The 65865-nt window shown below is 51.8% G+C and overlaps 2 long non-coding RNA genes across 2 annotated transcripts; one reads left to right on the top strand and one right to left on the bottom strand.

Moving 5' to 3' along the window:
- Positions 1-27185: 27185 nt before the first annotated feature.
- Positions 27186-35948, bottom strand: LOC102999544 (uncharacterized). Its single transcript, XR_003623176.2, has 5 exons — positions 35740-35948; positions 33086-33180; positions 29741-29817; positions 28334-28580; positions 27186-27342 (listed from the first exon to the last, which is right to left on the bottom strand). It is a non-coding gene; the product is annotated as an uncharacterized LOC102999544 (long non-coding RNA).
- Positions 35949-44046: 8098 nt separating this feature from the next.
- Positions 44047-46564, top strand: LOC130709175 (uncharacterized). The gene is made up of 3 exons (XR_009009655.1): positions 44047-44132; positions 45088-45272; positions 45857-46564. It is a non-coding gene; the product is annotated as an uncharacterized LOC130709175 (long non-coding RNA).
- The last annotated feature ends 19301 nt before the right edge of the window (positions 46565-65865 follow it).

Genomic DNA, 65865 nt, shown 5'->3' with positions numbered 1-65865 from the left:
AGAAAATGATGCTTTTCAGAGTCCAATAAAAGTGAAGGAATTGCCTCCTCCAGCATCTAAGAGGGAGGGATAACAATGACAGAGTCTTGCAGATAAGCAGGGCCCTGGACCAGCAGCCACTCTCTTCTGTTAGCTCTCTAGGTTCTCATCATTTGCCTCACACTGGAACCCCCTGGGGAGCTTTAAGAAATACTGATGCCTGGGTCCCACCTCCTGATATTCTAATTTAGTTGGTTTGGAGTAGTACCCAGGCTTCTGGACTTTTAAGCACTCCTCAGGTGATGCTAATTTGCAGCCAGGGGTTGAGGTATGGGCCCTAGGATACAAGAGGTGCTAGGAGGCCTGGCACGTTGCCCTTTTCCTGTGTGTTAACAGGGAGCAGAGCGGGAAGGATACTCAGCCGTAGAGCTTCTTCTCAATGTGGGGCCCCATCGGCAGCCACACTGCTTCAGGGGGTGGAGGGCTGTCACTTAGGATTGGCTCCTCCTGAGATCGCAGAATTTCAGACTCCCATCCTTTTCGTTTCCTACAACTATTGGGATTTATAAAGGGGCCACCCCAAGAGGAAACAGGGGAATGGACAAATTGACCTCTTCAAGGTCCCTCCCTCATCAGAAAAGTATATGATCCCCAGACCACCAGTGACAGAGGCAGAGGCAGCTAGTGGGGAAAATCTGTAGTTACACAGTAAATGGAGTTTCTCCTGGGTTGCTACAATAATAGGCTAAGCAATTAGGATACAAGTTTCCAGGATCTTTTCCCATATTTCCAAAAAGATAAATCAGCCCCAGGAACAGAATCTGCATATTATAATTAACTGATAAATATTTCATGCTTGGTTCAAACTTTCTCCTCTTCTATTTAATGGCCACAAACTTGAGCACAGAGGAAACTGGGGAAGAGGACTGGGAAGGGCCCCACATTGGCTTTGGGGGAGGGAGAAACTGTCTCAGCCGCTTCTTTATTTACTTTATTTATTTTCCTCCTGTTCCTTTAAGGAAACATTGCTCACCTGAGAAAATCTGGTCCCAGGTGGTAGAAGGTGTGACTTGGGCTTCTTGGCCTCAGCCCTGACCTCCCCCAGGAGAGGCCAGTCTCTTGTGACCCTGGGACACTGGGAGCCGCATGCTTTGGAGTCCAAGGGCCCAGTGTTTGAATATAAGCTTGGTTCTGCCATTTATTAACTGGTTGGCTTTAAGCAATTTACTTAATTTATCTGAAACTCAGTTTCTTCTTCTGTAAAACAGGCATAACAATCTTTTCCTCGTAGGGTTGCCTGTGCCCAGTAGTATTATACATGATAACTATTGTTATCAACAGTAACAATTTATAATGATTAATCATCCCATTGCATTGCCTTGCATTGTACCCTTTCCTTTGGCCAACCCCACCCCAATGTTTAGGGCACTTAAACAATGAATGCTTACTGTGAATGGGGTGAATACCTTACCTCATTTAATCAACACAACAACCCTGTGAAGGGAGTGTAGTATTATCCCTATTTATTATGTGTGTTATGCAAATAAGGGAACTGGGGCCTGTAGCAGTTAAGCATCTAGCCCAGGGTCACCCAGGGAAGTGCTTAAGAGCACCGGCTCTATGGTCTGACTGCAGTTTCAAAGTTGGGCTCTACCATTTAATAATAGCCATAGGATGCGGAGTAAACTACTTAACCTAAGTCTCAGTTTCTTCATCTGTAAATTGGGACTATTAATGGTACCTACCTGGAATGTAATTGTGAGACTTAATTGTGAAATGCACGGGCAGTGCCTAGCTCAGTACTGGCACACGTAGGTGCCCAACAAGTATTAGTTATTGTCATCATGATCTCGGCAACTCGGCCCTGGTGTCTCCTGCTCTTTGGTGCTGCTTGGAGGTGAAGTGTGTGAGGTTCTCCACAAGCCACAGAGCTGCTCTCTCATTAACTCCCCCTCTCTCCCCACACACACTTCAGTACCCAGGACTTGGGGAAAAGGACACTAAACAGATTATGACTCCATTTCAGGAATTAAATCAAAACTCAAGACTAACTCAATTTGGCTTCCAACGAGAGGGAAAGGTTAAAAGGGAGTGAGGAGGCGTCTGGGTGTGCTCTCAGAATTGTAATGGGTTCTGGGTCCTTGCTCCCAGCCCTCTGATGGGCCCTTGCCCAAGGGGGATCCCCTGGGGTGGAGGAGCAGAGGAGCCTTATAACTCTAGGTCACCTGGAAGTGGTGAGGGGGTGGGAAATCATCCAGGAACATTTCCCCAAGGGAGACCCTCTCCTCACAGCCCTCAGTCAGCCCAGCCCTGGATTGAAGGGGATCCCAAGACTGGATGGGACTGGGGCTTAGATGGGTAGGTGGGCCTTGAGGCCGTCACCTCCTGAAGTGATATCTGTGCTGACCTGCTTCTCCCTGAAGACACCTAAGCATACTGATATTGTTAGACAGCCCCAAACACTATGACATGTGTACTTGTACAGACATATAGTATGCATGTGAATATCCGCCCAGCTCTCATTCAGCTTCGTATATTAGCCCAGATTGCTCTGAACACCGTGAAGGAAAAAGTAAAAATCGATTTCTACTTCAGAGAGAGTGGTAACTTTCCTCAGTATTTTCTCCTTTGCTGTTGACACTCTCCATCCAGGCTTAGAAAGACCACATTTCCCCTTATACAGAAGGGGAAAGTGAGGCTCAAGGAGATGGGTAGCTTGAATCAAACAGAAGCGGTGTAGGATCCAAGGATGAATCCCAAACAGAAACCAGTGCTTTGGGGGAGACAGGGCAGGGAAAGCCCCTACCTCGGCTTTCCCCTGGAGGCCGCAGGCCTCCCCAGAGCCCAGTGGGATGGGGACAGCGCCTGGGAGGCAGTCGCTCCGGAGGGAGGGACTCCGGGGCTCGCCGAACAGCGGGGCCTCGGGCGAGAGCGTCGCCAGCGCGTCCTCATTCTGCGATTACTGTCAGGGGACCATCCATCAGCGCCGCCCAGGACGCTCGGCCAGACTGCCCGCCGCCCGCCCGGGTCTCTCCAGATCGCATTAGCGTGGGGAGAGGGCGCGCGGCGGCACCGGCTGCTGGGAGAGGGGCGGACCGGCCACGCTGGGGGTGGGGGAACCTGGGCACCGCGGGGGGGCTGCTGCGGGGCAGGGCAGAGGCCGCTTTAGGGCCCCTCTCCTTCCAATCTCCCGGCTCTGGCGTCTAAGGTCGAGGAAGGGGGCGCTAGAACCGGGGAGCAGTGGGGGAGGGGAACCCAGAACACAAAGGGCTCCAGGGAGGGGGCCAGGTAGTGGGGGAGGAATCACCAGAAGCAGAAAGCGAGAGAAACACCTGCAAAGGGGAAAACAGGAGGAAGTTGGTTGGGGAGGGGAGGAGATTGAGAAGGGGAGGGCAGAGAATGTGGGTTAAGTGGGAGACGGGGACTTAAAGGGGGAGAGAAGTGAGGATGTAGAGGGAATCGGAAAGGAACAGATGAGCGAACAGGGGAACAGGGGTGAAAAAACCTTAACCTAGCGCACCCCCCTCCTTCTACACGTGGAGAAAGTGAGGCCCAGAGAGGGGAACCCTTATCCAAAGACCCACTCCAGCTGCTGGTCTCATTTATTCCTTCAACCCATGTGTTTTGAGTATTTGCTGTGCGCTGGGCACGGGCTGCTGAAATGATGCAGGATCAGTTCTTTCTCTCCAGAAGCTGCAGTCTTTTCTGGGTGGGGTGGTAGAGGGGCTGAGTATCCAGAAGAGCTCTTCCACCCCCAGCCAGGTGGGGTTCACCTGAACTCAACTCCCCTTGCCCTCTGCTGTTCTGCTTATCTCCTTGCGGAGTGTGGCAGGTGCATAGAAGAACCTCCTCCTCTCTCCACGGGACTCCCCAGAAGCTGAGACAGGTGCTTGAGAGTTTGGCCAACTCTCCCACAGCCTTCCCTGCTCAGTTTGTCCTCTGGGGATGGGCAAACTCCACAGTGAGATCAAAGCAAGCAGGATTGAGGTTGAACACAAAGAAGTACTTCCGGGTCCCACTGTCGGGAATCATTTTTTTGCTGAGGCTGTAAAGCAGCTGTCCTTCCCCAGGGGTGGAGTTGGCACCATCTGCCAGGGGAAGACTTGTCCCCTGATGTCAGATTCTACGGTCTGCCTTGTATGAGGCTTGGTGCTGGGCATGTTGGGGGTTCCAGACAGCCTGGTCCCTGTCCATGGGGTTTGTGCTCTAGACATGGATGAACTGACATCTCACTGGCCTCGTCCCCAGTCCCTGCCAGCTCTGCAATATCATGGAATCCCTGTATCCTTGGCAACCCCCAAATCATCTCACCCTTCTTCCTGCCTCTGGGAGAACTGAGTCTGGGTCGTTCCATCTAACCCTCCCCAACTTCTCTCCTTACACCTGTTTCCTGACAATCAGGAAGTGCCTCCTTATGTCTAAACTTGACCCTGCCATCTCCATGGTCCATCATCATCATCATCACTTTGATGGGATTTTGTCATGACCAGGGCTGAAGCAGCACATTCTTTCTACAAACACCCCTCCTTCCCAGTGATACCCAATCCTCAGTGGCCAGGAAGGGAGTGGGGACGGCCTCCTTTCGAGAGCCCTGGTAACTTCTCTTCCCTCTATCTGAAACCAGCTCCTATATGCTCTGAGGTAGTTGTTGTCGTTTTTAAGAAGGGGTCATCTTCCTCCAAAGCCCAGGTTACATTTAGCAAATGTGAGGGAGTTTCTAATCCCAGCCTTTGCCTCTGTGCCCGTCCCCAAAGAGGCGAGGGGCTCAGGAGAGGAGAGAAATGAACAGAGGATTCCCTGTCCCCCCTCCCAGCCTCAACTCCCAGGGTCAGGGTCCCCACAGGACAGGAGAGGTAGATACTCTTGAAGCTCCAGACTAAAAGCCCATAGATGAACTTCAGCATTATTCCTTCTTGTGGGCAAAGTGATGCCCTCAGGACTTAGCCAAGTGGAAAAAACTGGGAAAGAGGCTGTTTCTGCAGCTGCTGACACTTTATCCAGAGGAGGATGTCAGCCTCACCCCAGGAGCAGTGCTGGAAGCTGAGAGCTTGGGAGTAGACAGTGAAACAATTCTTCCAAGGGCATGCTAGTTGAGGGGGTTGGAACGCCCAGGCCAGAAAATCATCCAAGGAAGGAGGCCTTGGCAATAACTCTCTGTGTCTCTGCACTAACTCCACATACATTGTCTCATGTGATCCTCAGTGCCGGGTTCAGCGCCTGGCACAGAATACATGCTTGTTGTACAAATGGATGAAAGAAGAGCCGTGGGAGGGAGGTCACGATCCTCAATTATAGATTAAGAAACAGAGGCACACAAAGGTTAAACGACTTGCTCAAGGTCACGTGTCTCACTGGGGCAGGGCCAAATTTCAGGGGAGAGCTACTTTGGTGGTCGAGGGTGCTGGAGAGGAGGGAGGCAGGAAGGGAGGGAATAAACGATCAGACACCAGACCAGGGGACAGAGGAGAGCTCTGTAAACAGATGACTCCCTGGGGAAGATGACATTTCAGACCATGCAGCTTAAAAAATATCTCACTGAAGGTTGACTGGTAGCATATACACAGCCCTGCAAATAACATGGAGAGGGCAAGGGGGAGACTGGGCCGTTGAAGACCAGGAGAGGAGGTTGACACTGAGAGTCTGGACACATGACCCTGGGATCTTTGCTTGCCCCTAAATGCTGTGTGACATCAGACCAGCCACATCCCTCTCTGAGCCTCTAGAGAATGGAGATACCAGATGAAGAGGAGGGTGCATGTGGGCAAGAAGGGTCATCATCCTCAGGCAGCAATTGCAGGCATCAAGTTCCCACTTCCCTGGATCTCTTTTTTTTGGGCTGTGTTGGATCTTTGTTGCTGCACGCGGGCTTCCTCTAGTTGCCTTGAGCGGGGGCTACTCTTTGTTGCAGTGTGCGGGCTTCTCATTGCGGTGGCTTCTCCTGTTGCGGAGCACAGGCTCTAGGCACGCGGGCTTCAGTAGTTGTGGCACGTGGGCTCAGTAGTTGTGTCTCACGGGCTCTAAAGCACAGGCTCAGTAGTTGTGGTGCATGGGCTTAGTTGTGCCGCGGCATGTGGGATCTTCCTGGACCAGGGATAGAACCCGTGTCCCCTGCATTGGCAGGCGGATTCTTAACCTCTGCACCACAAGGGAAGTCCCTGGATCTGTTCTTTGTTGTTATTATTGTTGTCGTCGCTTCTGTCTGATTTTAATTATCTTATTTTTTTCGAATACAAAATACATGTACATAGTTGAAAACTCAAAAGGCATCAAAAGTTATACAGTGACAAGTAAGTCTCCGTCCCATGCTCAGGACCACCAGGCCACCCAAGTCCTCTCTCCGTTCTAACCGCAGTAACCACTGTCTTGTAGAACCCTCCAAAGATACTTTCTACATCTCCTGGCTTGTACCCTGGAGTCACCACAAAGCTGAGTTGAGCACTGAGGTTTGGGGGAGAGGAGTAAAGGGACACACCTGAATGGGTGGGGCCTTGGAGGACCAAGTACTTTCAGTTTCCCCTCCCACCCTGGTGAGATGGCTGCATGCCTTAGGAGCTCAGAAGCCTTGCAGGTCAGAGGGTGTGGTCAGGGGTCCAGGCAGAGACAGGAGTCTTCTCCAGGGCTCTAAGCCCCCACTCTGCCCTCCCAGGACCCTCAGTGTTCGCCTGGCTGAGGTGTCACCCAGTTGGGTCCTGCTTAGGTCCTCCAGAGAACAAGGCTCCACATCTTCCTTCTACCACCTGTTGCACTGTTGGGAAGTCTTCCTTGATGTCTAACTCCAATTCCTTCTACTTTCGTTGTAGCTCATGGTCTTAGCTTCTGCCCTCAGTGGAGATGGAACGTCCTCTTTGAGATGATGATTTTGTTCCCTCCCCCACGCTGACGTACACAATAACATACACCCTCCCCCGACCTTGAAGGCCTCTGAATTCCCATCCACCTATCATTTCCAACCACTTCGTTCTTGCCTGGCACATCCCTTTGGTACTATTATCCCAGAGGGCACTTTGGTCACTGAAATGATGAAATCCCAACATAAAGCCAAGTCTTCCACCATATTCAGGAGGTAAATCCAGGCTAGACCCCTTGCCAACGGAATTTCCCCATTTTTGGTGATGGCCTAGCCCAACTCTTGCACTTGTGCCCATCACCTTGACCACCCCCTCGCCCCTCCCCCCACAGTCCTCATTCATGGCCTGCAGTGGGATAAAGCATAGGTGGACCCCAAGCCTGGGATGGCCTCCCCTGCCCTCTGCTCCATACCCTGCCCTGGTTAAACCTCATCCTTTTCATTTACTCATTAAGCAATTATTACTGAGCACTAGTCTAGGTTCTTGGGATACATCGGTGACCAAAACAGAGAAAGACGCCTGCCCGTGTGGCGTTTATGTTTTAGCAGGGTGAGACAGCTAATAAACAATACATTTATTAAATAAGTAAATTCTATTGTGTATTAGGTGGAAGGTATTACAGAAAAAAATAAATCAGAGAAAGAGGGATCAGGATGAAGGGGAAGTCTGCAATTTTATTTTTTTATTTTTTTTATTTTTTTTATTTTTTAAAGATTTATTTTTTTTTTTATTGATTAATTGATTGATTGATTGATTGCTATGTTGGGTCTTCGTTTCTGTGCTAGGGCTTTCTCTAGTTGTGGCAAGTGGGGGCCACTCTTCATCACGGTGCGCGGGCCTCTCACCATCGCGGCCCCTCTTGTTGCGGAGCGCAGGCTCCAGACACGCAGGCTCAGTAATTGTGGCTCACGGGCCCAGCCGCTCTGCGGCATGTGGGATCTTCCCAGACCAGGGCTCGAACCCGTGTCCCCTGCATTAGCAGGCAGATTCTCAACCACTGCGCCACCAGGGAAGCCCAAGTCTGCAATTTTAAATATGGTGGTCAAAGAGGTCTCATTGAGAGTATAGTATTTGAACGAAGACCTAGAGGTGAGGGTGTAAATAAGCCCCACAGCTGTCTTGGGGAAGAGAGTTTCGAGCTGAGGGAAAGCTGGTGCAAAGGCCCTGGGGCAGGTATGTGCCAGGCAAGTCTGTGTAACCTGGAGGCTCGTGTGGTGGAGTGGCGAGAGCAAGAAAGTGGGAAAGGATGATGTCAGAGAACTAATGAGGGGCCAGGTGACATAGGACCTCCTAGACTGTTTTAAGGAGTTTGATTTTTATTCTGAATGAAACGGAGAGGAAAGATATGATTGGACTGAAGTTTTAAATAGGCCTTCCGTCTTTTGTGTTGAGAATGGATTGCAGGAGGTGTGGAAAGATGCGGGGAGACCTGTTGAAAGGTTCTGGCACTAATCCAAGTGAGAGATGAGTGGCTCGGACCAAGGTGGCAGCAGTTGACATGGTGAGAAAGGCCCAGATTCTGGATTTGGTGAGTTTTCACTTCTTTGGCTTCCATCCTCCACTCTCTTCACACCCTCTCTTCTTTTCTCTTTCCTTGAAGACTGAGAACTCTCTGGGGGCGGGGTCAATTCCGGCCCCGAGATCTGCCCCAGCATCCAGGGCTGGGCCTTGCACAGCTCAACAGGCCCCAGTGCTGTCCAGGAAGAGGCTGACAAACAGGGCAGCCTGGCAGCCCTTCCCGGTCCCAGGCTCCCTGAGCCGAGGGGCAGAGGCCGCTGTCTCTAAGGAGGATGTGATGGACAGTTACTGAAGGCACTCAGCTGGGGTCTCCACTCCAGTCTTAATCTGAGCCGCCCTCAAGGAAATCATAACCAGCTCTTAAAAACATGTTAAGACCAAAGCTGGTGTGTGTGTTTGAGCAGTGCTTCAGACAGCTGCTTAATACTGGGGGCCTCCAGGCCTTTGATTCCTCCACCCTTCACCTGGCCCTCTCCCCCCATCTGGCTGGTGTTTATCGGCCAAGACGTTGTTTAAATCACACTCATTTCCTATAAACATTTCACTTGAAATGCCATCTGCTGCTCCAGAAATTCATCTATCACCAGCTCAGGGCTGTACTTGAGGAGCCTCGGGGTGATGGCTCCCCATCTCTCTTCTGTCCCCCATCATCCCTCCTCCCCGACCCATATTCTCAGGTTTCACGCCATAAGAACAACTTCCCCTCAGTGTAACAGCACACTTAGTGCCAGGATTATTTATAACAGTTGAGATGGCAACAGGCTACAGGGAACAGCCCTGCCCATGGACACTGTCTCTTGCAAACTCAGTAAATGGACCTGGATCGCTGTTTACCACCTGGCGTCTCGGCCTTCTCTGTGTTTCCTGCTGGCTTCAGGGGGACATGGGGGGATGGGGCAACAGGGGCCTGGACCAGGTCAAGGCTGTCCTCAGAGTTTATTATAAGCCAGGCCCCAAATAAAGTGACCCCCTCACTCTCCCTCTGTCCCCTGCCTCTCCGTTCTGGCCTCGGGCCAGCTCTCCTCTTGAAAATGAGCTGCTCCTAAGGGCTTGTTCTCTAGCAGGGGTCCCACCACCTCTCCAGGAGTCAAGCTGGGGAAGGCACCTAATCTGGATTGGAATGGGGGTGTGGGAGGTTCTGGGGTCTTCTTCCAAGGAAAGGTTTGAATTGGCTCAACTCGGGCTAGAGTGGAGGCAGGGGGATGGATGAATTCATTTCCTGAAGACGGGAAGCTTTCCGACCATCTTCCTCCTCCCCAGCCGTAACAATTCACTAGTTGTCCTAATTTGAAGGCTCTGCTCCTGTTTGGGGCTGGAGGATCCTGACCCATTGAATGGCTCCTCTCCCAATCTCATTTATTTGGCTGGAGTCACTTGAAGGAAAAGCATCATCAGATCTCCTAGTCCTTCCCGCAGGCCTGATCCAACCCCTCCGCAGACACTGGGGCACCTCCACCTCCTTCCCTCCACACCTGTGACCACTCACTGCACTGGGGAGGCTCCCAGCTGAGTTCCAGGGAGAGCCCAGGTGAGAAGCTTCTAGAAGGTAGGGAGGGATCAGGGTTAAACCCAAGGTGGGGCAGGCAAGGGAGCGGCCCCACTCTTTGGGGGTCAAGTAGTATCCCTTTACAAGCCAAATGAAGAAAAAAAGTTCTAAGGGGAACACATGACTCCATAAAATAAAGGGACATAATTGGGAGTGATACCTAATTTATCTATTGAATGCCTCCTACGTACTCTTTTATCACTTAGATGGACAGAATATAATTGGTGTGCTGAACGCCATCAATCTCAGGGCCTGGGCTTCCTGTGCTGGCTACACCTATTACTGTCAGATTATGACACTGTAATACCAAGATCAATGACATTTTAAATGTGCTCCAGTTATGGGCAATTGCTGACAATAAAAACAGTGACAAATTGATGAAACTTGGGCAGCGATGATCTGGTGTCAAAAATAAACCATAAATAATCTGCTTTCCAAACTGGAAGAGGTGCCTGGGACTCCAGCTTAGGGGGAAAAGGCCCAGGGAGAGCAGAACCTTCCCACTCACAGCATCTTGGCCAGTCAGGAAACCCCACCTGCTTTGGCAAACTCCCTGCAGGCTGGACTGCGAGGCCCCGACCGGAGATGCAGAGGCAGTCTTGGGTCAAAGCCTGGAGTACCTTTCGAGAGAGTCCCCATCACCGAGACTTTGGGAAGTGCCTGTGTGTGGCTGCCAAGATAGGGGCCACACAAGTTCTCCAAGACGTCAGCGAGTGGTCTTGCGGGATCCTGCCCACACTGAGGGATTGGTGGCCGAGTCACAGAGTCGGACTTAGTTAACATTAAAGCTGGGAGAGACTTTGGACTTCCCTGGTGGCACAGTGGTTAAGAATCCGCCTGCCAATGCAGGGGACACGGGTTCGAGCCCTGGTCCAGGAAGATCCCACATGCGGAGCAAACTAAGCCCGAGCGCCACAACTACTGAGCCTCTGCTCTAGAGCCCGCGAGCCACAACTACTGAGCCCGCATGCTGCAACTACTGAAGCCCACACGCCTAGAGCCTATGCTCCACAACAAGAGAGCCACGACAATGAGAAGCCCGCGCACCGCAACGAAGAGTAGCCCCCACTCGCCGCAACTAGAGAAAGCCTGCGCTCAGCAACAAAGACCCAACCCAGCCAAAAAATAAAAAAATAAAAAAGCTGGGAGAGACTTTGAGTCTCTTCCGGTGGAAGGTCTGACTTTGTCCTCCAAGCTGGCTGGCAGAGGGGCCTGCATCCTCCCTACTCCTCCTCGACCTGCCCCAGGCATTCTTCCCCCAGGCCACCACCCACCCTGCTCATCTCTTTCCAGAGAGGTTTGGTGTCTTTCCTCAGGGAAGGCCTTCATGCAGATGTGTTCTGGGTGCCCAGCATCAGTGCAGTGGGAATGAGTTAGCGTGTTCCTTTTGGGATCATGAAGAAGAGATGGAAAAAGAACATGGAAAAAAACAAAACCAAAAACATCCCCAAACCATAATGTGTGTCTCCTTCTCTGGTTTTGACTTACATTAAAGGTTTCTTAAGGAAAGGGAGCTCCAGGCCTGCAACCAGCAGAACTTTTGGGGGGGTGCATTAAGACAGACCCTTCTCCAGTTCCTTATTTTTAAGGGATTGCCTTACTCTGTAGTTTCGCTCTCACACATTTCCCTCATTTTAATAATCACAATTTCTCAGTATGGATACTACCGCCAATACTATTACAAGGTTTACTATTGGAAAGCATTTATTGAGCAACTACTGCATGCCGAACTCTGTCCCAGGTGTTTTACACCTATGGTTTTTAATTCCCATAGCAGTCCTATGAGGTGGATGTCATTTTCCACATTTCGAGGCTTAGAGATTTGGTGACTTCCCTGAGATGACATAGTGGGTAAGCAGTAGAACAAGAAAGGAATCTAAGATGTAGACTCTAAGGCTCATCTTTTTTCCGATGTCCTCCTCACAAACTATTTTCATCCCATTTTACAGATGAGGCCCCAGAGGCTAAGGGGCTCCCTCAAGAACCTAGCTAGTCACGGACAGAGCTGGACCTAAACCTAGCTTTTCTGACTCCCTCTATACCATATCCACGCTCTTCCTAGTTGTCCCACAGCTGTCTCCTTCTTCAGGAGGCTACTACTCACTTGGCCAGGTGCTCCAGCCTTGGCCCCTGGAGGCGGCAGGCGGCCACAGTCTGCTTGACTCCAAGCAAGCGGAGTCTGAATCCTCACTCTGCCACTCGACAGCCATGTGACCTTAGAGAAGCCGCTTCACCTCTCTGAGCTTCAGGTGGTTGTGAGAATTTAAGTGACATAATCCATAGAAAGCATTTGGCACCAGAGCCTAGCGCATAATAAGTGCTCACTAAATGTAATCATTAGAGATATAACCTGGGACAATGGCAGGGAAGTTTGATAAATGAAAAAGGCAAATAGAGAAGGGACTTACTGCGGGAGAGGGGCACACACGGAAGCATTCCTCACCTGGGGTACAGAAGCCGCATAGTGGGAGTATCACAGGATGCATAAGAAGCCTCTCTGAGGACCACAGAGGTTCGTTGATGGCAAACATCATTTTTATATGAAGACATAAAAAATATACTATGTAATAGAATGCAAAATTTGCATAATTTTAAAGCTAAAACTTAAGGCCTCAAAAGAATTTGGTCCTCAGTGAGGGCCCTTCAAGCTGAGCTCCCAGACCACTGGGGTCCAATTCACTCTTCTCTCTCTAATATCAAAGGGACTTTGGCAGAAAAGTTAGAGAATCTTTATGTCAGGGACAGAGCCTGGACAAGAGCCAGGATTTCCGACTTGGTCACGCTTTAAAAGAGCAAAACAAACAACACCACCACTATTTCCACTGTTTAACCTTCAAGTTTATCATTAAGAACATGAAGTATCCAATTTAAATTTATGATAACTTATTTCTGATTCCTTCCTGTTTAATAATTACTAACTGAACCACTAACCATCAACCCAGTGAATGGTCACACTTTATAGAAGGTAGCAAAGCAGAATACTTAAAATTGGTTGGATTCTTAAGGAAAAACCCAGAGGCTGCCTGTCACTTAGATGGACAAAAGCCTTTAAGTTTTATGACTGTGGGAGGGATTTGCCCATCCAGGTCTCGTGGACTCTTTCCTCTCTTGACCCCCACCGTAGTCCTCTGCAGGTGCCCTCTGTTGGCCCAGCCTTGGGGCTGCCCAGGGTTCAAGGCTTTCATGTTCCCAAAGGGCCTTGGAGTGGCCCTTGACTCATTAGAACATCCCCAGGACACACCTACCTAGGGCTCTGTAACCAACCCAGCAGTAACCACCACCATGGCTAACTTCTGGTCTTTATAAAATTTTGTTTTCTTCTTAATTGTGTAAGTAATACATGTTGATTGTAGAGAAATGTAAGAGTCCAGATAGGTGAAAAAGAGGAAGAAAGAAAGTCCCCTGAGTTTCCCCACTAAGGAAGATCCTCAATTTGCCGGGCAAGTTACAGGACTTTGGGAGCCGTGCTGAGTCTCCCCCTGTTTAAGGTGGAAGTCTACATAATGTGACCCTCTGTTCAGGGTGGGGATTCAGGGAGGTGGTATTCTGCAGGGTGTATTGCTCTGATAAAAATCAGAAGCCTGCCCAAGTTCATGGTGGAAGGGGACTGGTCACAGCCCAGTTTGAGGATCGTTAGATTGGTCCTTGGGTGACTCTAGGGGTTGGATACAGGGGACGGGGGGCCTTTCCAATGGATCCCACCACCCCTTCAAATGGCAGGCTCATGGAGAATTGGACAGACCAGACCCTGGCCAGCCCTTCCAAGATTTTTCCCTACACTTATTCCACTACTTCATGGCATTAAAAATTCCTTGAATAAAGAACAAGTCTAAATTGCAAGTACTCTCAGGAAAGGAATTCGAGTGACTTAGATCCATGACAGCTCCATTTCTGAGAGAAGGAAATGCTTTACTCCACCAGATCAGACAAAACTAAAATGACTCTTTGGTCCCAACCCCCAAGAGAGGGGCAATGGGGTTGGTAAAATCATTCCTGCCCCCAAACCCAGGAATGATGGGGGGAAATGCCACGTAGCCATACCCAGGTCCCAAAGAACTCTGAGGCCAGGTGAGGGGCTGAAAAGAGGAACAGAGACAGATAAGGATGGAGCCATGAGCTGCCAGACTCAGTTCAGGAAATTGGTGCTAGGGGCAGGGAAAGGGCGGGGCAGGGAAGGCTTCCAGGGGAGGGGAATGTGTCAGAGGAGGAGAAAAATGAGACTGAAGCAGGGGACTGGGCAAAGGTGAATTGGCAGCAGAGGGTGGGTGATGGCTGGGACTGGGGCAGGAGTGCGGGGTGAGGAAGGGGAGGGGTGGCAGTGGCTTTGGGAGGGTAGCCTTCCGAGGTGATGGCTAGAACTCCGGGTCTTAAGAGCAGGAAAGCAGGTTATAATTCACATCCTTCTCCAAATATCGAGATTAGATTTGGTCGAGAATAAGTCCCTAGGAAGCAACTGTGAGTGCCCCGCCCACCCATCTTGTTGATGAGCATGGAGTGGGAGCAAAGTTAAGAGTGTGGGCATCTGACAGGTCTTTATGATTCTAGAAGCACTTATTACACCTTCTTCCTCCTCCTCTGCCTTGGCTAATGGGCTGTGGGTACCCACTGCGCACAGGGCAGTGAGACTCTTGTGGGTAATGCAGAAGCTGGATCCTGCCCTCCTGGCCTTCTGAGGAAACTGCTTTTTAAAAATTTGGTTTGTTTTTTCAGCCCTAGCAGGACTGAACCCTTCCTCCCTCCAATCTCTGGGTCCCTCCAAGTCCTTCATAGCCTTCAATCCTGACAACCGGAAGTCTGGCCTGCTCCCTAACATCAGCTCTCCTGTGCACCGCAACCTCATTGCCTCTGGCCCAGAAAGACGACTTCTTGATACATCTTTCCCTGCAATCCAGCTTCTCCTCCTGGGACCCTCGTCTTGGAGGCTGGCACCATCATTGGGTCAGTCATGTTGGGCCAGGAATCTGGGAGTCGCCTTGGGTTCCTCTGCCCCTAAAACCTCTCTGACTCAATATTTATTGAGCATCTTCATTGAGGCAGGCCCTGTTCATGGTGCTGAAGACCAGTGTGTACAAAACAAATCCCTGCCCTCGCTGGCTTGCAGATCAGTGACCTGATGTGTGGGTTCTACCTTCGGAACATCTGTTACCCTCTTTCCCACTGTTATCACCCTCGGTCCTCCGCGTCACTTGGAATCCTCTGCTTGGTCGCCAGAGTGACCTTACTAACCCAGATCTACCCTTGTAGTGCTTTGCCAAAAACCTCAAATGAAGACTTAATTTTTAAAAATTCAGAGTGAAAAACTCAAGTTGTAAATTATATCATAAGAGTTGGACAGTTTTTCAAAAAGCACTGAAGCAATGTGATATGCTATTCTTGGATCTATGTATGTGGTAAAAAATACAAAAACAAATTCATGATGGTGGGGCCTTTGATAGGAAGGAGAATGGTACTGGGAGTGGGGGAAGGGAGCTTCAATTTTATCTGTCATGACCTGTTTATTTTATTTTTAAAAACTCCAGAGCAAAGTTGAAGAAATGTTGATAGTAGCTTAATAAAACCTTAAGTCTGGATGGCGGGTACAAGAGTATGACATTATTCTATTTTTTGTATTATAAAAAAAACTTGTCCAAATTTAAACCATAAAATCCTCAGGGGCCCCTCACTGTCCCCACCTGCTTAGCCTAACATCTTGGGCCTTCATGAGCTTGTGCCAACCTCCTCTCTACAGTGAAGGCAGTTCCCCAGAGATGCCACAGGTGCCCTGGCCCCTGGGCCTTCACCCAGGCCTCTCTCTTCTCCCAAATGGCCTTTCCTGATTTGCTGATTTGCTACTTCACTTCTGCCCCATAGCAAGCTGGATAGGACTGGGGAGGTAGAAACATTATGAGGAGGATAATTCTTTCTTGTCCTGGTTTGTATTTAGCTTCAGCTAGAGAGACAGATCACCTGTTTCTTTTTATTTAAAATCTGGTTTATTTCAAAACTGTTATCAGTGAGGGGGAGGTGGAAAGAGTAAGACCCTCCACAGAGCCTTCCCGCCCTCCAGGCTTCCCAAATAACCCAGCCCGGAGGCAGAAGCTTCCCAGCAGAATAGAGAAAAACTGATAACCTCATTCCCTGGTCTGGCTCTGTTAGGATTAGCATCTGGCGTTCCCTGCTGCTGTTGGAAGAGCTTCTTTAGAGCAAGCCAGTGCCATCCCCTGCCTAGAGGGAAGAAACTCAGTCTGAGCCTGATTTGACCACAGCTCCTGGTGGGATGCTGAACAGGCACACAGACTGGCCCAGAACACCCTCCCGTACCGTCCTGCCCCTGATTGCCATGCATCCTTTGGGATACATTTGGTGTTGCCTCTCCCACATCCTCCTTGCTTCTGCCTCTCACAGACCAGGGTAAGTGTCCCTCATATGCCTCCCCTGGATCCCTCCCATGGCAACTGTCCTTTCCCCTTCATAGCACACATCATCCTGAATTCTAACTGCCTGTTATGTACCTGCCTCCTGCATCAAGTCTTGCTCGCCGAGAAAGCAAGGATCAAGTCTGTCTTGTTTGCAGTTGCATCTCTAGCACCTACAACTCTGCCTGGCTCATAGTAGGTGCTCAAGAATTTTTTTGAATGAGTGAATGGTCTCCCTCACTAGACTGTGAGCATCTTGTTGGCAAGGACTATGCCCTGATCATCTCTGGATCCTCAGCGCCTTATATATTGAGTGGCACATAGTAGATGCTCAATAAAGACTTCCCCATTTGAGTGACTGGACCTTGGTTTCTCCCCTTACAAGCTGGGTAGAGGGAGAGAATCTTTTCTTCTCTCTCTCCCCTCCCCCGACTGTGTCAGGCCTGGTGGTTAAAGCTGTGGGGCCCTCCCTGCCTTCAATGACCATATATTCAAACATTCTAATGGTACAACAGAAAGTGGTGGCCGAGTCCCTGGATCCAGGCATCTCTCTCACAGCCCATCCCAAATAGGGGTGGACTCCTTGGAGAAGGGATGCTTCAGGGCCCCTCCCCACTCACTTCAATCTCCTATATCATCGAAGAGCCCACTGTCTACCCGGAATTCTTCCTGCTACCACACACATCTTGCTTCATCTATTCCTGGGGAAGATGTGCTGTAGCCAGGTGTATCTGCTCCTCAAGGAGAAATAAAATATATTGGGCTGGCCAAAAAGTTCCTTCAGTTTTTAAGTAAAAATAAAAGACACAATTTTTCATTTTCACCAAGAACTTTATTGAACAATGTAGTCACTGTTTTGTGCCACTACCTTCTGCCGTTTTTCAGGCAACTTCATAATTCCATCTTCCCAAAACTTTTTATCTTTTTGTGCAAAGAACTGTTCCAGGTGCCTTTTACAGTCTTCCAGGGAATTGAAGTTTTTTCCATTGAGAGAATTTTGTAAAGACCGAAATAAATGGAAATCCAAAGGTGCAATGTCTGGTGAATACAGTGGATGAATCAGAACTTCCCAGCCAAGCTGTAACAGTTTTTGCCTGGTCATCAAAGAAACATGCATTCTTGGCATTATCCTGATGGAAGATTACGTGTTTTCTGTTGACTGATTCCGGATGCTTTTCGTCGAATGCTGCTTTCAGTTGGTCTAATTGGGAGCAGTACTTGTTGGAATTAATCATTTGGTTTTCCGGAAGGAGCTCATAATAGAGGACTCCCTTCCAATCCCACCATATACACACCATCACCTTCTTCGGATGAAGACCAGCCTTTGGTGTGGTTGGTGGTGGTTCATTTCGCTTGCCACGCGATCTCTCCCATTCCACAGTATTGTACAGTATCCACTTTTCATTGCCCATCACAATTTGTTTTAAAAATGGAACATTTTCATTATGTTTCAGTAGAAAATTGCATGCAGAAATACCGTCAAGAAGGTTTTTTTCGCTTAATTTATGTGGAACCCAAACATCAAAGTGATTAACATAACCAAGCTGGTGCAAATTATTTTCAACGCCTGATTTGGATATTTTGAGTATGTCAGCTATCTCCCGCATGATATAACGTTGATTGTTCTCTAGTAATGTCTTGATTTAACGTTGTCAACTTCAACTGGTCTAGCTGACTGTGGAGCATCTTCCAGCAAGAAATCTCCAGCACGAAACTTTGCAAACCACTTTTGACACATTCGATCAGTCACAGCACCTTTTCCATACACTGCACAATCTTTTTTTTGCTTTTCAGTTGCGTTTTTACCTTCCTTGAAATAATAAAGCATAATATGCTGAAAATGTTGCTTTTTTTCTTCCGTCTTCAATATTAAAATGGCTACACAAAAATTCACCAATTTTGATTTTTTTTAAAATGCACGCTGAGATACGACAGTTGTCACAATACAATCTAACAAAATTGTTTCGAATGAAGCTAAAGACAACTAAGCACTATTAGAGCCATCTTACGGAAACAACCAAATATTTTGGCTAACCCAATACAATCTGTCTTAACTTAGGACCAGTGTTCCCTCATCTGGAACTTTCTTTTCACATTTGCATCTCCATTCTACTTCCAAATCCAGTCTCTTCCAGGAAGTCTTCCCTGATTAAGCTAAACATGTTTTAATTTTCACCCCCTTCTTTCTATATCCCAATAGCACTTGCAGTTTGTACTTGTTCCCTATACTGTTTGTGTGAGTTTTGTCTCCCTAACCATACTGCATAATCACACACCATTTTAAGCAGGTTTAATAGATGATCATCGCAAATTGACAAGAAGAAAACAATACATACGAAAAAGAAAGCAGAAGAGGATTTTTTTTTTCTTTTTTTGTTTTAACCTAGAATTTGTCATCTGGTGCTTGCGAGCTCCTTAGTACAATGAGAACAGCACTTGATTTCTGCAAAACATTTGAGGATGCATAAAGTACCTGTAAATACACTGGAATAAAGACCATGTCTTTTATTTGCATTATTTTTCTAATTCCTCCACTTTGAAGAGTTTGCCAAAGTCCTCGGTTTAAACCCTGAGTGTTAATTGGTTGATTTAGCTTTGGATTGTAGTCCACTGAGATCCCTGGATCCTTTTAAGCCAAAGAGTTATTATGCCCTGCGATGGAGATATAGGTAGGAGAAGGGCCTTTAAATGTGACCCGTGAGAGGAGGTGGTTCTCCTAGGCCTCAGGCTCCAGGCTCTGTGTGTAAGGTGGGAGGGGGTTGAGGAGAGACAAAACATATATACTGAGCTGGCAGTTATGGGCAGGGTTGGGAGGAGTGGGGAAAGGGGAAGAGGGGAGTCTGGGCCAAGGCCAGAGGTGGCTCCCAGGGGAGTCCTCGGAGCAGGCAGCTGCACGTCGCTCCGTCCTAACCGCCTGACGGATGGGTCTGCTGCTGAGGCACAAGCTGTCAGGCCAGGCCGCTGCCAAGGCAGAACAGTGGCGCTTCTGTGCGCGCTACTCGGCGCCTGGAGAATGGGGCCCTCCCGGGAAACCGGGGAGTAATGGAGAAAGCAGACGTCCCGGGACAGGAGCCGTGAGGGGCGGGGGCCCGGAGCTGCTGGGTCACAGGAAGCGTATCTGCCTCCCTGAAACAAGGGCCACAGGATGCCAGCAGAGGTGGGGTGGTGGACAACCTTGGGGGGGAGGTGGGCGGGGTTGGGGTGGGATGGGGATACTGGAATCAGCGCTTGGGATTGCTGTAGTTGGGAGTTGCTGCTGGCCGGAAGAAGAGAGGCAGAAGGAAGGACGCTGAAGGATGGCTGGGGTGAAGAACTCAGTCGTTTGGCCAAAAGCGCCCTCCCCTTTAATAACAAGAGCCGTTTGCCTTCAGTTGCACTATGTTAGTTTCCTGGTCAGACGCTCAGAAACCTTCCCACCTCTTCCCCCACCCCTCCGCCTCCGCCGTCTCTGCTGGCATCTTCGGCAGCCTCGCCGGGCCCTCCACGCGCGCGGCATCCCTGCGGCTCACGCTCGGGACCTGGGGATCCACGAGGCTCCGTGATCCGTCCGTGGCCCGGCCCCGACCCCGCCCGGCAGCCGCCTCCCCCTCAGCGTTAATTAAAACTTGCTAGATGGAGAGGCTGGTGCGGGCGGCTTCGTTTTATTTGCAGCATCTTTCATGCTGCTGACGATCGTAAAGGGCTTTAATATTGAAATATGGGCCATTTTCCCAGCTCCAGCCCTCGCCGCGCGCTCCCCACACCCCCACGCCCAGCCACCCTGCGCTTGATGAAAGAGCCCCTACAAATCCATTAAGAAGAGATAATTGAAAATTCCGGGGTAATATTTAAGGCCGCGCGCCGACGCGGGGCGGAGGGCCCGGCTGCGCCCGCGGTGCCCGTCATTGCCGCTGCACGCCTGTCCCGCGCTCCAGGCCGCCAATGCCCCGCGGCCTTCGCCTCCGTGAGGCCTCCTCACTGTGCTCGCCTCCCTCCCAGCTCTCAAAGGGTCCTTGGCTCTGAGGAAAACTTGCCTTGAGAGACTCCTAGTTCCACCAAGAGTGACAAGTCACACTTGCGAAAGATGGCTCAGGGGCACGTGTGCTGCGACAGAGCATCTTGCCCCACTGCTCCAGCCCCGATTTGATGCATAGGCCTGAGGCACTGCTTGGGGGCTCTGGGCATTGCATTCCCTTCTGTCTGTAATGTCCCTCTTGCATTTGCTGTTTCTCCATCAAAACCAGCCCAGCTCCATCCAAAGTAACGGTGCCCCACAGAGTGGAGTGGGCCGGAGAATAGTCACACCAAGACTGAACTGGAAGTGATCATCGCTGCAGCTGGTGATGAGGATACACGGGTTTATTATACTGTTCCATTTTTGTGTACGTTCTCAATCTTCCACAACAAAAATTTTTAGAAAGCAGCTCAAGTGTTTTCCTTTTACCCCTCCCTTTCCCTCAAGGATGGGCTGGCTACCTGTTGTCCTGTACTTTACTGTCCCTTAGCACATTGTGTTCTCATTACTGTTGAAAGTATGTCCCCCTACTATGCTATGGCATCTTGAGGACAGGCATCAGGTCTAATTTCCTTCCTTAGTCCTTGCTCCTGGCTCAGGGCCAAATACCTAACATGTGCTCAGTAAACGGTATTGAATTGGCTGCTGTCTGGGTCCCTAGAAGTCTCCAGGGTTTCCAGATCAGGATGGGGGAGGAGTACAGAGCATGGAAGAGGGGCAGGATCTGTGACGCTGGGTTGGGGTTAACGTCTGTGTCCACAGTGATGGGCTCCAGGATGTACCCAGAGTGGGATGAAGGGATGGGAGAAGGGCTGAGGACCCTGCTGTGCACTGTGGCATAGGAATCCTTATGTTTCTACCCACGTCCTTTGGGCGGTGGGTGTTCTCTACACCATTTGGTCAGACTCTGTGCGAGTCTGGTTCTGCCCTGAGGTAGGCTCTGCTGTGATTATGAGTGCCTGTGTGTGCCCGTACGCCTGCGCACTCGTGCGTGTCTTGGGTGGGAGGAGAAGAGAGGAGGGGAGGAGGTTATTTTGCGCAACAGGCACGAGTGGTTCAGGCATTTCCATCAGCCCCCACCTGGCTGCCTGCCCTCTGCAGGGCCCTTTAGGGCCTTTCACCCCTCTTGCCCCAGGGCTCCCAACCACGGGGTGGTCGGCCAGGAATTGTGCTCACGGGAAGGCACCACTGAGGCAGGGGCTGTTCCTGCTCAGCTCCCACCCCCACCTTGGTCCCTAGGTCTGCAGTGGCAGGGATACCCTCCGTATGGCTAGGATGAGGCGCCTCCTTTCCATCGCTCCATTTTCCAGCTCAAGGACTCCTTGTTAGAACCACGAAACATCAAAGCTGGAAGGTGCAAAAAGACATCGGGTCTAGTCCTCTCTTAATACCTCTGGGGCAGCTGAGGCCCAGAAAGGTTATGCGTGGGAAGCCACTGGGGACAGAACCAATGCTAGATGGAACCCCAGGAAGTTAGTGGCAGAGTTCGAATCCCAATCTCTTGACCTACTTAAATGAACACAATTAGTATTTGAAGTGCCTTTTGCAAATATTATCTCACTGAATTTTCACAAACCTATGGGACTGTATTATAATTCTCACCTACAAACGGGGAAAATGAGGCTCAGGGAGATTAGCGATTTGTCTTAAGTCACACACTGGTAAACAACAGAGCCAGGATTTGAACCCCAGCTTGACTGGCTCCAATTCTGGTGCTCACTTCTCCAATGACAACTCCACCACCCGCCACAAACACACACACACACACACACACACACACACACACACACACACAGGGCCACACCGTGCTGGTTTCCCAGACACTCACTCTTTGTCCCTGGGACACCTAGAGTCAGAGGTCATTTCTCTCTGCAGCCCACCTCCCCTGCCCAGGGCAGTGCTCTTTGCAGATGGCGGTGTCCCCACCATGGTCCTGGGCACAGGACTCCATGAACTGAATCCATGCAGAGCCTCGTCTCCTGCACACAGCCCTGCTCCTGTCTGTGGCCACTGAGGCCTCCGCCATAAATCCCCAGGTCTCAGCTCATAACCATTAGCAAGCGATTGGGCTCATCAGGATGCGTTTATGAGACTCAGGTCAGATAAATGGATTGCCGGAGGTCAGGAACAAGGGATCTCCTCACCCTGCCTTGCTCCAGAGGTGTCCGCACCATCCAAAGCCTGGCAGATTCCACTTACAGCTGCAGGAAGAAGAGGGGGCATTGCCACAGTGGAGTAAAGACGTATCCCCAGGTAATCCACATTCATGGGAGGAAAATGGCCTGGAGATGTAAAGCCTCAGATGGCTCACAGCCATTAAGGCTGGAGTTACACACACACACACACACACACACACACACAGGCACATCCACAAACATGTACACTCTCACACTCCATCTCTGATTCAAATCCAAACTCTTCAGCAACCGCCCCCAACCCTGCCCACCCCAGTGCTGGCCTCACACTGTCCCACCTTTGAGGTGTTCTCTGGATCAGCGCTTCTCAAACACCCCTGTGCCTACAAATGACTAGGGGTCTTGTTCAAATGCAGATTCTGATTCCGTAGATCTAGACTGGAACCTGAGATTGTTTTTCTAACCAGCTGCCAAGTGAGGCCGCTTCTCCAAGGATTTTAAACAATGGTCCTCCCATATTGAAGGGGTAGGAGTGGAGGAGATGGGGGTGTATAGTTTGGAAAAGCTACCCACCCACCGCCCCCCCGGACATTCTACTGTGCACACCCGGGCGCTGAGCCACTTCTGGAATGCTGTTCTCCTGCTCTTCACATGTCTCCTTCTTCCCCTTTAAATCTCAGCCCAAATTCTCTGCTTCCCCTGAGAAACCTTCTCTGACCCCCCCCAATGGAATGGGGCCCCACTTACCTTAGCCCTCTTCATAGCTGTTACCTCAACTTGCATTTATGTATTTACTTACTTATTTTGGGGGGTTCAGTCTCACCCCCTGCAATGTAGGGTCCCAGAGTTCAGGGGTCATGTCTGCCCTGTTCATCCATGAATTCTCAGCACCCAGTGCCTAGCATGTAGTAGATACTCAGTATATCTTTTTTTCTTTTAATTTTATTTTTGGCTGCTTTGGGTCTTTGTTGCTGCGCGCGGGCTTTCTCTAGTTGCGGTGAGCGGGGGCTACACTTCGTTGCGGTGTGCGGGCTTCTCATTGCAGTGGCTTCTCTTTGTTGCGGAGCACAGGCTCTAGGTGCACGGGCTTCAGTAGTTGTGGCACGCGGGCTCAGTAGTTGTGGCTCACGGGCTATAGAGCACAGGCTCAGTAGTTGTGGCTCGCAGGCTTAGTTGCTCCGCGGTATGTAGGATCTTCCCAGACCAGGGCTCGAACCCGCGTCCCCTGCGTTGGCCGGAGGATTCTTAACCACTGCGCCACCTGGGAAGTCCCCTCAATATATCTTAACAAATGAATGAATGAATGGATGGATGGATGGATGAAGCACTTCCATGATGACAATGGTGTGGGAAAGAATATCTGAGGGGCTAAGGTCATAGGCAATTAGAGAAAGCTTCTGGAAGGAAGGAACATGGGAGGAAAAGAGCATGGTGTGAAAGACTTGGTAGATATGACCCATGGAAATGGGGGAGGCAAGTGCATCCGGGTAACACGTTGGCCCCATTGGTTCCAGCTGACAGAAGTGGGGGAGGGTCCTGGAGGGAGAAGTCCTGGGGGTGGAGGCAGGTGGTGCAGGGTCTTGAAAACCATGACAGGCAACAGGAAGGCTATGGTCCTCTCCAGACCTCATGGGCAGGGACCTTCATTTATTTATTCTTTCCTGTGCTTGACAAATTCTTCCTGCGCCTCTGTCACATGCCAGGCACTGTGCTGGGTGCCGCACATCCAGGGATGAACACAACGGCTCTGATTCCAGCCCTCATGGGGTTGACGGTCTATGAGGAAAGACTGAGGTTAAACAAACTAAACTGTTAGAGTTGGGCTAAGTCCACAGAGAAGTGCATGATGAGGGACGTGATGATTGGTGGAGAAGCTTCCCTAGGGAATGACAGTCACCCAGAGTCCTGAGGGGTGGGACTGGTCCTCGCCAGCCAGCCCCCTGTCTGCCTCAGCACTTGTCCTGGGCTTCCCTGCATTCCACTGAACTGCTCCTTTAAGAGGCGCGCCTCTTTCCTGAGCAAAGGAGGTTCCGGGCACACAGCCGAGCCTGCCAAGGTTATGGGTTATAAATCAACACTGGCACTCCCTTGGCAGTGGGCTCTCCTCTGAGCTGCCCAGATGGCGGGCAGGCCTGGGGCTCCAGGGGCAGCCAGACACACGGGAGGGGGAAGGAGGGCAAGGTGGGGACGCAGCTGGGTCCCGGGCCCCAGTGGCAGCTGCCCACCTCTGTCTAAGGGCCTTGGGCCAGAGAAAATGCCAAGGTCCTTCTCTGCCGATCACAGGGACCTTCTGACTCCTGAGTCACAGGCTGGCACGGGCTTCGGGGTCATTGCCCTCACCCCTGCCAGTGACCCAGGCCTCGCGGACACCCGCTGAGACCAAGAGCCATGGGTTTTCCCTTTTGGATGACCTCTTGGGGTCACAGTCTGCTCCAGTACCCAACCTGAAAGTTCTACTTGTGGTTTGACTCTCTTCCCTCTTGCTGTAGCCAAGATGTGCTCTTTTACATTCTCCAAAAGACAGCGGCTTCCCATTTGGCGGGGGTGGCGTGGCACTGGGGCTGTGATGATGTACCTCCTCAGCCTTCACTTTAAACCTCCCCGAAAAGCCGGATAAGAAGATTTCTCAAGATCAGCTGGAGAGGGTGCAACTCCGCCCTCTTGGGGGTTGCCATCCCTCAGCCACCCTCACAGGTGCTGTGACAGAGGGGACATATGTCGCTTCCACCCCAGAGGACAGTGACAACATCTCAGCGGCCACAGCCCCACAGAGCTGGGCTCAGCGGGCCTTGACAGAACTGGAAAGGCAGCCTCTCTCCTGGGCCCGGGCCTGGGTCTGGGTTGCATGCGGAGGGGTGGAAGCAGAGCCCGGAGACCCCTCCCACAGAGGGATAGACAGGCTTGACTGCTCTCCCCCTCCCCACCCCACCCCCAATATCCAACAGTGTTTCTAGAACAGTGGGAAATTCCTGGGTTATAGAACAATAGAGATTTCCTGGGGTGTTCTTGTCCTCCAATTCTCCTGTGAAAAATTGGAGCTCACAAGGGCTTAGAGACCCTCTTACACACTCTTTGTACAGATGAGAAAACTAGACCCAGAGAAATAAACACAGGCCTTTTAGCATTTAGGTTATTTCTGCTACCCCACATTTGCCTCCTGAATAGAAGCCCCCTGAACCACCACTAAGCAGGATACATTAGACTCCAACTGTAATAGAGCAGATGGAGGTTAGATAACAAGCAGAACTTTCCAGAATAGTCGATTACAGAGAAGGATGAGAAACGAAATATAAGAATGGAGTTCTCCAAAACAGTAGGGTGGGAGCGGGGAGGGATGGAATCAGGAGTTGGGTTGGAATTTTGCAAAAAGGAGATACAGAGAATGGAGGAGAAGGCGGCTGGCATGGAGCCCAGAGCAGGGCAGCTGGGGTGTGGGGCTTCCAGGGTTCCTCACTGAGGACCTCCAGCCTCCACCTGTGCCAGGCCTCTGGGTATCTACAGAGTTTAAATTCAGGCCTTACCTCAGCTGACTCTCTGGGCTTATTCCTTGCTCTCCCAGGATGGCTTTTCTGGCTGCCAGAGTCATTTGCCTTCTCTAATTTGTGTTTAAATTAAAGTTCCCACAAAACAGGGGCTTAATGTGCTGTTACCAAGAGCTCCCGGGCCCCCTGCCTCTCCAGAAGCTGAGGGGGGCTGGAGGGAAGAGGCCATGGTGCACGCATAGAAGCCGATCCCACTGGGTGCAGGGACCTGGCGTGGATGACCCAAGTGAGTCTGGTCCTTGTTGCTCTCTCCAAAGTGGTGACATCTGGGGGCAGGGCAGAGCAAATCATGCTCACAGAGGGTGTGGGAATCAACAGACCTGTCCAAGGGCTCCTGGTAGGTGTTCACCCTTTTTCAGGACCTTGGGAAGAAGGCAGGGAAGGCAGGCAATAAGAAGAGGGCAGGGGGTAGAACATAAGGAGAAAGCTTAAGGCTCCTTTTTTTTTTTTTAGCTTATACATCTGGTTTATTTCATTTAGCATGTTTCTGAGGATCACTCATGTCATAGCAGTTATAGTATTTCAATCCTTTAAGGCTCCATTTTTTAATCACTTACACATAGTGTTGCACTGTGTGCCTGCACTTCCTAAGGACCTCATAACCATAAGTTCACTTCACGGTCTCCACAACCCTCTCAGAGAGTGTTGTTTTTATGAGCCCCATTTTTATAGCGGGGGAAACCGAGGCACAGGGAGGTCAAGTAACATGCCCAAGATCACACAGCTAGTAAGAGGCGGATCCGAGATTCAAATTCTTAACAGTCTGGCTCCAGATTCCAGTGCTACGCTGACACTTAAGCAGAGATTTGTCTGTTACCCTGCCAAGCCCTTGATCACAAAGTGAGGCTTCTCTTTGATTGACAGAGCAACCGAGGTGGAGCGAAGCTCCTTTCTGCTCCCTCTTTCCCTCTCTGAGCCACAAGCTTCTCACTTGTAAAATGAGGACAGGCACTTGGAGGGATTAAGGGGCTGGGAAGTGTTGTCAGAGGCCACCACAGGGTCGGTCCTCAGTCATAATTTCCTTCCCTTTGGCCCAACCAAAAGCCCTACTGCACCACTTTTTTTTTTTTTTTAACATCTTTATTGGAGTATAATTGCTTTACAATGGTGTGTTAGTTTCTGCTTTATAACAAAGTGAATCAGCTATACATCTACATATATCCCCATATCGCCTCCCTCTTGCGTCTCCCTCCCTCCCACCCTCCCTATCCCACCCCTCTAGGTGGTCACAAAGCACCGAGCTGATCTCCCTGACCTGCACCACCTCTTGATTCTGCTTTCCAGGGAGCTACAGGCGGTGATTCCTCATCCCTCAGTGAAAACCATCCATAGAGAGTTGTCCCCCATTCCTTGGTCCAAAGCCTCTCTCTTCCAATGGGGAGCCCCTGCAGAAGAGGAGGAATAAAGCTCACCTGGGGCCCCTGTTCCCCCTCTCCCACCTACACCCAGGTGAGCCAGTCAGGGTCCCAACAGCAAACACGTGACACATTCAAAAGGGCTCCACTGAAGAGAGTTTAATGACATGACCATTTTCAAGGCATAGTTGGAATTAAGGGAACCGTTAAGGGCTGATGAGGTACCAAAAGGGTTGAAATGGTGCCAACAAAACTGGGGTCGGGGAGAGCAGCCACCCAGCAAAGCCGGGGCCACTGGGGAACCACAACCCCTGCCGGGACTTCAGGCAGGCCGGTGGCGGAGAGGCAGGCAGGGGACAGGGAGACAAGTACCTTGGCTCCTCTCTCCCCTCCCTGCCAGGACCCCTGCTGGCCAAGCCAGACCACAGATGGAAAGTCAGGCGCCCAGGTGATGCCGTCTGCACAGGGCAGCCTCCAGGGCCAGGGTGGCCCAGAGAACAGAGGCGGCAAACAAAATCACCCAGCCCGCTCCACCTGGGATTCCCTTAGGACACTGAGGCCTTAACTCTGCTGCTTTATTGCCACCTTTGTCACTGCCTGCAGCCCAACAGCAACCCAGCTCAGAAGGAAGATGGGATCCAGGCAGAAAGAAGCTGGAGGGAAGGGGGCTACGCTGAGCATAGGGAGAGGCCAGGAGGAGGGAGGCTTTAGGGGGTAGTGATGTCAAGTGGTGACACGAGACTACTCAGTACTTGGTACAGATCACTGTAATCTTGCTCCGGCCTCCCCTCTCTAGACTGTAGCCCCCGTGGGGTGGGGATTTTGTCTTGTCCATCCTATACACCTAGCATGGTGCCTCTTAAGTACATAATCAGAACTTACTGAATAAATAAGGGGCTAACCGGTAAATGAACAAGCCTATTCACAGCTCAGGTGTACACCCTGGGCCCCCGTCGGGGAGCACTGTTGAGTGAAGCACACATAACCCTCCTACAGGAGCTTTATTTCAACCATCCACCACCTCAGATTTTCCATGCCGCCGCCGTTCAGTCACCGGCTGCCCAAGCCCACGTCTGCCTCTGAACTGGTCAGAGGCCGCGCTTTGATGGCCCCCGTTCAAACGTGCAGTGACTTCATTTGGCGCCTCTTGATGAGGAAATCGGGGAAACAGCAAGGGACTTCATTTCTCACAGCAGCCTTCCTGTGAGCTTTCTCCAGAGGAGTCTTGATCCATGGCAAACCGTCTGTGGTATTCCCGGTTGGAGCCCCTGGCAAGAGACGGGAGGCGAGAGTGACAGTGCCAAGGAGGCAGCTGAACAATAGTCACCCTGGGATCCACAGCTCTGCCTTGCTTTTTCCAATGGGCCATAAAGACTGAGGGGAAGGGGAGGGAGGCGGCCAGGGAAACACACTCGACTTCCCAAGTATAGTCACTGCGCCAAGCCCACCTGGCGGAGCGATGACGCACAGACTCCAGGCCTGGGCGGCTGGCTTCGTAATCCCTGCCCGGCCATTTGCCGTCTGTGTGACCTTGGGTAAGATGCTTCACGACTATGCCTCAGTTTCCTCATCTTAAAAAATGTACGTGGAGAAGATTAATACCTAGTTCGTATGGTGGTGGAAAAGAGATGAGTTAATAGTCATGAAATAGCACACAGAGGACATGGTCCGTAGTCAGCCCTGCATAAATTTCATTACATGAAATTGAGCAGGACACTTGGGTTCTAGTCTCAGAAACTGTTTTTTCTGTAATAAGCCCAGCCTTGGATGCATCTTATGTTTGCTCTGAGAAGTGAACAAATGCATGTGAAAATTAGAACATGTTACAGTTTGTTATTTGTCGTCAAGCTCGTGTACGTGCCTGATTGAGCAGGGGTCGGTGGGGGTGTGGACGCTAAAGGGCTGTCAATCGTCAGTTTCTGATTATCTGCCTTGCTGAGGTCCCCTTCTTGTCAACATCATCGGCTCTTTGGCTGGTTCAAGCCTTTGCTTGACAACATCCAGGCCTCTTGTGGTCCCTCCCACACAGCACGGGCTGGAAGGATAAGGGTTTTGAAAGCAAAACTGGTCCTTCCCTTCCTACCCACGAGGCAGGTATAGCCAGTGGACACACGCTTCCAGAGAGGAGCTGGCAACTCCACCTCAGCCCACTTTGCCTTTGGGCAAAGGGAGGAGAGGGGCCGAGCCAGGGCAGGACAGGGGAGGGTGGCCAGCTCCTCTGTGCTGGGGCCTCAGAAAGAAATGTATCTGTCCTTGTCGTGGAGACCTGGGAATAAAAAACAAATCCATCCCAGAGTCCAGTACGAATGTGCTGCCACTTACTGCTACCAACATGATTTCAAATAGTTACTTAATCTCTTTGAGTCGGTTTTTCTCATCCTCAAAATGGGGATAATCATACTTAATTCAAAGAGGGAAAGGGAATTACCTGGCAGTCCAGTGCTTAGGACTTGGTGCTTTCACTGCCGTGGCCCGGGTTCAATCCCTGGTTGGGGAACTAAGATTCTGCGAGCCGAGCGACGAGGCAAAAACAAACAAACAAACAAAAAAATGAGTGAAAATCAGTGAGATATATTACTCCCTTGGTACATGCCTAGTCCAATACTTGGTAGATATTATTAGCTGATATTTTGCATTGTCTGCACACCATCCCCTCTGAGGGATGGAGAAGTAGTGCTGTTTTCTAGACTGGAAAAGCTGGTGGCAGCAAAAGTGATTGACAACTCTGCTTTGTTTACATTTTCTTTATGGAGCACATAATAGGTACATCATTTGTTCATTCATTCATTCAGCAAATGTTTACAGAACTTGCCATTATTTTGCTCACTTGTATTTATCTTACTCTCACCACTAAAACTGCAAGGTTCATGAGGGAAGGGGCAGTGTCTCTTGGGTTCACTGGATGCTTTGTGCATACTTGCTAGGTGAGCGGAGGGTGGAGCTCAAAGCCTGTCTGCGACACTGAGATGGACCAGGCAAGGAGGCGGGGGCAGGAGGCCTGCATTCTAGGCGCCATCACACCTCCCACAGACCTTGGAGCCTCCACAGACCTTTCTTCAACTGTGAGATACTGGAGGATCGCTGGAGACCAGACTCAGGGAACCGCTTCCCCAGTGGGAAGATGTCCATTCATCTACTCTGTGTCTCTGAAACCCCTGGAGAAGTCTCTGAGTCCCCAGCTCTGAGGAGCACAGCAAATGACCCAAATAGCAACAAGAAAAGAATGAAGAGAGAATGGAAGGAGTAGCCCCCCCTCAGTAACTTACAGAGGGAGGAAAATTCCAGCTTATTATATGTAACTAACACAAAAGAAGACATGTTCCCAAGACCCTGCTTTCATGGATATTGGGTATTCCCACGTATAAGACACACCCATTCTTTTTTTTTTTTTTGCAGAACCAAAGGTTTTATTTTTTTAGTAATAATTTCAATTTTTATTGTTATCAATAATTAACAATAGAACTAATATCTTCTTTTATGCCTCCACATGGTTTTTTAAAAATTTTTATTGGAGTATAGTTGATTTACAATGTTGTGTTAGTTTCAGGTATACAGCAAGATGATTAGGTTATATATATACACATACAAATATATGTATATATACATATACATACTTTTTCAGATTCTTTTACATTATAGGTTATTACAAGATATTGAATATAGTTCCCTGTGCTATACAGTAGGACTTTGTTGTTTATTTATTTTATACATAGTAGTGTATATCTGCTAATCCCAAACCCCTAATTATCCCCTCCCCTTTTCCCTTTGGTAACCATAAATTTGTTTTCTGTCTGTGAGTCCGTTTGTTTTGTAAATAAGTTCATTTGTATTAGATTCCACATATAAGCGATATCATATGATATTTGTCTTTCTTTGACTTACTTCACTTAGTATGATAATCTCTAGGTCCATCCATGTTACTGTAAATGGCATTATTTCATTCTTTTCTGTGGCTGAGTAATATTCATATATACACACACACACACCACATCTTCTTTATCCATTCATCTAAGACACATCCATTCTTGCCCACAGACCTCATTCTATGTGATCCAGGCTGTCTAGAGACATAAGAGTTAAGGTAGAATCATAATATCCCAAAGGTAGAAACAACCCAAATATCCATCAATGGAAGAGTGGGTAAACAAAAGTACAATGGAATATTATTCAACCATAAAAAAGAATGAAGCACTGATACATGCTACAACACGGATGAACCTTGAAAACATTATGCTAAGTGAAAGCCAGCCACAAAAGACCACATAGTATATGATTCCCTTGATATGAAAGTCCAGAATAGAGAAATCTATAGGAATAGAGCGCAGATCAGTGTTTGCTTAGGGCCGGCAAGGGTATGGAAGAGTAAAAGGGGGTGATAACTAAAGGGTATGAGATTTCTTTCAGAGGTGATGAAAATGTTCCAAAATTGACTGTGGTGATAGTTGCACATATCTGTGACTATACTGAAACCACTGAATTATACACTTCAATGGTGAATTGTACAGTATGCGAATTATATCTCAAGAATCTTGTTTTTAACAAAGAGAGAGAGAGAGAGAAACGGAGACGGAATGGTTGAGATGGAGCAGGAAGACCAAAACAAAGCCCAGGCACTGTCTGTCCTGGCTGCCCCCCAAGCCAAAGCCTGCAAGTCACACAGGCAGTGTTATGGTAGCCCCCAAGCCATGACTCAGGAAGATAAATTGGCCCCAGAGGTATGGGGCTGGGTCCCTTCTCCCCTGACAGCTCCCTCTCTGTGTTTTTTCTGGCATGAGAAACATTCTGTCTTCTTGTATAAATAGGGGAAATTTATGACAGTTTTCCCCCTTCTCCTCCCTGGTGGGCTACTAGGAAGGGGCTGGATGGGGGGAGGAGGGAGATATAAATGTGGAAAGACTAGAGGGAGGCAGGGAGCTCGGCTCTGGCCCCAGCTCTGCTTTGCATGTTTGACCATCTGGGTGAGGAGGCGGCTGGAGCAAAGGTGCAGCCCGGTAGTTTCCAGGCCCAGGGAGGCGGGTCTCCAAGGCAGACATCCAACTGGAGGGACCCAGGGGAAATCAGGCAAACATGGCCTGGCTATTCCAGAGCTTTATTGGAGGAGACACAGGCCCCCTGCCTGGTTTGGGTTCTTTCTGTCCTTGAGATTTGTTGAGGCAGATGATATGATGGTTAGAGAACCCATCTGGGATTCAGAAAATGACAGAAAAACTAAGTGTGTGACCTTATGCAAGTCACTGCCTCTCTCTGGGCCTTGGCTGTAATTAAAAAAAACAGGGGAGGGGATTGAACTTTCAGGGGTTTTCAAACTGGTTTTAACCATAGGGTCCTTTCTTCAAATAAAACCTTATGTAGCAACCCAACATCTAACATGAGTGTCCTGCCGAGCTTCTTAGGTTGAAGTGAGGGTGGGGATGGGAGATACCCAGGCCCCTGTGGTGACATGAAGGGACTTGGCCAAGCATAGGATGATCTCCAAGGTCCCCTCCATCTCTGTCCTCAGGTGGGAAGGTATATTAGGAAGGATGATGACAAAACTGGTATTAAAAAAAGGGCCCCAAACACAGCCACATATAGAAAACAAGTTTACTTGTCACACAACGGTCTGGAAGGGAGCAGTCCCAGACAGCAGGTGGCTCTGTTCCACCTGGTCCATCAGGAACTTGGGTTCCTGTTCTACTCTTGCTCTGCCCTCTCTTAGGGATTTCTCCTCAACTGCATGGTCAAAGCTCAGTCTCAGGCACATCCGGTCCAGCTCAGGAAAAGGAGAACTTACCCAACGTCTTAAGGCTCTGATGACATTACTTGGCTCACATCCCCCTCTGGCCACACCTGGCAGCCGGGAGATGGATTGTCCAGCTCGGAGGTTCTCTACCCTCGCAGAATAAGGAGAGAAGGATTAAGTAGACAACTAGCAGTTTTAATCCAGGGCTCAAACCCCTCAGCTGAGCCGCCCTCTTCTTCTTCCCCTCCCAGAGGAGGAGAACTAGAGTCCACAGTTCAGAAAACAGTGTGATTCCCAATGAGGTCCCACCATCCACCCGGAGATCAGAGCCCCAGGAAAGTGATAGCAGGCTTCCTCCAGAGAGACTACCCTTCTATGCACCTTCTTCACAAGGATGTGAGAAAAGTTTCTGTTGCCACTGCCCCCCTGCCACTCCCTCTCTCAGTCTCACCTCATTCTCTAACCCCTGTTCCCAGTCACTAGGCGTGACTACAAATAAGGGGGAGCAGGATGGCCAGAACTAGGAAGGGAAGGTGAGACCGGGCTGGAGAGCTGTGCTTTGCAGGCAAACCAGGTATGGTTTTGGTGCCAGGCAGACCTAACTACCAGATGTGTGACCTGAAGTGGGGATTAAGCTCTCTGAGCCTCAACTGACTCTTCTGGATATAAGAATGAGAGGCTCACTTGCAAGAGTTGCAGCTCCCCTCTGCCCTCCCCCGATAGCTCCAGCGGGATCAGATGAATTTCACCTAAAAAGACCATCAGCCAGACCCCAATCAGGTCCCCACTGCGCCTGGATCTCACGGCCCCGCCCACCCCGGGAGGCACGGCAGTGGCTGTGCTGGAATCAGAAATAAAACCCTCCTCTTCCTCCTCCCCCGCCCCCACTTCCCATCACTCATCTGGGAATCCAGGGCGAAGAAGGGAGCTAAAGTGCAGAGCGTTCATTTAATATTAACAAATTGAAATGAATTCTTTGAATGCCAATTAACTTGGAGCAGCCCCTTATTAATAGTAATTTAGATTCATACTTGGGAGAAGCGGTTACGGGGGCTGGGCCGAATGTGCCCAGAATGTCAATGTGACGACGGAGCTGGGGACCGAGCAGGGAGGAGCCGTGGCAGTGTTACTTCTGCCGAGTTCGGCTGTTTCCCTCAGAGGAACGGACAAAGTCAGCAGAGGCGGATCTTTGGGAAACAGATTTCTCTCATCATTTGAGTTTTGTACCTGCAATGAATCTGAATAGGCTGAAACCATATCACACCATTTTGATGATTTACTTCACAGTGACGCTAGAATGTCCTCAGAGCTGGGGTTTACCGCAAACTCTCCTAAACCAGATCCCACTGACCCAAAGTGATCTAGTCCCTAGGCCAGCTCTCTCTCCTTCTTTGTGTCCGTTCAAAGCCAGAGCTGGAGATCAAAATGGGGTCCCCCAACCCCTGCCACCTCCACCTTAATCAGAAGTAAAAGAGGGGACTAAACATTGTGTCTCCCTTCTGGGAATCCTCTCCCAGGAGGCAAGAGTCCCAACAGGCTGACCCCGAGCTAACAGCTTACAGTTAAGGGAGAAAAAAAATCTGCTGGTACTTTTCTTAGAATTCAGGGACAAGATGAGAACTAAAAATTCAACTTTGTGTACCAAAGACTTCCCCAGAATAGAGCCAAGGAGAAAGAGCTTGGTCCCAAACTAAAAAGTCAAACAGAAATTCTGCTTTCCCTGAATTTGCTGGCTTGGGGAGTCAGACTAGAGGTGCCCAGAACCAGAACCTCAAGTGTAAGCTCTGACCCAAGTAGGACATTTTCTTCTTCCCCGGCGTCCCACCTTGCCTGGATGGGTGAATCGAATTTGAAGCTGGGAACTGTGGAAGTTGGGGGTGGGAGTCTGAGATGGAGGATGCAGGAGGGCAAAGGGGGCTGAACAAGGGTAAGGAAATGTACAAAATGGTGAAGTTTATAAAATTAAAACTTTAAAGATGGTTTAACATACACAAAAGATTAAATTTAAAGAACAGGTCAGGTTTTAAAAGGAGGTAAAATACATCAAAATTGAAAGATTAACAAAAATTGAAGACTATGCATACAACACTTCAATTGTTCTTTAAAATAGGAGGGATCGAATGAGTCAAGAGAGACCTCATTCACACTCTCAGAGTTTCCCAAACAATAAATTCATTTACAAAACAAAAAGAGAAATCAACACAAAACTAACCCTTGGTCTACACCAGGAGGAAAAAAAAAATCGTGTCGATTTAGTAACAGCTGAAAAACTAGTGACGGAGGAGAAAGACAAACGAATAAACTTGAAATATGTTAACTGATTATTTGTGAATATTGAAATTGGAAGATGGGATGGAGAAAGGCACGAACTTAACATCATCAGAAAAGTGAAACTTGCAAAAACATAGGGTGTAACTCATCTGCAAAGTAAACTCTCCTTAAATAGAATGCTCCTCTCCAAAAGAAGAGAATATAAAATTGATCCAAAAAGTACCACTAACCCTCCAAGAAAAGTATATTAATCTGAACTTAATCTTTCCCCAAATCTGAAATTATACGAAAAAATACAAAAGGATTATATTTTTTCAACTAAGAGAAAAACAAAACCGGATTTAAATTGTCTAATGGGGCAAGAAGGGGGACTTTTTTGCAGGTGCCAGAAAGGATGGGGCTGGGGGTGTTTGAGGGATGGAGGACCCGCTTACCTTGCTCTGGAGCAGCGGCTGCCGGACAGAAGTGGGTGCGGGACTCTGCGAGTGCCTGTGTGTTGGGGGAAAGGAGGATTCGGGGATCCCGCTGCCCTGAACGAATGAGGAGGGTGGAAGGACTGGGGGGCACCCATTTCCCCACCTCCGCCCGCCTCCCTCCCTTCGGTACCCAGGCCTAGAGAGCTACTGAAAGTTACAAATTGCTTCCATTATTAGCTCATCCCGGGCGGCCTGGTCATTGGCCAACCCCGGACCACGTGGTCCCTCGTACCAATCGATCGAATTTCTAGTGCAATTCTCTGTATGTCCCTTGGCTCTGGGCAGGGAAGCGGGGGCGGGGAGCAGTGGCGCGGGCGCTGGGGAGGGGCTAAGGAGAGGGTCACTTCGTCCCCTCACCCTCCTTCTCTGCCTTGTCCGGGCCCTGAGTGTCGCCCCAGAACGGGTTGAGGGAATGTTGTGGGTTGGGACACACCCGGGAGGGCGCAAACTGGAGGAAGCGAGAGACGTCGCCAGGCACCCAGGGCCCTCTCCTTCCAGTTCCCCGAGCCTGCCCGGTCCTGCTGGCTTCTCCCTCTATAGCGCCCAATCTGCCCCGGGCAGTCCCGGGCTGGCAGCCTGACCCAGTACCCCGGGCGCTTGAGTGTCATGTCCCCGGATCACTGCTTGGGCCCCCACTTTGGGGAAGATGCACGCGAGTACCGCTTCCCCGGAGCTCGCCCTGAATCAGGCGCCTGCGCTCTCAGGGGCGCCCACCCTACCCCGACGGCCGAGTTTGCGCACCTCCTGAGACAGTTTGAGAGAAGGACAAACTTTTGAGTGGATAAAAGTCAAGAGGAACCCGTCTGGAGCAGGTGAGCTGGGTCCGGGAGGGGTGCGCTGTAGCCTGAAAACAATGTCTTTCCCCATCTCTGTCTCTCCTTACTCCATCCCGGCTCCCCTGCTGGCAGATACTAATCCCCACTAATCAGAGGAGTGGGACCAGAGCAGCTTTCCCCCCTCGAGTTTGGGGACTAAGGTGGCAGCTGGCAGAGGGACGAGGAGTGTTGCTTCTGAAACTAGAGAGGATGGGAGAAACTGGGGGCCTAGAGACCCATAGCGTCTGAGAGTGATCACTTCTTTCCCCAAACGCAACTTGCGGGAACTTCAGAAAAGTTTTTTGAAGAGAGACGGAGAAGGGAGAAGAGTTGGGGTTCTGAGGTTTACAGCGAGAGGGAGGGCCCCCTGCTTCTTATACTAAAGGAAGGATGAGTTTGTTTCCCAATCAGGGCTGATCACGGATGTAGAAAAACCCGGGCAGGTCCCGAACCTGCTCATCCAGCAAGCTCTTAGAGACGCTTGGAGATCCCCAAAGGGCTTTCCCAGGAGAGCGAGAGACGTGCTAGCCGAAAATAGTAGTTTTCGACTCTGCCGCGGTGGGGGCGGGGTATCGCCCCAGAGCCTCAGCCCGGGACTTCCTGGGGTCCCCTGCTGCCTCGGGACCTTTTGCTGATTTTAAGTTAGGAGTGACATGAATTTCTTCTTCTTCTCCTTTTAATTCCAATTTGACTCAGAGACCCATTTCCCTAAGATGGAATCCAGGGAGGGCTCCTCCCCACCTTCCAACTTTCTGCAGCTCGCGCAGTAGGGCCAGGAAAAGAACCCCCTACCCCCTTCCCGGGTCTGGGATTGCCCCCCCACCCCGTCCCACGAGAAGTCCCGGGAGGAAGGGATGGAGGAGGCTCTTCAAAAGGGAGTCAAAGAGGGTGGGTTCAGAGGGCGCGACTGAACTTGGGGACCCCGGGTGGAGAGTTGCGGGAGTGGGCAGTCCAAGGCGGGGACGGGGGCTGGCCTGCGGGGTCTGGGAAAGCGGGCGAGGGCCGAGGCCGCGGCAGGTGCACTGGCAGGGCCGAGGGAACTCTGGAGCCCCGGAAAGGGAGGCCCAGCCTGGGCGGAGGGTCTCCGTGGAGCCTGAGGTTTGCAGGTCTGGCCTGAGGAGCCAGGCAGGTGGCGGCTGCAGCATTTGGACCGCTTCTTGGAAAGGGCCGGCAGGGACTGTGGATCCAGGAGAGAAAATTCCCTTGTCGAGCATGTAGTGTCTCTGGCCTCTACTTGGCCCACATCTTTTGGTCAAGAGCGGCCAATCCTCCCAGGCCTTTGTTTTCACCGCGCCCGAGGTTTTGCTGCAAGTAATCCAGGGGCTGCCCCGGCACTGCTCCCGAGGGAGCCCTGGAACTAGGCCCGCCTAGCTGAGAGGTCCAGGAGGGCCGCAGGGGGCACCGCCTAGGGACCCGGAGGGCTCCAGGGCGGGGGCCTCGGGAGGGATGTGTCCAGGGGCAGATGTAAAGGCAACTGATACTCAAATATAAGCCCTTTTCTTTCCTCCCATCCCGAGGCCCTGTGCACCTCTCCAGCCCAGAAGAGTTGGATGGAAGGTCTCATCCTGCCCAATCCCAAAATGAACATGGGAGCCGACTGGGGTTTCTTTTGCAGGCTGCCCCCGGCTCTGGGTGCACTAAGAGAAGGTGCCTGCTTCTGGACTTTGCCCCCTCCCTCTTTGATGAATCCAGTCCTTTTTGCCCCTTCCTCCCCAACACCATGCACACACGCAGGCACACACAGTCTGTGGAGCTGTCTATCTTTTACTCTTTTCTTCTCTTCCTCTTTCTCTTTTACTAGGATTGATGGAGTGACAACAGTTTGGCAGGTGTCCCCTAAGCCTGTAGTGAGGAGCTGTGGACTTAGCCCTGACTTCTCAGCTAGCAGGGAACAGCCCCATTCCTGGGCCCTTGAAATTGAACCTCACATTGAGGGAAGTTGAGAAGGAATGGCATGAAGGGTGGCTAGGCTGGCACAGGACGGAAGCCCCACCCTGGGGAGGGGGCACTTTTATGCCTTATGCTTGTTGCAGAGAGAGGATTTAGAAACAATGGAAGATGGAAAGGAGGTCGAGGAAACAGCACAAAGGACTGGAAAAATTGAGAACAACAAAGAGAAAAGACTGGTGAGGGAAGAGAAAATTTGAGAAAGCCCCGATACTGGGGGCAGCGGAAGGAACTCGGGAGGGAGGTGAAATGAAGGAATGTTGATAAAGGACAGAATGAAGAAGCAAGATTAGTTTGTTGTATGAGAGAAGAGAAGGAAAGAGAAAGAAAAGAAAGAAAGGAAAAATGAAAGAAAAAGAAAGGAAAAATGAACGAAAAAATGCAAGAAAGGAAGGAAGGAAAAGAAAAGCAAATGAATGAAAGGAGCTAGAAAGTAAAAGAAAAGGGAAGGAAAAGAAAGAGAAGTTTTAAAAAAAATAAAAGAGAAATGATGGGAGAAAGAGAGACGGGTAGGAAAGGAGGAAAGCTAGGAATAAAGGAAAGAAGGAAGAGAGGAGAAAAAAGTGGAGGGAGGGCAGGAAGAAAGCAAATGAAAGAAGGAAAAATGAGAAATATACAGAGAGAAAAAGAGGAAGGAAAGAGAAGAAGGGGGAACTGGGTTAACAGAAAGGGGGTCTAGACGGGAGGAGCAGCAGGAGGAAAGGCGTGGGGAGGAGGGTGAGTGGGGAGAGGCCCAGTGGGGCTGAGGCGGGGGCTCCCAGGTATCCTGGCTGCCGTGACCCTGACCTCCCAGGTTCCAGTGCCCACCCCAGGCGGCTGCAGGCCGGGGCCACAGGAGGGGTGGAGGTGGAGGCCAGCCTCTTGCGACTCACTTCTCTCCAAAGTAGCTGACAGAGCTGGAGGAGTTCATAGTGCAGCCGCACCTGCCTGGGGCTGGCCCTGAGGCTCTGCAGGTCAATATCTGGCTCCCAAAGCAGTGCTGGAAGCAGAAGAAGCGGTTTAGAGAGGGGTGAGTCGCGGACCCACCCTGGCTCTGTCTCCTGACCTGCCTCCTCTGTCTGCAGAGTGGTCCGCTTTGTTCTGCCATGCTCTGGCTCTGTGACCTTGGGCCTCAGTTTGTTCTCTATGTCAAATGAACCCTTTGCACTGGAGGGTTCTTCTGTCACTTTGGTTAGCCTGCCCGTATGTGTGCAGGTGAGAGAGGGGTGATGATAAGGCCCGGTCCGTTCTGGGAAGGACATCTTCATTTTCTTCCTTGGTGAGAAGAAAAATCTTCCTCCTTTGCCATACTTATATCCATCCCCGCCCCAGAAAGCTACCTTCCAGGGCAAGGGGTCTCTCCATGCCAGAAGGGGTTGGATTAATCTATAAAGAGCTTGGTGTGAGGTTTATAGATGCTGGAGGAGCTGAAGAAAGCATCTCACGCTGGAAAGAGAACAAGGACATGCCTTCCTAGGGCAAGCGGACTTTCGGTCTGCAGTGTATTTCACGGAACTCACACACACAGAGAGATTAATTGGCAAAATGGCTTTAGATTCAGCCTGTAGAGGAGGTTGACTTGGGGCGGTTGTGTGTCTGCAGCCTCTTGGGCCTGTGCTCCCACACCCTGTCCGTGTGCTCCAGCGGCAACCACCCAGTTAAAGCCAATTAGATAACTCCTTTGTTTCCCCAAAGTGGGATGGGGCAGGTCACTGAGGTCAGCACATCTTCCAAGGGCAGCATAAGCCTTGAGGATGCAACCCTCAAACCACCGGCCAATTTTATCATGGCTCTGTTAGCTTTCCTCCCCTTTCTCAAGCTCCTTTCCTTCTTTTATCTCCCTCCACACACCCCCACCCACTTGCTCCCTTCCTTCCTTCTTCCTGTTTTTCCTTTTCTTTCTCTCTCCCTTTTCATCTAGTCCAGGCTGGGGCTCTTGTACTGTCTTCATACTCAGAGGCTTTGCTCTGAGACCTTCAGACAAGCTAACATGTGCCCTAACCTCAGGAGTTCATTACCTGGATGCAAATATTAGGAACGGAAGATGAGAGGCAAAATGGGGAGTAAGCTTTGCTAATCAAGTGCGGGATGAAGCAACACATTTTCTGTATCAATCATGATTATCGCCATCACGTTCCCGTGGCTTACCCCAGAAAATCCTTCCCCACCTCACCCATCTGCAGGCCACAGTTGGCCTGCCCCTGCCCATAGGGGTGGAGTTGCTGGTGCCCCCAAGGCTGTTGCTCTCCAGGGGTGAGTGAGGGCCTGCAGGAGCTCACCTTGGTGCAGGTGGGATGAGGTCAGTGAAACCAAGTCAGAGCCTCAAACTATTAAATAAGCAAAGCCTGTTTCCCTATTCCCATTGCATTTAGGGGTCCTCTTTCCCTTGAATGGAGAAGCTGGTCGATTCTGGCTCTTGGCCGTCTCTCCAAGGAATGCCCCTGATTAGCTGGGCCTGCCGCCGCCATCCACATTTGCTCAGCAAAGAAGGGAGGCTTCTTATTCCAGGCCTTGGTGGAGGGGTTCCAGACTGTCTGCCAGGAGCAGCCTCCTTGCCCCCAGCCTGGCCCCGCTGGGAAGGAGGGAACCCAATTCACTTCGCAGGATCCGGAATCTTGAATCACCAGGGGCAGAGCCAACAGCTGCGACTGCATCCTCGAGTCTGAGCCTGACGCTGGAAACAGCTTCTGTCTTTGGGTTCTCCTTGCTGCCTCGGTCTCTGCTCTGTTCGGCTTGCTATTGTGTTTTTCTCTCTCATTTAGGGGTTTTGGGGGACAGGGAAAGGAAATGTTTCTCCTCGGGCCCCTAATCCTTCCCCACGCCCCTGCCAAACCTTAAAGCTGCTGATGGTAATGAGCTGCAGCTTCTGGCCCTGCTCACAAGCTACTCAAAGCAAATTCAAATTCTCTTCTGGGCAGGAGGGAAGACAGATACTCCTTCCTCAGTCCTCCCTTGCTCATTGATCCATTTTAAGGGCATTTGGGGGTCAAAATTGAGACCGGATCGCTTCTGTTGGTATAAAATTAGCATTTTTTATCACGCCAAAGGCCCAGATTTCTCAAATCAAGGAATAGGAGGGCTTCACCCAGACCCACACCTCTTCTCTGGCCTTCTCTGATGATAAAGGTTTGTTGAGGCGGAGGAAGAGAAGGGAAATGAGTAGTTTGTTCTATCAAGAAATCAATCAGTAGCTGCAGCTGTTCATGCCACTGATATTTATTTAGCACCTACTATGTGCAAAGCATTGTCCCTACCTCTGTTTGTCATGACGGTCAGTAATGAGATTCTTGCCACTGTGAGGCTTTAATGCATGTGGACAAATACATAAATAAATGAACTGATGGAAAAGAAAGTTTGGAGTTTGATTGCCGCCTTCCATGTGCCCAGTCTCCGAGCCCGTGTTTTCCCAACTCCAGCTACCCAGACCCAGCCGGTTGGAAAATAGAACAGCCCCAGGGCTCATTTGTTTCCCCCACTGGAAAACTATTAGAAAGGGAGCAAGAGTTGTGCAGTGGGAACGGCAGAGACGAGAGCCCTGAAATAAAGGGGTTGGGATGGTGGGCAGAGGGGTCCCCCAGAGGTATCTTCCCATCTTTGAGGTGTGCATTGTCGGTGAGGGGGGCTATGTTTCTCTGGGTGTCTGAGCAGGTCTGCAGGTTTGCCTTGGTGTAATCACATGCCTGAAGGTGACAGCAGGGTGTGCATGTGCAAGTGAGCTGAGGGGGGGCTGGACAAGTGTTTCAGCACCAGGCTTGTGTGCACTGGGCCCAGACGCCTGCACTGGAGCAGGTGCATGGGCGGGGGAGGTGCATAGATCTGAACATATCTCCGCATACATGACCCTCTGTGTATTCGAGAGCGTGTGTACCCACTGAATTATTATAAAATTACACTGACCCTTACAGCAAATCCATACCGGCCCGGCCTTTCTCCCCCGACCTCTCGACCTCTGGGGTGCCTGAGGAAAGAGCTGACCGGGTCACCGCCTCCCCCTAGTCAATGAGTCTCTCTCCATTAGCATGAAACATGAATCTACTGGCAGCTTGACAAATTATAACTAGCAGCCAGAGTTTTGCCAACTGGCTGGCTTGGGCGCTGTCTATTTATCACTGAAAATGGTAAATCATAAGAATCCAGATGACTTAATTATTCAAATCCACCCAGACCCAGAGAAGCTGCAGTCCCGTCAATCTCAGCCCTGGGCTCAGGGAGAGGGCAGGGGGAGAAGGCTGATTGCTTGGGAGCTGGGAGACTTGGGTTCCAGCTCCTCTGCCCTGCCCGGCAAGTGGGGGCTTTCTCTGCCACCCATTCCCCTCCCTGCCTTCCTGCCCACCTTCCCGGGCAGAAGCCTGGCCGATTGTTTTGGCTGCTGACCGTCCCGAGGCTCTCCCCTCCCCGCCTCCTGCTGCCTGGTCCCCAGGCTCCTGCAGTGTTTCTCTGCCTCTCTTTGTGTGGGTCTGTTAGCTTGCTCTCTCTGTTTCAGTGCCTTCATTTTTATTTCTTCTCTTTCTCCTATCCTCTTCACCATTTCTTTCCCTCCCTGCTCCCTACGGATGAACGCTGACCCACAGGCTCACACACACACGACCTCTCTGATGGAGGTTTGCCTGTACCCCCGGCTCCTTTGTTCTCCGTGGCCCGGAAGTGCCCAGCTCAGGATCTCCACGCACACATACTGCACCCTCCTTAACCCAGCGCCCTGAGTCGTGGAAGGTCTGAACCCTCTCGATCTGGGAGCCACATGGAAGCGCAAATGTCAATGGATGATCTGGGCTCGTTCTGCCTTTCACCCACCACGGCATGTACACAACTTTCCTGTCCCTTTCTTCTGTGGAGTTCTGCACGGCTTGGGCAGTCAGAGATGTGCCCCAGCAGGAGGCAGGCCTGTGTCCCAACAAGGCCCACCTCGGGCGTCCCCTTGCTCCCAGCGTGGAACCACCACAAGCCCTAAGGGAGGGATCCCTCAATGTGAGTTTTCCCCGAAGGAGAAGGAAATCTCTTTACAGAACAAATCCTAGACCCAGAGGTCTGCACGTGGAGTTTCTGGGGGCTCTTTGATCTCTGGGTCCTTTTATCCTTGTGTCCCTTACAACCCAGTATAAATATGCACCCCTATTTCTTCCAGCCCTGGGCCCCAAGGGAAGTCTATGTTCTCCCGGCCAGTGAGGGGTGGCGCTGGGTGGATCCAACGTGCCCTAATGCTGGGGTTCGCTCACGCGAGAGGAGGTGGTGGATGGCGGGGAGGGTCACCGGAGCTCCCCTCTTTGAATGGTGTCCTGGCTTGTTCTTCTGGGGGGCTTGTTCCACCCACGAGGACCCCAGAGCCCTGTCCCCAGAGGCTCCTCGGAGCACACTCCTGTGTCTGCAGACGCTTGTCAGTTTGGCTCTGAGTGGCTAGGTCAGTGCGTGTGACTGCACACTTTCGGGAGTCCTTGTGCCAGAACAACAAGTGACAATGTCCCCACCAACAGGGCACCTGAGGAAACAGTCCTCTCACTCCCCGCAATTCCATTTCAAGGCCTCTGAGCAACGTTGCTGTCAATAGAAATTGGCCTTGCCGTATCACAGAGCTCTGAAGAAGGAGCTGCTTGTTTCTGCTACTGAAAATGAGTAAGTTCTTCCTTGAGTCTAGCCTTCTTTTCCTTCTGGGTTGGAGGATGGAGATGATCAGGAATCTTGGGAGGGGACTCCCCACCCTCCAAGAGAACATTTATGACCTACAGGGGACCCTTCTACACCCGGGCTCATCCCCACTACTAAAACACCACATTCTCCTCCTTCCTTCCTCCCCACCTTTCAGATCCAGGTTGTTATTTGACCACAAGGGCAGTGTCCACGGGTGAGGCAGGAGGGGAGAGGATCAAGATTCAAAAGCAGGCCAGCAGCTGGGCGGCAGGGAAATCAATAAGGGCGATAGATTAGAGACAGGTTTCTCTCACTTTTTTTTCAGGCTGGCTCAGTGTCCCTGCCCCAGCTCCTAAAAGCAGGTGGAGGACAGAGCCAAGCCCTGGCCTCTCTCTGCCCTTCTAACTCAAACAGGTTCCTAATCCCTGGGTAGAGGGTAAACAGCCTCTGAGCACGGCCAGGATTAACCGCAGAAATGCTGCTAAGGTATTTTGGGCACAGTTCCCTACCCCCGCTCCCACCCCATGTTACTAATTAGCCCAACAGCTTGGGGGAGTAGCTAGGAATGCCTTTGTGCAGCCCCGCAAGCCCAGGGCTGAGCTCTGGACAGTATCTCTGGTGCTGGACCAGCTGAGGGGGGCAGAGGGATTCCCACCCCCTCCCCACTCACTGACTCCCAGATCAGCGCAGGGCAGACAGCGGATTTTTCCTCTGCACCCTCCCCGAATCCCCCGGCTTCCCCTTGGCTGTTCACAGCTGGGAGGCAGGTGGGGGACAAGAAGGAGAGTGGAATCGGCTCCGGAAATCAAACGACCCAATAAAAAATTAATTGTCTAATTAAAACCATGAGGAAGCCCCTTGCCAGAGTCTGCCTCTGAGTCGTCAGGGCTGTAAAGGGTGGGAAATGAGTCTCAGCTCCTAATAAATTCCTGATTTGCAGCTTGGTCTGTCAGCGAAGGAGTAGGAGAGCTGAGCATTCTGCCGCGCTAGGGCCTCCTGGAGGTCATGCCATCCCTCTCTGCGCCCCCGGCCCCGGTGATCACACCCACACCACCACACACACCCAGCTTGAGCCCAGAGACAGGAGCCTCTCCCAAAGGACAGAGAGGCCACCGCCCAAGGCGGGTGAGTATTCCCGAGACTGACCCTCAGGCTCCCCAGTCCAGGGGTCACCCCCTCCTTCCAGGTCTTTCCTCAGGAAAGCAAACGTCCTGGAAACTTCTCCAACTGCAGACTTCTTCATTTAGGTTAACCGATCGTTGTTAGAAACAGGTTGCTGTGTGGGTGCGTTTTGACCTCATCCCCTCCACTTCTGTGAAAAATACATTTTTACGTAATTCACGAACCAACACTCTCTTAAACTTGTGCTGATTTTTGCACGAATGACAGGGAACCATGCTAAGAAATGAATTCCTCTCCCCTAAAAAAGGGCTCTGCCCAGTTGGCCAAGTCCCCTGGAAGAATGAACACAGAGCTAGTCCAGAAAGGAGTGCGGAGTTAGGCAACTCTCGAGGGTAGATGGCGATCCGAACCTTTGCCCTGGATAATTGTACCAATTCTTCACTTGGGTCAGCCCCGCCTCTATTCCCTGCATCCCTCAGCAAAAGCAAGGGCACTGTCGTCAGAGGCATTAAGTCATAATAGCAGAAGGAGGGGGAAGCAGTTAGCACACAGCCTTCAACATCCTAATACATTCTTTTATTACACAGAATACAGTATGGGATGTATATCTGTGATTAGCTTCTTTAAACAAACACGGAAGAACAAACAAGGGCTGTCCTTCGGAACAGTCACCTTAGGAGGAAATACGCTTATCCCATCTGTACCTCTCTTGATTAAACCATTTCTGCAAAGACTCCTTTAAAGTGGACTTTCTAGCCATTTTACAAAATACTCAAGACAACCAAGATTAGCTACGAATCGTTTTTTGACTGATTCCAGAGAAGCAAATGATAAAGATCTGTCACCAATAAGGACATTTAAAGACTGAGTCACATACCCTGAAGACAATTCCCAAAGAAGAGTTACAGAACTTGTGTCATTGTGGCCTTGTTGGAAGAAGGGGGTCGCCCCAACGTGACTACTTGGAGGCGGCGGTGTTTTCAGTTGCATTTCTCTCTGGCCACATCTGGAGTGTATTATTTATCATTCCTGATGATCATTCTTTTGTTCATCTGGTTGTCATTTTTCATCCTAAACAGTGAACTAAGAAGGAGAAAAAGGGAAGGAAACAAATTCCTGACCCCCATCTGGGTCAGGATCTCATTTCAGATTTCAGCAAATTCCCATGCACAAGTGTCACCAGGGTGGCTAGGCCTTTCTGCTTCCAAGAACCCCGAACCTAGAGACCGGAATGTCAGCACTGATTCTGGTTCACCTCATGGTAACTGCAGACCTACTAAGTGCCACTGGGTCTTTACACGGGGGTTATTCTTTTCAATCTGGGGATTAAAGACAGTTTTCCTTCCCCGATGGATGGAATTTGTCATTTCTTTTCCCTGCTACTTAGTCTCAGACTGCACCCTGCTTTGTGGACCCATTGTCTGGGAGACACTCTGGTTTCCTGGTGCCCACGTCTCATGAGGACATGACTTTGGAGACAATTTTGTCCATCTCTCTGTCCCCGGGCAAAGCGTCATGAATATTCCTGGTACTCAGGTTAACCAGCTTGAACTGGTAAACAGAACCCTGACTCAAAAAGGGCATGATGGTGGCCCACCATCACCACACGACCTTGGGTGGGGGGGCGGGGGGGGGAAAATGCGGCAACCATGCACATCAAATTCTATGTGAGTAGCACCACCTAGAGTTGTGCTCCAGGAGTGCAGTGAGTGGTTGGTCCCTGGAGCTGAGCAGTGCTGCCACCCTGCAGCCCAGAGATGCTGGCAATTCAGTCAGCTTTGCGCTGCATTCACAGATGAGAAACCTAAGTCTGACAACTAAAGTGTCAACACCTCAGCCCCCCGAAAAAGGGCTCAAAGTGGAGATCCCCTCCCCTCACTGATGTCTGGGAGATCTAGGCTCAGGCGACAGCTCACCAATCTTCTCTCCATCAACTTCAAAGGCAGCTCCAGCCCCAGGGAGGATTGTGAGGGTACGGAGCAAAGCTGATCCAACCCAAGCTCGGTGTCAGGTGATGTTGCTGGAGCACAGGTCAGCCTGGGCCTAGAAATGGCAGTGGGATGTAGGATCCCTCCTGGCCTAGAGTTTGGGGAGGGATGGGAGCGGGTTGTGGAGCGGTGGTCACAGTCCTCACGGTGTAGAGTGAATGTTTACAATTGCCAAAGCCCCTCCCTCCTGGGCCCTCACCTGCAGGCAGAGCTGCTCTAGCTTCCTCAACCACTGCCAAGTCTATCCCACCTGGATATCCTCGTGCATCCTCTGCCAGCCCTGCCCTTCTCTCCTTCCAACCTCTTTCATACATTCCTTGCCCAAAGAGTTTTTCTGAATAAAGCCCACTGACCTTGGTCATTTTCACAACATCCCCGCTCAAGCATTCTCTCGACCTGCAGGGTCATTCAGACTCTGCATCCTCACCTCACTGGGACCGGGCTCCTTCGTGTGTGTGTGTGTCCAATTCACCCCGTTACGCCAAGACATCCCGACTCAGCAGCTCCCAACGCTCAGCCATCAGAGCCCTGGACGAGCCACCACATCAACAGCTTAGACACTAGGACTTGGAGGAGTCAGCTAGTCAACAGCCAGCCTGTCCCGAGGAGACTCCACGCTGGGCTCTGCGGGCCGCATGAAGAGTAGGACTAAAAGAGTCTGGTCCCAAAGAGCATCGGGTCTCACGCGACCAAAAAAGACACATCCATCCCAGATTAATAAATAACAATAATAACCCTCACCATGAAGGTGTAGTGAGACTGTTTTTTGTTTGCTTTCGTTTGTTTGTTTTGGCCGCGGCGCATGGGGGATGTGAGTTCCCCAACCAGGGATCGAACTCGTTCCCCCTGAAGAGGAGGCACTGAAATTGCGAAGTCTTAACCACTGGACCAGCAGGGAAATCCCGGGTGAATCTTGTGGACAATACATTTCAGAGGTGGGAGAGAGTGCTGTCAACTAGGGTCCCCCCAGAAGACTGCCAGAGGATGTCAGATAGGAGCTGCCCTTGTAGCCCCTCAGAGGCCTCGAGGCTGCGGAGGAATCATCGCGTGGGTTGTTTTGTTTCCCAGAACGCTGGCGGCCGGAGAACGCGCTCCCGCTGGGAGCTGGAGCAGGGCTTCATCACCGAGCAGCTACTCTCTGCCAGGCACTGTGCGGGGCACTGGGAACCCAGTTAAGAGTGAGGGAGGCCATGCCTTCAAAGCTGACAGTCTAGATGGGAAAAGAAACCGTACGCAGATCTTTATAAGGCAGTGAAGGAAGGACCTACACCGGTGATACACCTCCCAGGCATCGTGGGGTACCACGCCCACACATAAACCTCTCAGGGGAAAGGGGAGAGGAAGGGGGCAGGGAAGGCATCCTGAAAGGGAGGCTAATGTAAACTCCAAGCGAGTGGTACCCTTCTTCTCCCCACACCCTTCCCAACTGAAGGTCACCTTTCACCTCAAGAAGAAACCATTGGCTTCTTCAACCAAGGTCACGGCGGGCTGTCAACATCCCAGCACGCTCTCACCCACCTGCCCTCTGGGCAGAGTAGTCAAACATGAACTGGGATTCCAGCCATATCTGGGGCACCTCCCTATCCCATCTTCCCCACTGTCCATCCCACCCTGCCAGCATCATGGCCAGGTGCTCTCTCATTCCCAGGACCCGGGAAGGAAGAGCCTATCGTCTCCTAGAATTACATGCTCTGCAGCCTTCCTCCTTCGTGCCTTTGGGGAAGATGCCCCTGCTTCCCCTTCATTCTCCGTCCGGATCCAGCTCCCACCTCCCACGGCTGCAGCTGCTCCCTCCTCTCCCCCCTGGAAGAATGCCCCCCTCCTCCACATCCCTCCACAGGGGGAGAGTGGGAGGGAGGCAGCATATGGCCCCATTCTCCTTGGCCTGGGCAGGCTATTTTGGAAATGAGAAAACCCCCTTGCCCTGTCCTCCCCTCTGGGGAACACCCTCCCTCCCCTCTCCACATTCCCCAGAAGTTCTCAGACTGAGATCCATCCTACTCCTACGTGCAGTTATGTGGTGAAATCACTGCTTTCCTGCCCTGAGGCGCCGAAGCTGGGAAGGGAGCCTACGCAGACCTTTGATGTAGGCACGTTTTAAAAGGCCCACCTGTCCCCTCTCTCTCCCCAACCCCCAGCCTGAACTGCTGGAGCCCCTCATCACAGCTTTAAATCCCAGGCTACCCCCCAACGTGGCCAGGATCAGGTCACACACATCCTCTCCCGCTGGGGGTAATCAAACCCAACCGTCCTCACTTGGGGACATCTGTCTCTGGTGAATAAGGAGAGATCCCAAACTTGAGTGGTTCTGTGACACTTAAAAGCTTCAAGCAGGAAGATCTGCAATTTCTCTTGGAGCAGGGCCTGTGGGGAGGGTCCCTCTGAAACCCTCGTTTGATGTTGTGCTTTCATGGTTGCGGTTTGATCCAGATGTTCCCCACTTGTGGGATTTTCTCTTTGGGAGGGAGGGGCCCTTGGCTGTGAAGATATTTCCATCGTGTGCACATTTAGATCGAGGTGGCTGGGTGCGGGTGCTCTTCTAGTTGATAACACACCCTGCTCTGGACAACCCTGCCCTTTCCCTCGGGGATCACATCCTTTCCCTTCGCATCCAAAGACGAGAAGAGGGCATTCACATAAGGAGGCATTCCCAGCTCCCTGTAGGCTTGCTGTGTCACTGCCTAGACATGGCTCTACCTCTCTGTTCTTCTGGCTCCATAAAATGGAGATGGAGTGGGTTCCCAAAGATGGTTCCCAGATCATGGAAAGAACAAGAGAGGGAATTCAAGAACCAGATTTCTGGCCAAGGAACAAACAATTATCAAAGAAATTGTGAATGGGATTGCACTGAGAATGATGAGTCAGGGCTCCTAAAGAGGAAGTGGCCATCCCTCTTTTGGATCAATCCTACAAGGGTGGAAGTAAACCTCTCCAGATTCACAGACCCCTCTGCTCCCTCCAAGCTTGAAAAGGTTAAGGCCATCCCTCCCCAGCGTCTTCACAGAAACCCTGGAAATCTTTCCTTCCACCTTAAGAGTCTTCAGAAGTTCTTGCTGTCCAGCCTCAGTCACTGCTTGTTGTAGCAGGAGGTGGCTTCCCTGGAGGAAGTGCCTTAGTCACACTCAGTGGTCCTCTAAGACCTCTCAGCATCCTTCTAGCTACTTCTGCCTCATGGAATCAAAAGAAAAGCTGTCAACTTTATCAAAAATCAGGTTGCTCCCGGAGCTGTGCTGGTGACCACATAAACACTTGGATCCTTGCCAGCCCTGTGGAGGTCACAGTCTAAACCAGACATGTGGATGTTGAGTGATAGAGGCCAGACGGACCAGAGAAACTCCAACCCTGGAGCTGGACCAAGGCACCAGCCCACAGTGGACCCTAAAGGACTTGCATCAGCCACAAGGTTGGGTAAGTGAACTTGATTTAGGGGGAGGGGCCTACGTGGGGACAGACAAAGCCTAGGAGGCTTGCTGCAGGAAGGGGAGATTCAGAGGAGACAAGAGAGGGTGGGAGCCACTGAGTGGATGAGGAGGGCTCAGTGCTGGGGAGAACCATGAGAGACAGGCCAGCGGGAGAAGAGAGAACTGGTTCCCCATTGGACTAGAGAGAGGGGAGGGATGGAGAGAGAGGCGGGCACAAGAAGGACGGAGAAAGATGGAGAAAGCTCCACCCACTGTCCCACCTGGAGAATTTGGGCGGCTGTTCCCAGCTCCCCGTGCTCTGTGTACCCCCCCCCCCACCCCCCCCCCCCCCCCCCCTGTGTAACATTGGGGAAATGCACGTTCGGAGGATCAGCTTTTCCCCTGCCGGAGGCCCTGAGGGTCAGTTCTCAGACCTCCCCCTCCCCTTGTACTTTGATCCAGTCAAGCACAGATGGGTCAGGTCATGATGGTGAGGGGGCAAGTGGTATTGGGTCTCCCTGGCTTGAATTTTTTCTTATCCCCCCATGTCCTCTCTCTCTTAAGCAATAACTTCTCGTTTTGCTTGGTCTTATATAGCCCATATGTCTCTAGCTCAGAGAACTAAGAAACACTCCATCATTCTTAAGCTGGGCCTTGCCACCTGCAGGCCCCTCCCCTCCCACACATATGTTCACACAACTAGGGCAAGTGGTTAACTTCCACGCGCCCCTCTGGACCCTCTCCCCGTACCATCCTTCTCATCTTTCCGGCTAGAATTAGAACCTTCTCTCCTGCAGGGGCGTGGGAGGGGCATGGTAAGGGTTCTTCACAGCTGGATAGCAGCTGGGAGAGCCCCACCTGCTCTGTGCACTCACAGTGGCTCCCTGGAGGGGACCAATGACAAGGGGGAAAGGCGCTGCGAAATCGAGTGCAGGAGGGGGCACCCAGGTGGTGGGATTCTCTACCTGGTCTGGTCTGGCCTGAGGGGGAGGTCAGATGCTCAGCAAGGTGTCCTGGGTCTCAGGGAGGTGCTGGAGCACCAGCCCCCTCAGGCCATCCGAAGACTCCGCCTCCCCACCTCCTTCTCCTCTGCCTCTCCCACTCACTGTTACTGTGGGATCCACAAATGCTGCCCTCATCCCTCCCTGAGGCTCCACTTCCACCACCCTAAACCCTTTCACCCATGCCCAAATCATCCCCCTGCAGGGCTGCTAGAGTCTGACCCAAACTCTACTCCAGAGACAGCCCTGTTCCCCCACTCTCACTGCTGTTGTGGATGGAGAAACTGAGATGGGACCAGAAGAAATGCTCCCATCTCCTCTCATGAGAAGCTAGCAGAGCCCCAGCACGTTCCCAGAATTACCCTTCCCAGGCTGACATGAAGAACCTGAGAGGGGAAGGGCCACCATGCCTAAGACCGGGGCCGGGGGCAGCAATTCCCCCCGCTCTCTCCTTATTAGTCCGCGTAAACCTAAGGGCTTTCCCCAAATGTGAGGGTTCTGCTTCGGTGCCATGGAAGATACCCAGCACCTGCTTGCTCACCCTCCTCCTCTTCAGCCCATCATTGCCAAGACAGAGTTGTTTGGGCAAGCGCCACCCCCAGGACGGGGCTAAGGAGTTTGGGTGAGAGGGCAGAAGTGAGAGACACTTCCTTCGTGTTTCCTGCCAACCCTGCCAGGCTAGAGGTGCCACGATCTGGGCCCTGTATCAAACCCACTGGATCAGTTCAGTGAAAACCTCCCTGGGGTATATGTGAGGCCCCTGCACTCACTGGAGCTGACAGGTAAGATCATGGCCAGTAAGCAATTGACACAGAGCATCCACTATGTGCTTGGCATGGGCCTGACTCTTGCTGGTAGAGACCCAGAGAAGTACATATTACAAACCCTGGAGACCCTCATGTTTGTACAGAACCCCATAATCTTACCCTCACCCCCGCTCAGACATGTGCTCATATGTGGACCTCAAACACATGAGCTAGACAGAAGAAAGAACTTCCTTGAGCATGGGTTGTCAACGTTGTACAGTAAAATCATCAGAAGACCTTTCCTCTTGGGAGGCTCTCCTTTCCTCCAGGAGAGCCCCTGTCTTGCTGCGCCAGGGGTGAGGTAAGGCTCCTGTCTGCAGGCGGGGGCATGGCCGACATGACCCCTCAAGATCCTACCCAGGACAAGGCAGAGAGGTGGAGGCCCTAGTTGAGGGGCATGAGGACGAGGGGGCACACAGAGGGACAGACAGACAGAAGGAGGGACTGGAGGAGCAGGGTTGGAGAGATGAATGGTCTTGGCTGGACTGACGGACGACGCCAGGATGGATGGATGGCGGCTGAGGTTTGTTTACTGGCAGCGCCCAGCCCGCCATCGCCGGGGGAGAGGGATGGCGGCTGGCACGTCAGCGGGCTCTTAGGGAAGCTCATGGAGATGATTTAGATGGGAATGAATCAGCTCCATATGGATTAAGTGTCCCTGCAAATCCCAGGATCTTACAGATGAGGGGACAGGGCAAGGGCACTCGGGGGAGGGGGGGGGGAGCAGCGTGGAGCTGGCGCTGGGAAACAGGCCCGGAGCCCGCTGGAGGTGCCCTCCCAGGGCACGGACGGGCCCACCTGGCACAGACGCCGTCCTCCCCAGGTCTGTTCACACCACCGTCTCTCTGGCTTTGTACCCGGCTTTAGGAAAGGCCCCTGCCCATTGGAGCATCCTCTTTGGGTGAGTTTCTGTCTGTCTGCCCTTGCCTCTGTCTCTCTCACTTTCTCTCTGAGTCTTCATGTGTCTTTCCATCTTCATTTTTCTGTCCCTATCCTTCCCTGGCCTTCTTCCTCCGCACTGTTCGTGCCTCTCCTTCTACTCCCCACCCGCCTCTTTCACTAGAGGTGTGAATGGCGTGTAGCTGACACACAGTTCCCGTTCCCTCCAGCCCTTAGCTCTCCCCTCCCTCTGCTGCAGGCATGCTGCCTGCTCTCTCCTGGGACCCTCAGGTTTGGAGTCGGATGGGAGAACCAGGAAGGTGGTCTGAAAAGTGACTTTTTGGCTACAGAAAGTTCTTTCTCTTCCTCTCTTCCCACCCGGCCCTCAGCCCTTCCTTCTCCCAGTGCCAGAGGCAGCTCGGATGGGGGCCCACGCTCGGCACACTAGGGCAGGTTGAGCAGACGATGAGTCCGCGGCTCATCCGCTGGCTGTGGGGTAATCGGAGCCACCATCTCCCGCAGCCCCTCCCGTGCCCCGGTTGGAGGGCCCTGGAGCTGACTTTGGTTATGAAGCCGGCTGCCATGTGCATGACCTGGATCAGAGCACAGGGTAGTCATATATGACAATTGGTTGAAATATCACAGCCGCTCTCCCCCCACCCCCCACTGGTGATCTATGGGCTGCGTGCCCTGTAAAAATTATTTATCGGGGCCTCAGAGTGTCCTGATTTAGTGCTGCTGCCTCTGGGGCCGAGGGGCCTGCCTGTCCGCCGGAGCCTAAGCGTTAAACAACGCTAAAAAGTTAAGCGGCCAACGTTGGGGGCTCACTCGAGGAGACGCCATAAAGCTGTCGGAGCTGCTTAAATCAGCAGCGAGGATTCCCGGGGACATCTTCTCACCATACGCCACAAGCCAAGAAGTCTCTCCTCGCCCCTCTGCGCTCACCCAAACCCAGCGGCCCACACAGGCCTGGGCCCAGCGCAGAGGAGGTCAAGGCCGGCCTCCTGCAGGCCTTCCTCCAGCATCACCTGCGCAGGGTCCAAGAGGGTAAGAGGCCATGCGTCCAGCCCTCTGCCTCTGGCCAGCGGTTTCCTCGTTCAGATCCAAATTTTAAGGACTTCCGGCAAAAGGCAACACGGCAGCCTCTTCCAGTGGCCCGTGTAGGGCAGTGCTTTCCTGGTGTCTCACTGCAATCTGTGTTTCTGTGGAGCGAATCCACAGGAACTCAGTGTCTTCTTGCTCGGGTTTGGAGAGGGTGTTCTGTCCAAGCCAGCCTGCGACCTCTGGTCTGCTTTGTGACCCCACCTCCCCCCACTCACACAGCTCTCTGAGGATCAGAGCCCCACTCTTTGATCACTCCCCTCAGGCTGGCACCCCTGGGTGCTCACAGACAGTTTTCCTGGCTGAACCCCAGTCCACGCTGCCACCGCCCGGCCGCCGCCAAGCAAGCGAGAGGGAGGTGGGTCTCCACAGGCTGCCGATCACGCCTTCTTTCAGCGGCAGTAAAACTCACCTCTTAAAACCTCTGCTTGGGTCCCTAATATTTGCCTGGCTATATATCTCCAGTGATATATGGACAGAAATTGCTCGTAAACGGCTATAAAACCTCTCAGTTGAGCCGGGGTGGAGGCGAGCAAGGGTGGGCACGGCCCCGACTGCAGGAGGATCGGAAGCCAAGACACTCCACTGAGCATCCGGAACGACCCCAGATCCCAGGGCCGAGGGGCCGAGTGTGAGGCCCTCAGGGGAGGGAGGGAGGGAGGGAGGAGACCCAGAGGAAGATCTTCAAGGCCCTCAGGAGGTATTATGGGGCCATCTCACCTGGCTGCTCCAGTGATGTGCTGTGTGGCCTTGGGCACGTCACTCAGCGGCTCTGTGCCATGGTTCCCATCTCTAGGAGGATAATGATACCCACCCAGGCTCGTTGAGGAAACTCACAGAGAATTAATCTATCCTTTGCAAACGAAGGAGGTTGCATATATTGGGCATTACCTCCCAGGTGGCTCTGGTGTCTTTAGAAGGCCTACTACATCCTGGATCCTTTACCTAATCATCTGTAATCCTGACCACGGCCTGCCGCGTAGATGTTGCACGCTGTGGGTGCGAACCTTGAGATTCACAGAAGTGCACACAGGGAGTCAGTTCCCAGGAACCGATTCCAGGGCTGGTGCCCTTTCCACACGTGAGAATGAAATCCCGGCAACAGGAGGCATAACAGGTAAGACACTAGGGGGACTTCCAAACAAGGACGTCGGGGGTGGTAGGAGGCCTTTTCTCCTGGGTCCCTCCCCTTCCCCAGGGTGCAGGCCTTTCACCCTCCAACATTTCTAGTCCAGTTTCCCCAGGGCCCAAGGATTCCTGCAGCGTATTCCCAAGCACTATACCCCATCTCCTGGAGAAATTGCTCCCAAAGTGGAAGGGGAAAACTGGGGCTTTGTGGGAGGCCAGCGCCCTCCACCCAGGAGACCAGGAGACACGGGTCCTGGGTGGGCCAGGGGAGGAAGGGCCTTCTTGGGGGCAGGTCAGCAGGTATAGATGGAGACGGCCACAGTCCCGGAGTCCCTGGCCCAGCCCCTGGGCATCCCTTCTGATTACCCCCCCAGCCACCCCCCCTTCCCAGGCCCTGGATGCCTCTTTTCTCCATGACTCCCAGCCCTCCTCTTCCCTCCACCCTGTGTCCCCTCTGGTTACCCTACACTCTCCCTCTCCCACAGCATCCCCCTTAGAGCCACTGCTCCCCTTCCGGTTATTCCACCCCCTCCACCCCCCACCCCAGTGTCCCTCCAGCACCTGGCCGCCCCTTCCCTCCACCATGAGCCCTAGTTCTCTTTGTCCTCTTTCTCAAGTCCCTTTAACTCCTGGTTGCCCCCTGTGGTCACCCATCCTTTCCCTCCCTCCTGGTGTCTCCCTTGCTCCCCAGATGCCCCTTCCTCCCATGATCCCTAGCCCCTACCCTTCCCCTAGTGAACCTCTTGTCTCTTCTCACCTGCCCTCCAGGACCCTCAACCCCCGGCCTGCCCTTTGTCCCCTTCTTGTGATGAAGCAGGACAAACAGTAGGAAGGCCACCCTCTGCCCCACACCTCCCCTTCTCTGGTGGCTCCCACCCCCAACCCCACTTTTCCTTAAGTTTCCAGATCAACCTTCCTCCAATAATAATGATAAAGCAGGAAGCCGGGCCGGAGGACAGTGCAGATTTTTCTTCTTGACACGGAGTTTCCGATTAAAGGCAAAAGGACATAAATCCTCCTGCGTAATTGCTGTGCTCCAGCTCGGAGCCACTCGAAGGGGAGGCTCTCACCCCTCTGCCCCTGCCCCGGGGAGCCCCACGCCCATCCTGAGCTGGGCTCAGTCCCCAGAGCCTGGGGCTGGGCTGGGAACGGGCAAGGCAGTGGCAAGGGAGGGGCATAAACCCAGCAGGGGCCTGCCTTTCCCTTCCAGGGGTCCCAGCCCAGATGATGGGAGCCAGCCCATGGCCCGCCTCTAAGCGCCTTTCCCCCAGCCCCAGGCAGCCCCTCAACCCCTCACAATGACAGCGTGCTTTATATTTTGTCAAAGCTTCTCGGCATGCATGATCTCATTTGATTCTTGTAAGGGCCTTGAAAATTATTAAACAAGTATCAGACGGAGGAAGGGGCCCCGAGTGATCAGCCAGTGCAACTCGCCTCGTTTTAGGGAAACTCAGGCTGTTTAAGGGGCTGGCCTGTGGCAGAGCTGTCCTAGCCCCTCAGAACTTGCCTTCTCACACACCAGGAGGGGCTGACACTACTGAAATCTATTACATTGGGGCCCAAATATCTCCCTCCCAAGTGGTGTTCTCACCCACCATAGAAGCTTTTTAAAAATCAAGAATGCTTGCTTCATCCCCTATGATTAGGGAAAGAAGACACTATTAGTGTGTGTGAACTGCTTAAGGCTGAGGGTTAAGGGCAGAGCCTGGAGTCCCCAGACCTCCTGCCTCCACCTCCATGCTCATCCTCAGAATTTTACCCCCAGAGATTCTAACTTCTGGTGACTCTGCAGGTTGGACTCTCAGCCTGGCCAGGAAATCTGTCTCCCCCACAGTCAGAGCCGCAGAGCCCGCCCAGAGCCCTCCTCAACTCTGCCCCTCCCTTCTTTTCCATCCCACTGCCCACTCTCCTCCTCCATGAAGCCCTCCTGATTTGAAACCCTTGGTTCTCCTCTGTTCCTCCCTGCACTGAACAACCCCTTCCAGCTGTTCCTAAATCAGGTCCTAGAGGTGAGTCTCTTCTCTCATCAGACTAATGGACTGGGCCTGTGTGTCCTCCCTCTGAACTGCCATTTTCCAACCTTCCCATCATCTTCCCCTCCCATAGCCCCCCAATCCACGCCCAAAACATCTGTACGGTAGACATGTGTACAGATGTGTGTCCAGGGAACCCAGCAATCCTGTCTCCTTTTATATCAGTGGACATTTCCACAGAAGCCCCAGGATGCCCACATCAGGTGTAAACTATCATGGCTTCTGGGCTTCCCTGATCCTACAGGGCCATCCAGTCTGCTGTCCTCCCAGACCCCCCACTTCCCCCGAATCTCAAGGGAGGAGGGTGCTTGAGCTGAGACCAAGGAAAAGAGAAGCCACATCTGTCACATCCTGATTCTGCTTACCCATCTCTGAGTAAACCTGGGCCCAACCGATTCAGGCAGGGCCTCTCAAGGTCTAACCTCTAGGCCTCCTGCTTGAGCTCCTTGGACATCCTGACAAGTTGGCAGATGACCAGGTCCCCCTCCCGGGCCCTGACATCCTGCATGCACCACCCAACCCACATACGTGCCCTGTGCACCCACACTTCCCTCTGCCACAGTGAAATTGAGTGGGAGCAAGGTCAGTGAGGGCTTTGGAGTCTTCAGGAAGAATGTCTTGTCTAGGTCAGGAAAGAAAACATGTGCAGGGGAGCAAGAAGGCCAGCTTGGGAGGCTTAGGTGCCCCTGCAGAGAGCCTGGGTTGGGTTCCTGTGCCATGCTTGGCGTGGCACTGTAGCACTGCCTGGGCCGGGTAGTCCTGGGTGTTACCATAGGTTTTGGGATGTTAGTTTAGATTCTGGATGCTGATGTAAGGTTTAGGGTATTAATGGAGATTATGGTGGGTTTTCTGGGTTTTTGGGTAGGGTTTCTCTGGGATTTCTGTAGGGTTAATCTAAAAGGCCAAGAGCCCATTCTTCTTCCTGGGCCCGGACAGGGGAGAGAGCCAAGGCCGTAAAAGAAGCAGGGGGTGAGGTAGCCCAGGTTTCCAGAAGAGGGGGCTAATCTGAGGTTGCAGGCATCGAGGCTCTGCTCCCCCCCATCTTGGCGTTCAGCTCCCAATCCCTGGCCAACAGCCTCATTTATTGACAGAGAGGGGCTGGGAGTGATTGCTGGCCAGAGACTAGGCATGCTCCTGGCTTTCTATAGGGAGGAAGGACCAGGGAGAGGGGCCTAGGCAGCAGGATGGTCTTCCTGGTTGTGTGTCCCTAACATCAACCAGGATCTGGGATCCCACCTCAGTCTGAGAGCCACGCTTGGGTGTTGCTGAGGCAGGGGGAAATCTGGAGGAAAAAGGTATAGACCCTTCTCCCTGGAGACCCCAGTTTTCCAGGGCTGATAGACCTTCAGCTTGGACCCAGGCAAATAAATGGAGAATTGTCCTTGTAGCTCAACGATGGGAAACTTCCTGAGAGATGGGGGTGTGGGGCAAGGATTGGGCAGAGAGGTGGGAAGGGAAGGGGTCCCAAGCAGGAACAGGCGGAGGGCCATTTCAGAGGAGAGCAAGGATGAGGGGGAGTTCTAGCCCCAGAGACTTAGGGAGGGGAGAGAAGAGCCATCACTCTGTATCCATCATTCACACAGCAAACATTCAGGCATGGCATCAGGACACACAGAGATGAATTAGGGAGACAGGGGCAGCAACTGGAGAGGTTCCAAGAAGCTCGGTTCCTCCCCTCAACCTTGCCGAGTTCTCCAGGTCCATGCTAGCTAAGCTTCTACCTCCATGCCTCTCTAACCCTAAAGATGTCCATTATCCCTAATTCTAGCTTCCTTCTTCCCCAGTGTCCCACCCCTGCCCCAGCCCTTGCCATAGTCCCTGCCACTCAACTATGCCAGTCTGGGCAGACTTTGGAGCGTCTTCTGGGCCACAGTGACAGCAGGAGGGATTGGGGTTAGACATTCTAAGCACCTTCCCAAGCAGCAGGGAGGAGGAGATCTAAGGACCTGAGCGGGAGGCCAAGGAACCGGGCCTGAGATCCTCAGGCCGACTCTGCATTGCGCTGGGAGAGGCATCATTCATCCGCCCAGGGGCAGAGATGGGGCAGGGGGAGGGGAATGAAAAACACCCACAGCCCATTAACCTACTTTTGCAACTTCATTAAAACAGAGTCTCTGACACGTAGCCATAAACTGTCTTCCGAGGAAGAAGCCAGATCCAACATCCAGCTCTAGCGGTGCAGCCTCTGAGAAGAGGCTGGAATAACCAGGGTGGAAGGGACACTAGTTATGGGGAGGGGGCGTGGGTCACTGAGTGGCTTCGCAGGCTGGGCCGGTTGGGCTCCCTACTGCAGGATCTCCTAGGTGGGCAGGCCACTGGGTGAGGGGCAAGGAGGGGATTTTCTATAATATTATACAGCTGCTGTCCTGATCAAGAACCCTCATAGCAACAAAAAAGGATTTACTGTATAGCACAGGGAACTATATTCAGTATCTTATAATACACAATAATGGAAAAGAATTTTTCAAAAGCATATAGATATGTACATATATATATGTATAACTGAATCACATTGTTGTACACCTGAAACGAACACAATATCATAAATCAACTATACTTCAATTAAAATAAAAAAGAACCCTCATAGCTTCCTGGAGTCCCTCGTAACAAATCTAAAAGGTCCTCTCAGCTTTCCAAAGCCTCATTCAAGAAGCCCCGTTCTGCCCCGAAGCCCGCTTCTCCGAGGCGTGCGCTGAGCGTTACACCGACAGCCTGAGCACAGCACCCTCCACACAGTGTGAGGCTGTCACCACCCCGGCTAAACAGGCGGCCAGGTCCAGCAGAATGAACACCCGCCCAGGGGTCAGTGAGGCTGGGCTCCCACTCCCCAGCTGACTGATCTGGATCTAGTCCTCATGGGAGCAGTGACTGAGTGCCCAGGCCCCGGAGAGGGACTGCCAGCGGTCCAATCCGACTTTGCCATTGCAGGACCTCGGCCAAGTTATTTAACCTCGCTGTCCCTTAGTGATCTCACGGGAATGATGACATCTCATAAAATTATTGAGTCTTAAATGGGATGATCCGTGGAAAACACACAGCGCTTAGGACCTGGCACATCCTAGTACATTATTATGTATTTATTTATCGAGGGCTTCACAGGCCTGAAAAGGACCTTGGAGTTCATGGAATCTGATCATTGAGTTTTACAGATGAGGAAACCGAGGCCCAGAGAGGGGAAGTGACTTGGGTCAGAATCAGAACCCAGATTTCCTTTTCCCCAGTCCGAGGATCTTCCACAAAATGTCCTCTCTGGGCCTCAGTGTCTTCGTTTATGTAATGAAGGTATTAGAGTAGACCAGCGGTTTCCTTCTTTTACAATTATTTATTATTATTATATTATCGCTATTATTATTATTGCCTTAGAACCACTTTTCTATGCCTCATATGCAAAGGTGGACTAGGTCTGGAGAAAATAGTGCAAGAGCAGGAGGTAGTCTGGAGCCTGAGTGCTGGTCCCTCCTTCTGCCCTAGCAGCAGCCCCAGAGGCCCGCCAGAGAAATCAGGGGGTCACAGACCCCAAGTCAAGCCCCTGGCTGGATGACCTTAGGGCTTCTGCCACTGGCACTCTGGGACGCTGGTGCCCCAGAAAGAGCAAGAACCCTCCCCACTGGGAGAAGAAGATGGGCCTGAAAAGAGACTGTGGTGATAAGGCTGTTTCTACATCATCTCTGCACAGAAAAAGTGTGGAGGGAGGGAGGGATGCAGGGAGTGGACCAGAGGCCCAGGTATACACCACCCCTAGTACCTCCACCCTCTCCACGCCTCCCAGCTCTGAGCCGCCCGCACTCCCACAATAGCTGCAGCCCAAGAAAACATGGTCATAAAACAGACATTTGCTTTAATTTTCACTTGAAGGGGCAATTTAGCACAGGCTGTTTGCAAGCTGTCGGAATTCTTTATGAGGCTCTATCATGTTTTCCCAAAATGGTCCCCCCAAGCGGCTTCCTGGGGTCAAAGTTCATAAATAACTATTTAGGGGGAAAAGGGGTTGGAGAGAGCATGGGAAATTGTGAAGAGTGGAGAATATATATTTTTAAAATCAGATCAAGCGTGGCCGGGAGGGACTTCCCTGGTGGCGCAGTGGTTAAGAATCCGCCTGCCAATGCACGGGTTCGATCCCTGGTCGGGGAAGATCTCACATGCTGCGGAGCAACCAAGCCCATGTGCCAAAACTACTGAGCCGGCGCGCCACAACTACTGAAGCCCGCGTGCTCTAGGGCCCACGTGCCGCAACTACTGAGCCCACGTGCTGCAACTACTGGAGCCCACGCTCCGCAACAAGAGTAGCCCCCGCTCACTGCAACTAGAGAAAGCCCATGCACAGCAACAAAGACCCAAAGCAGCCAAAAATAAATAAAATTAAAAAAAAAAAAAAAAAAAAAAGAGTGGCTGGGAAACTAAGAGCAAGAAAAAGCCAGGCCAGGCCAGCCGCTGATCGGAGGCGAGTGCTGTGTGACTTTGCCCAGCCCTCTGCCCTCTCTGGGCCTCCCACAAGCAGAGGCCAGTCCTGGTCATAAAAATGAAACACTGTGACTCAGCCCCTACCTCGAGGGCCCTCACACATTCATTCATAATGACCTGGATACTCGATTCACAACCAAACCAATCTCGCTGTGACCTGATTGGCATTTCTGCTTCGGGCTCTCTCCAGCTCTCACTCCCAGAAACTTCAGCCCCACAAACTGCTGACCTTACTCTTTCCTCAGTGTCCCCCTCTTGGTCCCATCCCCCACTGGTTTTCTAGGTCCTTTTTCCCGAGGAGAAAGTGCTAGATTTTACTAGAGCCTCCCAGCTGCCCCAAGGAGGGGAAAAGTCACTAACCCAACTCCTCCCAAAGCTGGACTTGGTTCCTCTTCCTCAATTTTCCCACAGTCTGTCCCCTCAAGAGCCCTGAGCTGAGGCGTCAGTAGGAATAAACCTCCCACATCATAAACAGAGCAGCTGCTCCCGGGTCTGGATGCACGGAGGCCCTTGGAGATCACAGAGTGGGGAGGGGCTGGGAAGCTGGACCCTGGGGTCCCCTGAACATACTCCAGGTCCCCTTCAGCTCCCTGTGACGAAAGCTTCCTGCCTCTAAGGTCTTGTGGAGGCTGGGGCACAGGGGTTTGGGGGGCGAACTCTGGGGCCTTCATCCAACCCTCTCCCAGGGGTGACATGGGAAGCGAAGGGGAGACAGAGGCCATAACGTAGGGCGGGGGTCTCTCCTCACTCAAGACCCCTCCCCCTCCTCACACGTCTGAGGAATTTTCCTGGCCACTGTAGACAACTCCAGCCTCAGTATTCCCAGGGAAGGGTGATGAGGCAACAGGGACGTGTCTCAGGCTGGGAGAGATCCCAGAGATCAGGTCAGATGCGGGGCAGGATGGCTGGAGACTATGGGAACTCGGGGTGTGGGAAATCCTGCCATCCCTGCATAGCGGCATTTGCATAGGAGACTCCCCCGAGGAGCTAACTGGAAGCTCACCCGGCATTCTGCAGCCCAGACCACCCAGTAGGGCCCCCACTAAAGCCTGTTGCCAAGCGGCCCCAGTTGATTGCAGGAGAGGTGAGCATGGGTTCTCCCAGGCAATAATCAAGGAGAGAAGAAACAGAGCAGAACCCTCACGAGAGGACCTGAGAAGGGAAGAGGACCCAGACACACCACTCCCCAGATAACTGAGTCCCTAGATGTACTGTGGGCATGAATTAAGCTTCCACATATTTAATCTTCTCTAATGCCCAAAAGAAGCCTGAAACATCAATCCTATTTTTCATATAAATAAGTTGAGGGTGCAAGAGGTAGAGGATGTAGTCCAAAATCACACAGATCTGTCTAGACCTGACACCAACCTGCTTTCTCCCTGGGTCAGGGACTCTCTGGACCCTTGAGTTTAATTGCCATTGAGTTAGTTACCACCCTCAGCCTCCTTACCGTCTATACTGGAAAGGGCTATATGTGCATCTACCTGAGGATGTCTGTCTCCATCCTCACCACAACAGAAATACAGAATCTTAGAGTAGGGAGGTCTAACCTCCTCGTGGTACAATTGGGAAACTGATGTCCAGAGAGGATAAGCTGCTTGCTCAGGGTCACAAAGTCAGGAAGAGCCAAAGCAGGAGCCTGATCCAATTTGGATGGATGCTCTTCCCCGGAGCCAGGTTCTCAGCTGTTTACACATACAGATTCCAGGTACCATGTTGGCACCAGGGAAATAAAGGTGAATAAATACAGGCCCTGCCTGGAGAGGCTCAGAAGTGGGAAGAAAGGGCCCTCCCCGCAGCCTGTAGAAAGACTTATCCGCCAAATATCAAGGACATGCTAAGGAAGAAGTTGCTGTAAGCTGAGGCCTGGAGTCAAGAAGGCCTCCCGGAGGAGGTGGATCTACCCCAGCAGAGATGTGAGTGGGAAGAGGGCACGTTCCCCGGTGATCCTGGAGGAAATGTAAGTGCGTATGACCTTTCTTTCGGAAGATACTCCTGTTGGAGGATTATGGGAGACTGGGCTGGGAAGTCAGGTTGGGACCAGATCAGAGAAGACCTTGAATGCTAGGACAGAGAGTCTAAGCCTCACCCATGGGCACCGGGGAGTCATGGAAGGTTTTCACCCGGGTTAGGAGTGGGGGACCCATGCAAAGGAGTTTCTTAGTGAATTTACCCTGGAAGCAGCTCACAGGGCAGACTACCGGAGAAAATGTGTCAGTGTATCTGTGTGTTGTCTCTTGGGGTGAGTGTGTGTGTGCATGTGTGCACTTGTTAGTGTGATGCTAAGATGAGGAAAACCTAGTTTCAAAAACCGCCCTGGTCTGCTTTTGGGGAGATGATGGAACACCAGCTCCCCGCCCCTTCCGTCTCCCTCGTAAGCCGCCCTGAAAGGGCAAAAGCCTTGCCACCTCCTCCAGACGCTCCTCGAGCCTGCACCCAGCAGGGCCAGGAAGAAACCCTCTGAGAAGCAGAGACACACACTCGGGAACAGAGTAAGCATCTCCTCGCCTGAGACTTCCCCCAAGTCTCACAACAGTAGTGAAGGACACCCAGGACACTAGGAAAGGGCAGGGGAGGGCGAGGGCTGACCATTCAGCAGCCCATGAGCTCAGAAGGGCAGCGAGAGTCAAGTGGTGGGGGACAGTTCAGCCAACAGGGACCCATGTAAACACAGAGAGGAGGGGAAATGCTCTGGAGAGAGAGAAGTAGAGACCCCTCAGAAGAGGGGTCACTGGAGGCATTGGGAGCCCACCTGCCCCACGCCCTCCTGCTCACTCTCCCCCTCACTGCAGGCACTGACTGAAGTAAGAGGAAGAGATGTCTCACCAGGACAGCTGTTCTATTTTGTCCTCCTCTGGGACCCAGTGTGCCAGCGGCTCAGGCGACCTCTTCCCCCTGTTCCCTTAGCTGAGAGACCTCCAATGGTGTGGAGACTGTGACTAATGAATCCCAGTGGGGCTGTCATTACTGAGACCTGCAGTTTCCATCAATAGTGATCAGTGATTATCACAGCCACACCAGCATAGCCACTGCCCCCAAGGGGAGGGGGATGGTAGCCAGGATTCCTGGTGCTATTCACCAGCTCTGCTCACCCTTCCCAGGTTTCCCTTCTTGAATCCCATGGAGAATCCTAATTTGGGGATTCATAGGATCTCGGAGTCAGGACAAATCTTGGAGAGGTCCCATTCCCTCTGTAACCACCTGTTTGCCCACCTCTAGCCCAGGCGCTCGAGCCCACCAGGCATCCCCCGCACTGGTGATCTGTTAAAATGTGCATCTGCCCCCTAAGACCTTGGTGCCGCTGTGGAGAAGCCTGATGGAGCTCTGCCATCTTTACAATCCTGAGGTCTTCCCCATGCCTCCCCAAGCAGGCCCAGACACAGAGCCTCCCACATTGATCTATGATAAGCTCCTCAAATGCCAAGTCCAGGGTCACCCAATCCCACCCCTCCAAGAAGCCCTTCCAAATTCTATCTCCAGCCCTGCTACTCTAACTCCAGCCTCCTTCTTCTGCAGCTGTTTGCTGTGAGCCTCCCACCGGGCAGAAAAAGGATGATCTCATTCGCCTTCTAAGAAGTCTTCCAAACCTCTGTCTCCACATTTCTGACTTTTGTGCAAGTGTTTCTTGTCCCTGACTGCCAGAAAGTTCTCCTCGATATTTAACTTGAACCTTGCCCTCAGTGAGACAGACTTGGAGAAAGGTCATTTATTCAAAGTATCCCAGCTTCCCAGGTCACTGATGTTATAGCTGTGATGTGCTTTCGTTCCCTCTATCAGCCTTCCAGAAGCTCCCCGCCA

The sequence above is a fragment of the Balaenoptera acutorostrata genome, chromosome 11, assembly GCF_949987535.1.
Source record: "Balaenoptera acutorostrata chromosome 11, mBalAcu1.1, whole genome shotgun sequence".
NCBI lineage: Eukaryota > Metazoa > Chordata > Mammalia > Artiodactyla > Balaenopteridae > Balaenoptera > Balaenoptera acutorostrata.
This window is presented reverse-complemented; position numbering and strand designations above follow the sequence as displayed.